Source organism: Malania oleifera, chromosome 1 (assembly GCF_029873635.1).
Source record: "Malania oleifera isolate guangnan ecotype guangnan chromosome 1, ASM2987363v1, whole genome shotgun sequence".
NCBI classification, from domain to species: domain Eukaryota; kingdom Viridiplantae; phylum Streptophyta; class Magnoliopsida; order Santalales; family Ximeniaceae; genus Malania; species Malania oleifera.
This window is the reverse complement of record NC_080417.1, coordinates 36540321-36612409: the sequence shown is the minus strand read 5'-3', so window position 1 is coordinate 36612409 and position 72089 is coordinate 36540321. Positions and strand designations below refer to the sequence as shown.

Here is a 72089-nt window from a genome sequence, read left to right as displayed (position 1 = left end):
GACCTAACTTTTCCTGCACTACTTCCAACCATCGTTAATACCCTGCAGGAATATTTGGGAGAAAAAACAGCCCCAAGTCCCTCAAGCGCTGCTTGACCACCATTATCATCCATCCCACATCAAATCTGTAGTGATTTGTTTTTGAAAGATTGGAAAAGGAGGCATGATCCATTTGCAGGAAACTAAGTTGGATCCTCTTGACAGGAGTCTCTTCACCTGTTTGTCTAGAATATGCAACAACGGCTGGATTCACCTAAGGGCTGATGGCTGTGCTTGTGGGGTTGGAAAGGAGACATGATCTGTTTGCAGGAAACTAAGTTGGATCCTCTTGACAGGAGTCTCTTCACCCGTTTGTCTAGAATACACAAAAACGGCTGGATTCAACTAAGGGCTGATGGCTGTGCTTGGGGGGGATCCTGATCATTTGAAAGGAAAATATAGTGGCCTTCTCAGTGTGCTGTCTCTTCAGGAAGTTGGATGACAATTTCTCCTGGATTTTTATGGGAATGTATGGACCAGGCGTAGGTCCACCCAGATGTTTATTGTGAAATGATCTCTATGAAGGTAGAACAAAATGGGATGCTCGTTGGGTCATTGGAGGGGACTTTAACATGGTCCTTTTCCCATATAAAAGGAACAGGGTTTACTTCAAAGAATGCAAGCATGAAAGAATTTAGGGACTTTCTTCATGTGAATGCTCTTATTGAACTCCCTCTTACTGGGGCACCTTTACTTGGTCCATCTCAAGGGGGAACCCCCATGTTTCTCTAGAATTAACAGGTTTTTACTCTTGAAGGGCTAGGAGGAGTATTTTCCCAAGGTTACCCAAAAGCTCCTCCCTACGTCTGTCACTGATCACTTCCCATCTTGTTAGACACCAGATGATTAAGTGGGGACCAACTCGTTTCCGCTTTGAAAACATGTCGCTGAAAGAAGAAGGTTGGAAACTCATCAAGGAGTGATGATCGACTTTCCACTTTGAAGGCTTTGCAAACTTATCCATGTGAAGAAAGATACCACCTCGAGGAAAATTGAGGATCTTGATGCCAAAGAACTTGCTCATGGTCTTAATGGTGAAGATAAAACTACAAGGACCCTCTTGCGAAAAGGATTATCCAAGATTGTAAATATGGAAGAAATTGTTTGGGGGACAAAAGTCTAGGGCCTTATGGCTTAAAGAAGGGGAACTTATAACCAAATTCTTCCAACATGCAGCCAATGTCCACAGGAGATACAACACCTCAAACAGAGTCTTTATTACTGGTGAAATTTTAAATGGAGAGGACATCAAAGAAGGCATTTGCAAGATCTATGAAATGAGACCACATGTTGAAGGGCTAAGCTTCAACAGAATCTGCAACTCTACAGCTAGGTGGCTGGAATATCCTTATAGTGAGAAAGAAATTCTTTGTGCTCTTAAAAATGGTAATGGTGATAAAACTCTAGGCCCTGTTGGCTTCACCTTGGATTTTTTCCAAGCAACTTGGGATGCTCTCAAAGCTGATGTTATCAAGGTCTTTAACAAGTTCCATTCTATGAGCAGATTTGTGGACAGCCTGAATTCCCTATGAAGGAGGGGGTTGTTAACATCACAGATATTCAACCGATTAGCTTTGTGGACACTGGACAGTGTCTACTAGCTTTTATCCAAGGTTCTCACTACATGGCTGAAAAAAGAAATTTGGGAAGTCATAGGACAGCACCAAAAGTCTTTGTTGAAGAGAGGAAAACAATGGATGCTGTTCTCATTGACTTGGAAATTGTGGGTAGTGACTCTAGATCTGGAAAGTGTGGAAGTGTCTGCAAAGTCAATGTGGGAAAAGACTTTGACCATGTTTACTGGAATTCCTTCTGTACAGTGTACATCATAAAAAAGTGGGCTTTGGGAGCTTATGGTGCAAATGTAATTAGCAGTGTATTGGTGCACCGTCCTTCTCAATTCTTGTTAATGGCTTCCGTTCGGATTCTTTCACTCCTCTAGGGGATTTTCCCCATCCTCTGCTTTTCATCATTTTCATGGAGGTTCTCAGCCTCTTGTTGCAAAATGCCATGAAAACACGACTCTTGAAAGGGCTGATGGTGGAAGGAACCGATAGGGAGCTGAAAGTTTCTCATATCCTCTTCACAGATGACACCATGATCTTCTGTGAGACACAAGCTCATCAAATTCTTATCTCAAATGCTTACTTCTTTGCTTCAAAGCAATTTCTGATTTGAAAGTCAGTGGGAAAAGGAGTGAGCTCATTCCAAGTGAAAATGTGAATGATGGCAATTTCTTTGCTGGTATCATGGGTTGTTTGTCACGGACTGTTCCTTTAAATAACCTCGGTTTCCTTGGTGCAAATTTCAAGGAGAAAAGGATTTGGGAACCTATTGTTGAAAGATTTTGAGAAAAAAAAATGAAAAAAGAAATGGCTGGTCAGAAGCATAGCTACCTCTCTAATGGTGGTACCTATAGAATCATTTGGAACTGCTTATAGAAAAGAACTTTTCTGGAAAAAAGTACTTATCTAGAAAAGCACTTATCTAAAAAGTAGTTTGAGAGGACTTATTTCAAGTATTTTTTCAGGCAAGTAAAAAAAAAACTACTTATTGACATAAGTACTTAATTTAAGTGCTTTTCATAGATAAGTGCTTTTTTAGAAAAGTACTTTTTTCAAAAAAATAATTTCTCAAAAGTTACTTATTTTCCTTCAAAAAAAATTATTTGGAAAAGTACTTTTTGAAATAAGTACTTGTTTAAAAGTAAACCAAACACTACTTATTGACATAAGTACTTAATTTAAGTACTTTTCATAATAAGTACTTATTTTTTAAGATGTTCCAAATGGGGGCTCTCTCATTTAAAGCATTCTCTCCAACCCCCTAGTTCACTTGATGGTCCCACTTCCCTATTCCTTGTTCTGTGATCAAAAGATTGGAAGACATAAAAAAGATTTCTTTGAGCAAATGCTGGGGAAGTTCTTTAAGTTCCATTTAGTTAAATGGGATGTTGTTTGGTAGCTAATCCCAACAGATGGACTGGGTCTTAAGTCTCTTCCTCTCTTCAACAAAGCCCTCTTGGGAAAATGGATCTGGAAATTCATGAATGAGAAGGAATTACTTTGGAGAGTGACTTTTGCTTTAAAGTATGGCCTCGTTCTCTATGGGTGGATATCCATTGAGCCCAGGTTGTCCTCTGGGATTACTGTTCGGAAGTTGATCAGGAAAATGTGGGAGGATTTCTACACCCTTCCACTTCCATGTTGGAAATGAGACCAATACCTTCTTTTGGCATGATAGCTGGTGTTGCTCATCTCCTTAAGTTCTTAATTTCCTGCAATTTTCAATCTTGTCTGCTACAAAGATGCTTTGGTTAGTTATGTGGAACACTCCATCAGTGCGGCAGCTTAGAGCATTCCGTTTGTTAGAAACACCCATGATTGGGAGCTCGAATCTTTTGCAGATATTTTTTTTTATGACTGTCTTTATAGAAGTGCCCCCAGTGGGACCAATCTGGATGTGCCTTTATTGAAGCTCGACAAAAATGGCTACTTCATAGCCAGCTCCCTTTACAAGCAGCTTGACCGCTCCTCTGAGGCCACACTAGATTTCTCATGGAAAGCCATTTGAAAAAGTCTTTCACTGACCAAAGTTGCTTTTTTTTAGCTTGGGAGGCAACTTCGGGGAAGATTCTTACTCAGAAATCTTCAGAGAAGGGGTTTTATCTTGGTTATAGATGGCAAATAAGATGTTGAAACTGACTACTTCCCTGCTGCCTCTGCACGATAAATTTTTGTAATCTGGCCACTTCTCTTCAGGACACCACTGGGTCACTGCTGAATCTGTGGAAAAGGAAACATGTGTTTGGAAGGGTATTTATGCGAGTAGAGAAAGGAAAAAAGCCTCATCCTCGATCCCTCTCACCATTTTCTGGTTACGTGAAGAGAAAGAAATGCTAGAGCTTTTGAAGGAACATCTACATCTACTTCTCCCTTAATCCTCAAGCATAAGCGGCTTTCTACTCTTTCAAGCTGGTTTAGTGGGCTATGCTGGAGATGCATTTAAGTCTTGATCTCTTGGATACTCTGTCACATCATTGGATCTTTTTTTTTTCTTCTATCTTTTCTTGTTTTTGCATGGGTGGCACCCCCTTGGTGCCCTTTTAATGAAAGCTCTGTTTCCTGATAAAAAAAATATAAAAAATTTCTTAAATCAATGTATGTTGGTCCAATTATACTCCATCAAAAGTACACCTACATCGGCTCTTCTGTGGGTTGGATATAAAAATTTTTGGAAAGATATCTTCATCATTGTTCCCATAAACTTAACTTGGAAATGAAAAATTTAGGAAACCCCTATCTTCATCACAATACCATATTAAAGCTCAAGCCATTGGACTAAATGCCGATGCAAATTATTCTCTGCAGTTTTTGGTGCTGCAATTGGTAATCATTAGCTGGCTTGTTCTTGGAATGATATGATGCGCGAGTGCTACAAGTCTATTCTTCATTGAATTATTGACCTCTTATGTTGGGGTTGACATTATTGCATGTGCGTGCCCTATCTTCTGGAAATGTATAAACCCTGTAACTCTTGCATATTATTGTGTGTTTTACTACTAGCTGGCCTGAGCATCTAATGGCTTTTGATGGTTGGGTTTAGAACAATGATAACAAGAAATAGTAGCATTCCATGTTAGTGTAAATTGCATGAAGATATTGTAATATATGGTATCAAACTTGAGCTTTGTGTTCTTTTTGATGTAAAAGGAAAATGCTCTGATACTAGAAAGTTTAGGTCCTTTCTGGGCAAAGCATTTTTAGCTTGTTTTTTTTGTATTGTATTCCCCATTGAGCCAATATATTCTCTCTTACCTTTTTTCAAAGAAGAAATCTGAAATCATTACCCTACGTGTGCTTCATGAAGTGTATTTTACATTGGAAATGCTCATAGCTTCATGTTATCTTGAATGTGTTTTGTCATTTGCTTGTCCCTTGGCAAAACCACTGCTCAAGATAATATTAATTGTTGGTCCCTGCTATCCGGATTTAGGTTATCCTTAATGATTTCATGACTGAATTGATATTGAGAACCATGGGCCTTCTGATGAACCCTGCACAAAATTCGCAATAACTGCTAACAGATAATTATTATATTGCTGGGGCAACGGTTTCTGCTTGCATTCACACACACACATTTACACTCAAAATTCAATGTGCACATCTATAATTCAAACCAAAACATCTTTGAACGTCAAAGGGAAGAGAAAAATAATCTGCAGTGTTGCGCGAGGGACAGAGAGGATATGTACTTCCATAAAAATACTATCTAATACTACTGCCAGTTTACTTTTCCATTTTTCACGATCATTCTTCCAGCATATCTAATTTTATTTTATTTTTGGGTACTCATTTTCTATTATTTACACTATGCAGGATTAAAATGCCTGAGACCTATGTTGTACACCTTGGAAATAGCAAGGAACTTATGGAAGTTGCAGAAGATAGTGTAGCAAAAAGGGTTTTGCGTGAGCATGTCCGGGAGTCTCTTGGAGTACGAAATGAGGATCTGCTTTTTGCTATCATAAATAGTAAGCCTTTTATGGGGATGAAAATTTTGTTGAGCAACAATTTCTGTTTATGATCAAGACATTCCTTTGCATTTAATGGAGTTTTAGTCTGGTATAGTTGTATTTAAGCTTGGTTACAGTAGCTGATACATGCTATAATATGCTATAACATATATGCATATTTGCAATGTTTACTCAATCCTAGGCCTTGGAGTTTAGTACTTGCGTTCAATATTTTTATCCTTATGATTAATTTTTTACCTAAACTTCTTATTGCACTTCACTTGGATTATTGGTTTGCTCATTACACTTCTATCATCCTGTTGTGGTTCTGGCGTTCTGCTAGTACTAGGTATTTTCTGTCTTTATGTACTAAGGTGCTATATAACTGTAGGTGTTTCACGTGGGAAAGGACAGGATTTATTTTTGCGGGCCTTCTATGAAAGCTTACAACTGATCAAAGAACAGAAGCTACAGGTGCCATCAATGCATGCTGTAATTGTAGGAAGTGAAATGACTGCTCAAACCAAGTTTGAGTCTGAGCTGCGTGATTTTGTGATGCTAAAGAAACTTCAAGGCCGCGTTCACTTTGTAAATAAAACACTGACAGTCGCCCCATATCTAGCTGCAATTGACGTTCTTGTTCAGAACTCTCAGGTAGTCTTCCTTTGCTTGTTGCATTTTTTTTTTCCCAATTTTAAAATTTCCGTATTATACCTTCTCATTTTACATTTAGTTGATTGCCGTATTTCATTTGGTATTGCTGCTTTGTCTCTCTATTTTGAATTTTTTATTAACATGTATCTTTGGTACGAAGTTTACACCATGTTATTATTGTATTCCCTGTTTTATTTCAGAAATAATAGAGGACAAAGTTGCAGCTCCCAACTTAGAATAAGAGAGTATCCTCCTTTTACTTGTAATCTTGGACAAAACTACAAATGAAGTAATGAATAAATGAAACCATGTTGCAAAATGGGTCGGTGTTGTTTTAAAACCTGTCCCCCCAGGCATTAACCCATTGAAGCCACCCGGTTGTCTATTTGGTTGGGCTGGTATTGTTAGCATGAATAGGCTGGTAATATTTGTGAGTTTGAAGATATTTAGATGTAATTATTCAAATATTTTGCTCTCAGGAATGATTCTTGCTTTTGCCCTTGTTCTGGGTTCTATGGATTTCCTTGATGAATTTGTCCAAAACTAGGGATGGAAGAGAATTTCCACAGATCTGTGCTGATCGAAAGTTAAACTTTCAACCTGCAACTGAAAAAAGTAGTGGGGGGTTTTGTTCAACTGGAAGATAGTGTACAAAAATTATAAAAAAATGGACAGAAACTGAACCATTTAACATTTCAAATCGGTTTCAGTTTTACCAAAAAAAGAGTAAAAAAATTGATTTATAAATATATATATTTTTCGTTTTCAGATATTTTGTACATGTTATTTTTATTATCTAATTGAGATACTGTGAATTTAAAATTATTTATTGCATTTTAAAATTGAAGTTGCAGTAATAACATGGGTAAAGGCCTAAGGGGGATGGGTGGAGGTTTTATAGAGAAGGAGAAGCTCCCCCACCTTGTTCATTTTCAATGTGGCACAAGTAGGATTTCAGTCGATCTGAACCGGGCTTAACCAGTTAGGCTAAGTGGGATGACCTTTCCCTCACTTATAAAAATCAAATGCCACACACTCACGTTCTCATCATCTCCAACCAAGTATCCCTTGCATGGGTGAAGCCAGCATGTGGTTCACTATAGTTTGGGTTGTTAAAATATTCTCTGGCTTTGGGCAGGATCATCAACTGATTGGGCTTTGGATTGACTTTGATGTAGGCCTTATATTTTTGACTTTGATTGATGATGTTAAGCCCAATATTTGAAAATTCTAGGACATAGTGACAAATTGAAGAAAAAAATTGAACTGAACTGGCGAAGCCGTTAACCGATTTTGAACAATTTGATGGTTTTTGGTTCAGTTTTTGTCTTACAAATTATAAACCAATCATTTCAGTTTGGTACTGAACTGAACTGATTACAGCCTTACAGGAGGAGAAATCTCAGAATGGCAGCTGGTGGATAAGGATTACATTATCAGCTGATAGGTGGGTATGTTAGTGTTTGCCATTGCTTTTTATTGGGATTGGAGTAGGTCAATCCACTACTGTAAGTTTGGCAATATACAATTCTGGTTGGCAATTAAATCAAATCAAATAGTATTTTTCTGGAGCTGAGTCTACAGTCAAACAGTAAGGGTTATTTGATTTTCATCCCTGGAGCATGGAAGGAGAAGTTTGGTGAAGGATTTTGCAAGAGTTGCGGGTGATTGTAAGATTGGAGAAGATGAGCAAAGTTGTGGCTCAACCTTTGGGATTCATGATAGCCAGAGTTGAAAGGAGGTTCTTTCTGATAGCTTTAGGGGCAGCGAAGGGTGGATGGTGATGAGGGAACTGTGGAAATTCCCAATTTGTAAGTGTTGGTGCTGCAGCAGCTGATGTTCCAGGAGGTTTTGGGGAAACTAGGGTTTGTGAGGGGAAGGGGACAGTTGCATGTGCAGCTGAGAGTAGGGCGGGCTTTGAATGGGTTGGGCCATGGATTCTTGAAATCACAATATATCTGGCCTAATTAATGGGAAATAAGTTGGGGTTTTATGGGATATGTGGTCCATTTGCAAAATATAGATTGTGTTAGATGCCCGATTGAAATTGGAGGGTGTTTTTGGGAGGTTTTAAGGGCTTTTAGATTCTTCAATGTGCAAGGGGTTTTGTTGGATCACAATGGGGATTGCTTCTTCACCACAGGTCCATGTCCATCTGAACTTGGGGAGCCAAAGTACAAGGGAAGAGGGCATGCAGTTGCATCTCAAGCCTAGTTTTTATCTTATTAGAAGAATGGAAGTGTAGGTGAGGCTCGTGCCGTGGAGTAAACAGATGAGTTCAGCAGGCATGGTTTTGGACAAAGTGAGGGGGTGTAGGAGAAATAGCTTTATGGTACATCCTCTCCAGCATTATTCTGAGTGGGTATTGCCAATTCTTTCTGGTGGGTTGAGAGCTGGGGGAAGGAGTATCTTAAAGATTGATGAGCTTACCAGAGGGGTTTCTATAGAGGATGGATGTCAGGAAGCATTAGTGGAGAATAACGATGTAGTTGATCAAGTTGGGAGAGTAGTTGTAATGACGAGGTGGGGATGGACGGGGTGTAGAAGAGTATGGAAGAAAGAGCAGTTAAGTTTCTGATGGCAGTTTTTACGTTGAGAAGCTTATAAATGCATTGGAAATAGACTTAAAAAGAAGGGGTTAGTTAGGAAAATCCTAGTGGGACAGAGAAACAGGGTGATGTATCAGACGAGGAGGGTGAGCTGGATAGCAATTTTGATTATGAAGGAGGGCTACTTATAGATGAGGTTGGGGTGAACAACTTGGATCTGGATCAGATTCTTCTGATTTTAGGGGTAACTCTCTTCCTTTAGGTCTCCATCTCCAAGGATGATTTAGAGGGAATTCCTAGTTTGTAGAATGGTAGAATAGGTGAGGAAAGAGACAGGATTGAGCTGGATGAGGCCTGTATGTTGGCTGTCTGTGTGTCTCACTTTCAACATCTGCTGGGTAAAAAGGGTTTTGTGGTTAGCTGATCCAAAGGGAAAGGGAGTCTGATTGGATGGTGATGACTAATGCCAAGAAGGGGCAATGGGATTCCTGGAACCTTATGTACAACTCCAGGTCTGCTCTCTTATATATTAATAATAATAAAGACTTAAGGACAAAAATTCCCCCACTCGCACAACCTCATTACTGAAATAACATATTCTATTCTAACATTCCCCTCAAGGTAGAGGTGTATAAATATCATCCAACCCTAGCTTGTTACAACCATTAGACAACACATACTTAAATAAAGAGTGTGTGAAAACATTGCCTAAATGATCCACAGATTTCAAAAAAGGAGTCCTCACAACCTTCTTCAACACAACATGCCTTACAAAATGACAGTCAACTTCTATATGTGCTTTGTCCTCATAAAATACAGAATTTCTAGCAATATAAATGGCAGCTGAGTATCACAAAATATATCTAGTGGCTTTGTTACCAAAAGTCTCATTTCTGTGAGAAGACTTCAGTCACACAAGCTTACTTGCTATATGAGCCATAACTTCGTATTTTGCTTCAGCCCTAGATCTTGCTGCAGTAGTTTGTTTCTTGCTACGCCAGGCTTTCACATTCTATATGCAGCCCAGACAGAAACTTGGCATCCAAAAACTCTGCCCTCTGTGTCTTAATCATCTCAATGTCGGAACTAATTGGTTGATAGATGTTGAGTTCCTGCTACATACCCTTCAAAGTGCTATAGTATTCACTAATGGACCTACTGTCTTGGTCATATTTGAAGAACTTCTCATATAGGTCGAAAACATGAGTTTGAAGTTTTCACGAAGATCATCCTATATGGCCTTGGCTGTTATATGAAACATCATGTTCGCAGCAATTCGTGGCTCCATGCTGTTCCACAACCACACAAGCAATATACCATTCTCTTTCATCCAATCTTCAAAATCCTTGGAGTCTGGAGATGGAGGGGAATGCAACAAATACTTGCACTTTGGCGTTAATATACACTGGCAGTGCCTGAGATCACAACAGATAGTTGGAGGAGCCTACCAATTTGATGGCTGTGATTTGAACATTAACCATATCACGCCAGAGCTCTCTCTGTAGAGGCCATCAAAAGCACCCCCTATACACTACAACCAGTACGCACTAGTATTGGGAATGAATAAAACAGCTACTATGCAGAATCAAGCAGCAGACACAAGCTCAGGCTAGGAGTTTGAACTTCAAGAGGTAGCTCTTATCATGAAATGGAAGTTACAATCCAATGAGGAATTACTTACTACACCGTGGAAAGCAGATCACAGCAATCACCGCAGGCACTAAGACATCGCAGCAGCTACAGGCATTATTGCTGGCAGCAGCTAGTAGCGAAGGCAACTGATACAAGATAGCAAGCAAGCAAGCAATCACGACGCAGAATTAAAAACTGCATCATTCCAACCAGAACAGTAGAACAGCACCAGCAATATACCTCAGAGCATAATTGCTTCACATCAACAAACCACCATAAGCACACAGCATCCTGCCAAGGATGCTGCACAGCCAAACCAAGATGATAAAAGGTTCTTAAATGACTAAAACCAACTAGAAAATCAGATCTGGGATCTAATTAGGTGAAGATAAGGAGGAAAAAACAAAAAAACAGAGCTTAAAAAAAAAAAACAGATTTGATAAATCAGATTTAAAGGAGATTAATGCTCTGATAGCATGTTGTAAAGCCTAGAGATAGAGCAGAAGAGAAGAGAAGTAGAGAAAAAGAGAAGAAAAAAGAAGAATAAAGCAAGGGAAAAAAAGAGTTGGCAGATTCCTGGAGCCTTAGGTACAGCTCCAGGTCTGCCCTCATATATATTAATAATAATAAAAAAGAATTGAGGACAAAAACATCCCCACTCACAACCTAATTACTGAAATAACATATTTCAGCAGGGGGACAGTTTGACCAAGGAGATTGATGTAGTACTATCGGCCTAACAGTTAGGATTTTTGGTTGGTGGAGGTTTTTTTGGGGATGATTTTTGGTCTTTGTTTTAGCTTTCTTTATTGATGATTTTTTATCCTCTTTTGTTTGCCTTCTCTCTCTCTCTCTCTTAATATAATATTTTTCAGATATTAAGTTAAAATATTTAAATTAATATTAAATATATAAGCTTGCTTGACCAACATGGTAATGCTCTTCATTTGTCCATACTTCAAAATTTAAATCAAGGTTTGAACCTTGCAAGCTAAAGCTTCCGACTTGAGGACTTTTTCAGATGAGCTGATAGGCTAGTTTGATTGGCTTGTTGGATCAGGCGACATCACCCTGGGTTTTTATGTTTACCCTGGAACAGCGTGTTTTTGGTTCACACGCATGGGTTGGCTTAGACAAGTGATTGGACCAGTACAAATTTTGATGCATTGGTAAAAAGAAAGTTCAGCGAGCTGACATTTAGAATTTGAAAGACTTGGGCAGCCCTTGGTGCTCTTTAATTTGATTTGTAAAATCTCCTTGATTTTTCACTTTTAGTTGGTTGTGCAAAAGAAGATCTGATAAATAAAATCATCATAGGGTAAAGATATCCGAGCAACAAGGAAGCCATATATAAAACTGAATTTAATTTAAAGTACAGGTACTTGGATAGGAAATAAGCAATTATGCAGCTTTAAGTTAATAAAGCTGTGTAAACCAAAAGTCGGCATCTAGTTGATATTATGTGATACTTTGTTAAACTGTATGCATAGAGACTCAACAAGGCCTTGCATAGAAGACGGTAAGGATGATAACCCTCTTTTACAGTTTTTTTGGTAATTAAATTTACTTGTGTGAAGTAAGGATAATGGAGTAAATTTAGGTTGTGTTTGGAAACATAGATTCGGGCCATGAATTTAGATTTGTATAAAACTTAATATAAGTTTGTACTGTTTTGTCCAAATCCTTACAAGTCAAAATTCAAGGTTTTAACTCCAGGCTTTCAAAAACTATATTGAGGATATTGATGCTGCTATTATTTCCTTGCACATATGGCTCTTCGTAATCATGTGCGCATTGTAATTAATCGTTATATGGTGTTGATTCCCCACTTTTTTATTTTTATTTTTATTTTTTATTTAATGTTGTTCATGATTTTTTGTGAGCATATTCAAGTATCCTTAGTGAGTACTAATATGGGAGATAAAACTTAGAAGGTAGTTATGTGGAAATTTTAATGACAACTGTCTCTAAAATCTTTGTTTTGACCAACTGTAGTGTAGGTTTGGTTCATTTGAGCACTAAAGCAAGTACAAACAGAACAAATTGGGATCCAAATAGTGAGTCAACAAATGTGTTCTTGCCTAAAGTTAGGGACGCAACTCTCAGTCACTGGCACATTTAATAGCTTTATGTGTAATTGGGACAAAGATCACTCCTTTAGGACAGTACTTGGTAGTTTGGATGAAGTATTTGTATGCGTCAATGTATATGTTCTGATTAAATGCAAAAAGATGCTTTAAGAATTTACTTAATGGAGCCAATCAAGGGATTTGAGATGCCCTACTTAAGGAGGCCTTTATTCTTGGACTTGATCTTTGAGAAGACTAGGCTTGATTTTGGAGATGCCCTGGTGTCTTGGTGGTGGTGCAAAGTTGATTACTTCTACTTTTTTTGGCATTTGATTCAATGCGTCTTGTTAGGCTTCTTCATCTTGCAATGTGCTGGTAAAAGAGAATTGAAAAAGTGGCATTTGCTTCCAAAGGGAAATATTTTGCATGAACAGCTTACCAGCATGTTTGCCTACCTATCTGTCTAATGATATTTATGGCTACTTGGATTGAGACTCATAGGAGGCTTACATTTGGAGTGGGAAGGAGAACCTGTTTACTATCCTTTCTTGGTTCTTGAAAAGATCGGGTGAAGGTTTATGTTTGGATAAAAGAATCTATTCTTTGATGAACTGTTTCCTTTTCACTCTATGTTGTGGGACCTATTCCCTGCTGTGGGCTAATGAAGCTTTGATTGATGAGTATCTTGACTTACATCTTATTTCCATTTTCTTTACCTTTTTTCCTGTCATCTCTTGCAGTTTTGGAAGTTTGAAGTTTAAAGTGGCTCTTTTGATATCTAATTTGCCATCCCAGGGATGATCTTTAGCATACTGTCTGTTCCTTAAAAACATGGTCTACTCTGAACTGGTTCCCAGTAGTATGGGATTCCTACTTTCATGCTGAGGAAAGGTTGCTACAAACTGGTCACCCTCCAACCCTTTTACCTGTGGGACAAGACTATGCAATGCCACTCTATTACTCAAAAACTTTTACTATATGCTTGCTTATGCTTCAGATGAGTTCAATTATGCCAAGATGAATCCTGGATATTTTCCATCATGTTTGCTGCTGGAGGCATAGTAAATTAGGTGAGAAGCATGATGTGCAAAGCACGTGCTTCCAAATTAGTGATTTGTCAAAAAATGTAACCAGGCATTTAGGTATCCTTTCTAATGGGAATGAAAAGCACCTGTCTTTTTAAATAATCCTGCTTAATCTTGATGGTAGTTTGTTATTTCTGGGATAATTGCCTAATAACATCCTAAATTGTTTAATGCATTCTTGTAACTATGCTAAAGAGGGTGATCTCCCCCTCGCCCCCCCCCCCCTCCCCGCCAAAATAAAAACGTGCACACACCCAAATAATAATAATAATAATTAAAAAAAAATCTCTCACTCCCAAAAAGAAATAATAATAATAAAAAACAAACAAACAAACAAATTAAGAGGGCAATTTTGGGCATTTTGGCCCATCTGCCCAGGCAGTTGTGATGGTTGAGGAGCCACCTGATCTGAAAGAGGTCAAAGATGGTTCTGACATTTGATGTCAGGTGCCTCTGTGGACGTGCAATTGACTTTATGGGAGATTTGGCCATATTATTTATGTGGTGTTTGGGGGAGGCATCTGACTTTTGACAGCACGTGATGATATAAGAAATCAGTGTAATCACTCGTATTGGTTACTCATGTCAAGCAGATTGTCATCATGGGTCAGGGGTTGCATAATCTCATGATTTTGCCCTAGTCCTATCTTGGGTTTCTTCCATTCCATACCATGTTCAATTTTTCAATTTTTCCCTCTACTTTATAGTGTATTAGTGGATAATCATTTAATTTATGTTATATTTATTGCAATGTAAATTTTACAGCATGTACTATTATGGTAAACTAGGGACTGAGAACTTGTATTCTTGTAGGCTCGAGGGGAATGCTTTGGGAGGATAACCATCGAAGCCATGGCATTTCAGCTGCCTGTATTGGTAATCATGGATTTTTGCTCTGTTAATTTTGGGTTTTCTGTTGAGATCATGACTTGATTCTTATAATTTCCATATGATGTCAGAATTTTATGAGCTGTTGTGTCTTGACGGGTGTATTTTCGGTGTCTAAATAATCAATGCTCTATAATCTTCTCCAATGCCAGGGGACAGCAGCAGGAGGCACCACTGAGATTGTAGTGAATGGGACAACAGGTTTGTTGCACCGTGCTGGGAAGGAAGGGGTAAGTCCTCTTGCGAGAAATATTGTCAAACTGGCCACTCACGTTGAGAGGAGACTTACGATGGGAAAGAGGGGCTATGAGAGGGTGAAAGAAATGTTTTTAGAACGCCACATGGCTCATAGAATTGCTGCAGTTCTTAGGGAAGTTCTACAGAAAGCAAAGAGGAGCCACCCATAATCTTGAAACTTGTCGAGAAAGGAAATTTCAATTTCCGTTTGGTGCTGCATTGATAGATCAGTTTTTTCAGGAATATGGTACTGAGTTGGTCAGTTTCTCTTGGATGCCATTTTGATAAAATTTCTAATAGGTTTCTCCTACTTTTTGATATTTTCTTCCATTTTGTTTGGTATTTCTTCTTTCTCTCTTCCAAGAGGCGAGTTATGTAGGGAAACAAAATGGTGAAGCCTGTCCATATTAAAAGTAGTAATGTGAAATGTGGAAATGTGAAATGTGAAATGTGAAACGTGAAATGCTTCTGCTTGGCTTCAATACGCCTACACGACATTTATGCTATTGGGAGTGGTAGGCACAGAGGAAGAGGATGAATATAATCAAACGGGTATTAGGAAACTTGTCCAGCCAACTTTTGTTTTCCTGGACGGGCTGAGAGCGCCGGGGAATAGGCGCCTCAACTTGTCCCCCCATCCTTTGAATCGAGTGATTCTTTTTTCGTTTGAATTGGGTGGCTCCTTTGGTGGTTGTTCGGACTTTAATTTATATATTTAAGGTAAAATAAGAGGGAAAGGAAGTCCTTAAAATTTCTTTTATTTCTTCAGAAGTAGGAGAGATTTTGAGGGAAAAATCAGCTCTGCAATAGTAAAAAATTTGAGTACAGGCATTTTAGAAAATTTTTAAGAGTAATAATGTGAAAAGAAAGAACTAGCAAAAATGAAGGGATAATTTGGTCAAACAATTTTATCTTTTTCTTCTTTTTAATTGTTCAGACAATATAAGAGGAATTTATATATATTTTTTAGCCCAGTCGTTGATATTATCTAAGAAATCCTTGAAAGATAAATAATCCCAGTCTTTGCTGTATGTTTTTAAACTAAAAAATAAAATGAAATATTTTCTGGACAAATCAAGAAGCTTTCCCAGCCCTCTTTCCGGGATTTAAAGGTGGGGTGAAATGCCCAAAAACTACACAGCAAAGGACCTTTCAAAAAGAGATTCTAGCACAGACAAAATAGCAAAAAAAATAATCTCAATAAAAAGAAATTTTTATTTTCCAATGTGTACCCTCATTTCAGACAGATGAACAAAGGAGCTTGATCAAGATGTAAAGAAGATTAAGAAAAGAAAAAAGGGGACTTTGATAATACGCACTAGAGAAAGATGTCATTGTTCCAATACTATTATGCTGCCCTATTGAGAAAATTTTAGTGATTGGAACACCTGCACCTCTGAGGCTCACATTTGGAGACACATGAATGTTGATTCACCTAATTGAATTTAGTTTACACTTACTTTGTATTTTATATTTATTAATAATATTATTTTACAGTTTGGGTCACATCAAACTTTAATTCAACAATTATGAGAGCGAACAAGTCCAAATAAAGCTTTCAGTTTAAAATTTTAAATTAAGTTAGATTTGAATATCTCATATTCAACTATGTTGACACAGACGAATAGTACCTCAAGATAAGTTAATTCTCACTAATCAATTGTGCTATTCATTTCCTATTTTTTTTACAGGTAAACTATACAACTTATTTATGAAGTTTCATTTTATTCAACATTACTTCCTAAATTTTAAATTAACTTGCTTTACTTTTTCAAAAAAAAAAAAAATTATAACTTTTGAGTTCTTATCACTACATATTACACTAACTTTGTTAGTCTCCGTAATTAACATATAATTGAATTTTGTGAAATGATTGCTCTATTCCTAGTATACAATATAGCAAAATTGTGCACCTTATCTTATATTTAGTAGTATACTTTTTACCTTCATCTTGAATGACGAGTAAAATAAACTGTTATCATTTATAAATTACAGATATCAATATAGTAGTAAAAAAAAATTATTTTTATAATTTTCAAAAATTATATAAGACATTTGAAAACTAGTAATATATATATATTTCAACCTTTTTTTATAAGTTTTAAAAATTTTAAAATAAGATGGTGTCTTTGTAATTATTAAAAATTTTAGAAATAAAAAATAAAATTATTTTTCACAATCGAACACTGCCGAAACTTTTATTATTTTGTATTATTATACAAATATTATAAAATTTAAAAATTACTGAAGTTTTATAATTCTTTAAAAAACAAAAAATGAAAAATAAAAACATTTCTTCTTTTGTTTCCCAAACCATCGGTCCTAGTTCTCTTACACGATACCAATACCGTGTCTGTAACCCGCCATGCTTGATTACCAGACGACAAGCTTGGTGCTCGATTTGAGCTAAGCCAGCTCTTGATCAGTCGGCATCCGCTGAAACAAATTTGGGCAGATTTCACCATTACCGTGTCAACCTAAATTCCAAGAAAGAACCAGCGCATGTATGATAAATTTAAAATCGCTGATGATGATAACAACCATTGCTGGTTAAGTAAAAAGACTTTCCCCTCCCCCCCCCCCCCCTCCCCCCTCTCAGAACTGCCGCATGCTTGTTTTAAGCGCGAAGAAAGATTTGAATTGTGTAATGGTTGCTTTCTCCCGGAAGTTATGTACAAGCAGGTCTTCAATCTTTTCCCCCAGATCCCATTATCTTCATCATCAGCAAGAGTCGCACCCAATTCAAACATTTATTCCATTCTCTCAATTACAGCGGAAAAAGCTTTTGGAATCTCGACTCATATCTATTCTCCATGGCTGTAATGAGCTCACCCAGATTAAACAAGTCCATGCCCACCTCTTCCGGATAGGCCTTGACCAGTCTTGCTTCCTCCTCACAAAGCTCCTTCGCATGCTAACCAAGGTTGAGGTTCCTATGGATTCTTACCCTCGTCTTGTCTTCGAACAGGTCGATCAGCGTAACCCATTTCTTTGGACCGCACTTATTCGGGGCTACACTCTTCTAGGATCTTACTCTCAGTCATTTCTTCTATATAACTGTATGAGAAGGGAAGGCACCAGTCCAGTGTCATTTACGTTCTCTGCCCTGCTCAAGGTTTGTACTGCCTCCCTCCATGTCGATTTGGGCAGGCAGTTACATGCTCAAACAATTTGTCTTGGTGGGTTCGATTCTGATTTATATGTTGGTAACACTTTGATTGATATGTACGTAAAATGTGGCTCTGTGGATTGTGGGCGCCGCGTGTTTGATGAAATGCCTGAAAAAGATGTGATTTCTTGGACCTCGTTGATTGTTGCATATGCAAAGAGTGGAGATATGGAGGCCGCAGCTTGTTTGTTTGATGGGTTACCTGTGAAGGACATGGTGGCATGGACGGCAGTGGTCACAGGGTATGCTAAAAATGCTAGACCAAGGGAGGCGTTAGATTTTTTTGAGAGAATGCAGGAAGCGGGTGTCAGAACTGATGAAGTCACATTGATTGGTGTTATTTCAGCCTGTGCACAATTGGGTGCTGCTAAGTATGCGAGTTGGGTTCAGAATGTTGCTGAGCAATCTGGACTTGGAGCAACTAAAACTGTGGTAGTGGGCTCCGCATTGATAGACATGTTCTCAAAATGTGGGAATGTGGAGGATGCATACAAAGTTTTTGCGAGTATGAATGAGAAGAATGTATTTTCTTATAGTTCCATGATTCTGGGATTTGCAATGCATGGTCATGCAAGTGCTGCAGTACAATTGTTTCATGACATGGTGAAGACAGAGACTGTACCAAATGGAGTTACATTTATAGCAGTGCTTACAGCGTGCAGCCATGCAGGTATGGTAGAAGAAGGCCGACGCCTGTTTGCGAACATGGAAAAATGTTATGGTGTCACACCAAACGCAGATCACTATGCTTGCATGGTAGATCTCCTTGGCCGAGCTGGACGGTTGGAAGAAGCTTTTGAGCTTGTCAAATCGATGTCGACGGAGGCCCATGGTGGTGTTTGGGGAGCATTGCTTGGAGCATGTCGCATCCATGGAAATCCTGACATTGCTGAGATTGCTGCTAACCATCTATTTGAGCTTGAACCGGAGCATATTGGAAACTATGTCTTGCTCTCTAACATATATGCTTCAGCTGGAAGGTGGGATGATGTCCTAAGGATAAGGAAGTTGATGAGAATGAAGGGTCTAAAAAAGAATCCTGCATGTAGTTGGGTGGAAGCAAAGAAAGGGGAAGTTCACAAATTCTTTGCAGGTGATATGACTCATCCAAGGTCGAGTGAGATTAAGCAGACCTTGGAGGATCTTCTGAGCAGATTGGAGGTGCTTGGGTACCAGCCAATCCTTAGTTCTGTAGTTTATGATGTGAAAGATGAAGTTAAGAAGCGGTTATTAATGACTCATAGTGAGAAGCTGGCTTTGGCATTTGGGTTACTCACTACAGATGCTGATTGCCCCATCGTGATTGTGAAGAACATCAGAATATGTGAGGATTGCCACTTGGTTATGTGTGGTGCATCAGAGATTACTGGGAGGATAATTATTATCAGGGATAGCACAAGGTTCCATCATTTTCGTAATGGAAAGTGCTCCTGTGGCAATTTCTGGTGACTGAATTGGTACATTGGTGTTGCTGGAGGTGCAACTTCCTATACTGGAGTCCTGTTAATTTATGTAAAAGTTTGTCATAAGATAGCTATTTGTCTAATTGGGACAAAAATACTAATGCAACTGAAATCTCTTCACTCATACTACTGACCACCCACTTCAACGTGCGGGAAATATGAAACAAAATCACATTGGTTGAACCTTTTTTGCATTGAATACAGCCAAAATTGATTTCTGACTGAGAAAGATTGTAGAGTGACAAAATAATTCAGTTCGATCTCATGAAGAATTTCATTTTTTTGGAGATAACGAACTCAAGATGATGGAGTTAGGGTTGCAATGAAGCAGAAGGAACATCAATTAGGTAACTATGCTGTATCACCTACTCTCTTTGCCTTTTGTATGGTGTGCAAGTATTATTCAATGCTGATTCTGTATTGCAGTTTTCCATCAGATTACTGCTTCCAAGTTTTGAGGGATAATGTGGGCCCTAACTGATATTTTTGAAGTTAGGAGTTGGGAAACTAGATAGTGTAAAAAAATAGAATCATAGAAGATACTGCAATAAGCACTATGTTTTGTCAATGTTGAGCCATGGAAATATTTTCCAAGGAGCTGTGATGTAAATTCGAGCGAAAAAAATGTACATGTTCATTTTTAAATAAAATTTTGCAAGGGCCCTTAGAACCAAAGAGCCTAATATTGGAAATGTTGTATGTCAGCTTGTATGCTCTTATATATATTTATGCAAGGAAAAATCTAATTAATTTGGTATACTCAAAATGCTATATTGACTTCAGAGACTTTCAGTAATATGTCATACTTGTTAATTGGATGAGTCGCAAAATTGATTTTACTTCTCATCATTCATACTTACACACAGTTCTTTATGTCCTGTTTTCATTAAGATTTCTACATTCAAGGATTTACTGAGGTAAGGTTTATTGTTCAATACCATAATTACTGAAATCGCTGGGCATTATCTTTGAAGCTAGTGATAATACAAACAGGGGAAAAAAAAAGAGGAAAGAAAAAAAGAAAGATAGGGCTTTGGAAGGCTATAGACATTCGATTAGCTTTGATGTTTAACAAAAGTTGGAAACAACTACCCTATGATTTTTGCTTTTGTCAGAGGAGAGGGGAAGATATGAGTTCTTTAGTATGATAGTGATGTCATAATATATTCTTCTTCATTTGAATTGAGATAATTATGTTGGGAAGAAAAAGGCAAGGCAAGAAAAAAGCACTTGGTGCATCTGCACTTAATGGTGGGGGGCTTTATTGTAATTGCTGGCCATATTGTTCTAGGAGGATGTCTTATTCTCCCAACGTTTGCAATTCTCTCGTTGTTCTGTTAAAGAAACTCTTTTTCCATCTGAAAACATTTTGCACTTAATGGTCCATGTGTTTTTCCAAAATAAAGGAAATAGTGTATATGTGCATGTGGGCACATACGCACATAGACAACACTATTATTTTGTGTGTGCATGTGGGCACATACCCACACAGACAACACTGTTATTTTGTTTGAGAAAGGTGCAAACCATTTTGGGATGTTGAAGTATGAAGCCTTGTCATTGTTTAACCAGAAATTTTTTAGTTTTCCTTAAATACATAATAGAGTGTTATTCAACTTGGCCAAGTTATATTAATTTCTTTCAATAATATTATGGTAAGCCTGGCTTGGGGACTTTAGGACAGGATTAAAGGTTGGGCAAAGATTGGATTAAGGTTGGCAGAATTTCAGACTGAAGTTGAGCCATAGTTGGTTTGTATCAGTTGGAAGGGGTGGTTGGGTTGCTAAGATTGGTGGTTGATTGGGTTCTCTGCCCTCATGAAATTTAAGATCAACCAGTGGCGCTTTTCTTCAGTCATAATTGATCTATTGAGGACGACTGACTGTCCATACCACATGATCTATCTAAATGATTGATTGGTTGAATCCATTGGAGCAACCACAGAAGCTACTGACTCTTGGGACTGAGAAGCATGCATGGGAGGCTGAGGTCAATGAAATGAGGGCTTTGAAGATGATGAAACAGTGGTAGCATAGGAAGAGAAACAAGTTCAAACGCTGGAACTGAGTACTGCTCAGCAATCTCAAATCCCAAATCACAAACCCTAAATATTCTCAATTATGTGTAGTGTTATCAGAGGGAAAAAGCAAGAGATGGATTGGGAAGGAAAAACTTGAATCAAGATATTCTCCTCAATCTTAGGGGTTGTGGATCAAAGAGAAAGTCAGAAGGGAGCCCTAGAACGAAGGGATTCTGCTTAATCTTTGGACTGTAGAATGGGAAGGGAAAGGGAAAAAGAGTGTTTTAAGTGGTACATTTGGTCTTTTAGGGTTGTTGGCGGACCCGCCAACTGAACCAAGCATATCAATTTTTGTACCAGCCTACCTGCAGCCAACCAAACCTGTCCATCAAACCACTGATTTTTGGATGGCTCAGTTCAGAGTTCAGATTGATCAGGTGAGTCGGGTTAAATGGTTTTTGCACAGCTCTAGTGGATTATAAAAGACCTCCATTAAAAACCCTCCATAATTTTAGAATTTACAGGAAGGCTCCTGATGACCTTCCAAAAACATAGAAGCTCCCATAGCTTTCAAATTTTCAGAAAGCTTAAATAAATTTCTGTTAAAGCTTGATATACATTGTTGGCCCATAACCTAATAGCTTAAGCTTTTAGGTAAAGTAGTTGTTTAAAATGGTATCGGTGCTGGTTACCAGGAGGTCCTGGGTTCTGGTATTATATATTGCCCACGTTTATTGTGTGATGTTTAAATATTATATTATTCCATGTAAGGGGCATTATTTGTTGTTTGTTCATCTCTCCACTTGCTATTGAGCTGCATGTGCGGAGGAGTGTTAAAGCTTGATATACACTGTTGGCCTATGAGCTAAGAGCTTAAGCTTTTAGATAAAGTGGCTATTTAACATTTTCAAAATCACGAATGAAGCCCAAAGAAAAAAATTGGTAATGCCCTTGAACATGAGTATCAAAATTTTCTTAACACAATGTATGTAGGACCAAGTTGGTTCAATCATATTCCATCAGAAGTATGCATCCAACATGTAGGATGCATTGTGTGAGTCATGTAGAAGTTTCCATGGATATGAGAATTTTAGGAAAGCTATATTCATCACAGCTCCATATTTGAACAGAAGCAATAGGTCTTGGATAAATGCCAATGCAGCTTGTGCTGCACACATTTGGGTGCTGCCATTGATCATCATTAGCTGGCCTCTGCTTGGGATAACATAATTTGTGTGCTACAAGTTTATTCATATTTGAATCATTGATCTCTTCTGCTGGGGAACGTTTAGCGCATGCATGTGCCCTATCTTCTGGAAAAATAAATACTCCATTACTGCATTACATATCATTGTGTGTATTACTAGCCTGCCTGAGCGTCTAATGACTTTAGGTGGTTGGATTTAGAACAATTGACAAGCAATAGTAGCATCCCCCATTAGTGTAAGTTGAATAAAGGCATGTAATACATGGTATCAAGCTTGAGCTTTGGATTTAATTTTGGTGGAAATAATTTCTTTGAGTTTCAAGACTGAAACCACTACCCTACGTGTTTTTCACATTGAGAACATGGTTCATTGCAAAAGAGCCAGCCTTTTTATAACAACTTGAACCCATTTTTCATTTTCTTGTCCTTGGCAAAACCACTGCAGAGGATAATATTAATTCTTGATCCCTGGTGCTTGGTAGGTTATCCTTGATATCATGAATGTGTATTGATGTTTAGAAACATAGGCCCTTCTGATGGGCTCTGCACAAAATTCACAATATTTGCACAAAATTCACGGTACAAGAATGAAATTTCTTTGAGATCCTTAAGATCATGAGTGTGAATAGATGTTTCAAACTGTGATCCCCTTTGATGGACTCTGCACAAAATTCAAAAAGTCAATAGATGATTATTATGAGCGGATGCCGAGAAAATTTTGTGTAGTCTTGGACTACCAACTTAACATGCCAAGTGGTGGTCTTGTTCCACTCAAATTCTGACACGTGTAACTTGGGCCCCATATCTTTGACCAGCTGTGAAAAGAAAGTGAAGAAGTCAGTTATTATGTGGGCCCAAGGCACATGTCTTAGTGTTTGAGTGGAACAAGATCACCACTCCGAATGTTGAGTTGGTAGTTTAGGACTACCAAAAAGTTTCTTTGTTGGTGTGTGACTTGGTACCAAGAATGATGTTTCTTTGAAGAAGACCTCCTCAAGAAGAGGACTATGTGTGACTTAGTTTGAAAAATACCTTGTGTCCTGAATTTATTGTAAAAGGTTATAAGTTGTCAGCCATTTCCTCTCATATTTTATGTGGACTTGTAAAATTAGAATCTAATACTTGGCTATCATATATAGGCTGTCTGTAATCAAATTCCAGTTTAATTTTCCATGTTTCACTGTATTTTTTTCCAGAATATGTATTTTATTTTATTCTTGGGTACTCATTATCCATTACTTATGATATGCAGGATTAAAATGCCGAGACCTTTGTTGTACACCTTGAGAATAGCAAGGAGCTGATGGTAGTTGCCAAAGATAAGTGTAGCAAAAAGGGTTTTGCACAAGCATGTGAAATTTCTTTGAGACCCTCAATTTCATGAATGTGAATTGGTGCGTAGAAACATGGGCCCTTATGATGACAATATCCACCTTTTAAAGTCAACAGATAACTAGAGAGAGAGAGTAGCCAAATGGGTTTTGTATGAGCATGTGAAGGTTCTTTGAGATCCTAAATATCATGAATGTGAACTGTGCGTGCTTGTGCGTGTGTGTGAGAGAGAGAGAGAGAGAGAGCAGCAAAAGGTTTTGTGTGAGCATGTGAAGTTTCTTTGAGATCCTTCATATCACAAATGTGAATTGAGAGAGGGGATTTGTGTGAGCATGCGAAGTTTCTATGAAGGAGTTGAGAGAGAGTAGCAACAAGGGTTTGTGTGAGGATGGGAAATTTCCTTGAGATCCTTCATACCACGAGCATGAATTGAGAGAGGGCAGGGAGGGAGCCAACAATGAAACTATAATATAAGATAAGTTGTGAGCCACTTCCTCCAATTTTTTAAGAAGACTTTTATAAAAATACAACCTTATGCTACTGCCACCATGTATGGACCATATGCAGTCACATTTCAGTTTAGTTTTCCGTGTTTCACTGTCATTTTTGCCATCATATGAATTTTATTTTATACGTTATTACTCTTTTTTCTATTATTTTATGCTATGCAGATTAAAATGCCTGAGACCTATGTTGTACGCCTTGGAAATAGCAAGGAACTTACGGAAGTTGCCAAAGATAGCAACAAGGATTTTGCATGAACATGTATTTAAAGTGGGAATTTTAATCTGATATAGATATATTTAAGCTTGGGTATACGAGAGAGAGAGAGAGAGAGAGAGAGAGAGAGAGAGAGAGAGAGAGAGAGCGAACAGTGAAATTATGATAGAAGGTTACAAGTTGTCAGCCACTTCCTCCAATATTTTAGGTAGATTTTTATAAATTTACAACCTTATACTACCATATATGGACCATATGCAGTCACATTCTAGTTTAATTTTCCATGTTTCACTGTCTTTTTTTCCATCATATGTATTTTGTTTTATTTGTGAGTACTTGTTTCTTTATTATTTATGCTATGCAGGATTAAAATGGCTGAGACCTTGGTTGTACACCTCGGAAATAGCATGGAAATTGCCAAAGATAGCGTAGCAAAAAGGGTTTTGCATGAGCATATATTTAAAGTGGGAATTTTGGTCTGATATAGATGTATTTAAGCTTGGATACAGTAGCTAATACCTGCTGTAACAAGCTATACCATCAATGCATTTTTGCAATGTCTACTCAGTTCAAGAGAAGATCCTTGGCCGTAGAGTTTCACTGGGGTTCACTTTTGGTAGTTGCCAAAGATAGTGTAGCAAAAAAGGTCTTGTGTGAGCATGTATTTAAAGAAATTTTTGGTCTGATATAGATGTATATAAGCTTGGATACACCAGCTGATACGTGCTGCAATACCATTGATGCATTTTTTGCATTGCCTACCCAGTTCAGGAGAAGATCTTAGGCCTTGAGTTTAGTACTGGGTTCACTTTTCTTAGTGCTTCTGATTAATTTTTACTCAAGCTTGTTATTGCATGCAGTTCAGATTATCTGAGCGTTCATTACACTTCTAGCATCCTGTTGTGGTTCTGCTAGTGCTTAGTACTTTCTGTGTTCTGTAGTTCTGTGTATTAAGGTATCATGTATAACTGCAGATGTTTTCTGGGAAAAGGACAGGATATATTTTTGCGCTTGTTCTATGAAAGCTTTAACTGATCAAATAACAGAAGCTACAGGTGCATCAATGCATGATGTAATTATGGGAAGTGAGACGACTGCTCAATCCAAGTTCAAGTCTGAGCTGCATGATCTTTTGTGATGCTGAAAAAAAACTTCAAGGTTGAGTTCACTTTTTAAATTAAACACTGACAGTATCCACAAGTCTAGCTGCAATTAACAACCTTCTTCAGAACTCTCAGGTAGTCTACCTGTGCTTGTAAGTTTTAGCACTTCTATCTCTCTCTTGTTTTTTTTTTTTTTTTTTCTTGTATTATATTTATTGTAAACTTTTTGTTTAGTTGATTGCCATATTTTACGCGGCGTTTGCTGCTATAACTATTTACTTTCATTTGGTACAAAATTTACACCAAGTTTTCAATTTTCATTTCTCCATACTTCAAAGCAAGGTTTGAACCTTCCAAGAGCACACGGTTTCCAACCTTGAAACTTGACTAGCTCGCTTGGTCCGGCCATGTAACTTCAAGTTGGCTGGGTTTGTCTCGGAATGGAATATTTTTGGCTTCTCATGCATGGCGTGGTTGGACAAGTGACGGGCATTAATACGGGTGATAACACATCAAGTTGGAATTGATTTTTTGATACACAAAATGTCAAAATTCTTGAAAAATAGAAGGCAGCAAGGATCGGTCGACCACCCCCTAGAGGCCAATCAACTTGCCTTGCTCTCAGGACAAGTCGGTCGACTACCCTCCAGAGGCTAGTCAACCTGTCCTACTCTTGGACAAGGTCGGTCACCCATTTCCTAAAATCACTTACAAAAGGAGATCCTCCTCTTTTATTATTATTATTATTATTATTATTATTATTATTATTATTATTATTATTATTATTATTATTTATTTCAAAAAATGTTAAAAGAACTTTCATAAGACCTATGAGAGAAGACTTAATTTCATGAAGACCTTATTACTTTAATGCCCTTCTAAAACATTAAACAGTCACAAAATATTAAAAGTAAAAGGAAAAGAAAAGAAAAGAAAAGGAAAGATTTTTTTTTTTAATTGTTATGATTGAATCTGTAATGTAGATTGTCTACCTAGCCTTAAAAAAAAAACAATCAAACCATCTACAGTTCATCAAAAATATTTCAATTTTGGATTAAAAAACATTTTAATGTTTTTTTGAAAATAAATGAAGTCTCGTTTGAAAAATCTATATTTAATTACAACATTGATTTTCTAGAAAATTCTCTACAAAAGTAGAGCCTTGAAAAATTAAACATCTTTCTATCCTCAGACCACTTCATAACTGATTATTTAAAAAAAATATCATTTTTTCAAAATTAATTTGAGAGTTAATTTTTTGATGGGAAAATCAGAAGACGATTTGAAGTCTTTTTAAAAAATGAAATTAAAAACCTCTAAAAAAGGCCTAAAAATCACATCATATGAATTCATTCTAGAATTCTAATCTTCTTGAAAAATACTTGTAAAACGGTATATTTAGTTTTTTATGAAGAAACCCATTAAATCATATTAATTTATCAATAGTCAACTAGGTCATATACATTATTGAGTGTTTTGACTCATCAACAATACTGAAATCCAAGAAAATCTAGAGAAAATGGCTACAAAATAACTTTTGGACTGAGCAATTGACTACGCCTCGTCAATCACCTACATGCATTTTTTGATTCTCTTAAAAAAAAAAATTATGATTCCAATGTATGATCCTTACCTATTCCTATCCTAGATGATATGCTAATTCAAAAATATAACAAGCAAACATCACGATAAGGAGAGAAAACAAGTAAAACTTATCTTATCCAAAGATGTATTTTTGAAAATGTGATGTCAAAACCAAGTGTGATATAGCATAATGCATGCAAGCAATTACTGAAACTACTAGAAGCAACTAAAGTACACGAGAATATAAAGAAATTTCATGGCTCAAATAAATTACACGATGATATCCATATTCACATACAAATTATAGTAAAATTTGGAAATAAATGAAGAAAATTGATAGGACTAACCTAAAAACATGAAGATGAGCATTTCAAGTGAGGGATAGACTTACAATATTCCCAGACAGTTTATATTTTCCTTCAAAGTATGAAATATCTTCCTGTCACCCAAAAACCGAAATTCTCCTATGTATTCTCACCCTAACTCCCATTTGGGCATGCAGGAAAAAAGACCTTTTATGGTTTTTTTAAAAATTTGAATTTCAAATTCAAAATTCGAACAATCATAACAACCAATTACCATTAAACGACGACTTGATTTGTTGCTAGAAACGATTAGGACACATGATAACTCCAAGCTTATCAACCAACCAAATAAAAAAGATTCAAAATTTCAAAATTAGTTGAATCAATCCACCGCTCCTTTGGATCAATCAACTACTATCGTGATGACACCAAAAATCTTCACGTAGATTAACCGCCATTAAGTAACTAATAGACTGGTATTAAACAAAATTTTCTTCTCTCTTTATTTTAGTTCAATTTTTGTGCCATTCAATTAGATTATCAAAACAAGAACTACCCACAAATATCAATTGACATCACCCGCCAATCTTTGAGATTGGAGTCCAAAAAAAAAATTCAGATGCAAAGACACCATTTCGTTGCGATTTATTTTACACGAGTGGTGTTTAAAAACATATTATCTCTATATAACTATTTTATTCTCATTCTATTCCGTTCCATGAACTGATCATCTAAAAATTTAGCAACAGAAAGAATTTTGACAAATGGAGAAGCCTCCCTTCCACACCCATCCCCTCACCCCCCAACAACCCTCTCTCGTGGTTAGGAGTACGGGCAGAAGTCCCAAAAACTACACAGCACAAGACCGAGCAAAGGCCACCCCAGAACAATCAGAGAGTAACAAAAAAATCATTCAGCAAAAAGAATTACTTCTTTTTTAGGGGGAAATAACAGAGACTCTGATACTAGGCCAGCCAAAAATTAATCAGTAAGCGGAAACAATTTTTGTAAGTGAAGAAACAGAGGTAACTCTGATGATGCACGTTTAAGGTAAGAAAGATGTGATTGCTGTCCCAATTCAAATGCCACAGCTACAGAAACAGAGGAGGATATGATCAAAGTATTTAAGCTAAAGCAAACAAATTAATTTCGAGAGGGCTTAAGTGGGGAAGGACCATTGGCTGGTGTTTGCTGCTTGATGTCAGGTTTGGTGAACCAGGTTGTGTACAGAAATTGCTTATGGGACCCAACATGGTTGCATATCAGCTTAAGCTTCTGTCTCTCCCTCATCCATCTCAACACTATTTTCATGTGACTCTTGCCGTTCAGTCCCGTCAAACCTACTTCCTGATAAAAAGTTCCCACTCAGAAAGATTATTAAGTTGAACGCATCACAAATTCCATAGGTGCAACCCGTACAAGAAACAGATAAATATATATCTATATTTTGAAAAAAAATGTGATGCAGATAAGGGGCAAAAATTTGGAGATAATAAACCCAGATTACAAAGATTGAAGCAACATACTAGTCATGGATTTCTTACCAGTGAGTACGAATGTGGATTAGTTTAGTTATTAGTTTGACATTAGTTCATATTATCTCAACTTTACTGCAATCTTTGTAACACTTCCCATACATTTCCTCGTTAAACATGTTAATTGACAACTGCATGTAAGGGTCCCATCCAACTCCCATTCATGTAAGACCCAGATAGATGAACCAGGGTAGTGCCAAGTCATATTATGATTTAAAAAAAAAAAAAGTTGCATCCACCTAAAGCAGTTAAGGAAATGACAGATTCACTATGCTAATCCCAAGCAAATTATTGGTAATATATGAACTTAAATCCCAGAATTTCTTTTGAATGGGAAACACTACCATACTGATGCATTTTGTTACAATCTCATTGTTTCAATTCTGGATCACTTTGAATATCCTCTGATTTCACCTTTCAAAGCAGTGCCTTATGCATTCTTTTTTAGATAACTAAAGAAATATATTGAGAGAGAGATAAGGTAGCAGAGAACCAACAGCAAGGAAAAACCTCTTTTAAACCTAGAACACTACCTAACCAAAAAATACCTCTTTTAAACCTCCTACATAATTGATTGATGGTTTCAAATTAGCTACCTCCCGCTGATCTTCATTCACCTTACTCTTACCCTCATCTAAACAAACTTCTTGACCAGCAGCATCAGATGGCCACAATCCCATGTGTGAAAGAATATCAAATAGAATAACATGCTAAAAACATGAGCAGCGGAAGAAATTTGTACCACCGTCCATTGTACTTGACTTGTAAATATACTACTAAGAACTATTTCAATCTCTAGAAAAAGAGAACTATAATTCTATGAAGTGTCTTCTAGTCTTTACCTTAGACTTGGTAGGATGGACTAATGGAATACACAAGCCCTTTTATAGGCAAGACTAGAACCCTTCACATAACTCTTATGATTTTTGAGCTCCCTCATTAGTTCCATCAATCAAAGAACAAATATGAAGAGTATGTAACATTTTCACTAATAACACTATTAATTCATGCACTCAATGGATAAATAACCACCAAGTGCACTTAATGTGGAATGTAAACAATCACAACTACCACTTAATGTGGTTATTGGAACCATAAAATAAAGGCAAAATGTGAATCACTTTAAGAGAATATTTATAAAATAATATACATATTTCTTACATTCTCCCACTTGGTTCACATAATACAGATTCTTTATCTAAATGAGTCATGATATAAATTTAATTGCATGCACATAATCTTTATTGTGATTGCTCCCACTCACTTAAGTCATACTACACAAGGAACAATAGCGGTAGTGCTTTATTTATCAAACATTCCCTTCTATGTGTTACAATGCATAATACTTAGTAAGTAAACACTTTAGGAAAAACTTTATGAATGATCAACGTCATTGGTCCAACCTTAATATCCCGATGGATATGATGAATTTATCTTTATACGCGTAAAGCTGAATAATTCATCAAAATAACTCTTTGTGTGACAAAATGTCAACAAGTACAAGAAAAGAAAAAACTAAATGCCACAAAGGCCCATATTATTCACATGACCCTTAAACTGCATAACCGGTAAACCTTTGGTCATTGGATCCGCAATCATCAAGTCTGTAGTGGTATGTTCAACTGTAACCAATTTTTTCTTGATATACTTTCTCACACTAAGATAATTTATGTCGATATGCTTGCTCCTGCTTCCACTTTTATTGTTTTTAGAAAAGAACACTGCAGCAGAATTATCACAAAGAATCTTTATCGGTCTTTCTATAGAATCAACAATTTTGAGACCATTGATAAAATTCTTTAACCATAAGGTTTGTGTTGATGTTTCACAGCAGGCTACAAATTCTGCCTCCATAGTAGATGTAGCAATCATTTTCTGTTTCACACTCCTCCAGGATATAGCTCCTTCGGCAAGAAGAAAAATAAATCCAGAGGTTGACTTTTTGTTGTCTACACAACCGGCAAAATCTGAATTTGAATACCCGATTACTTCCAAAAAATCAGTGTGTCTGTAAGTCAACATGTAATCCTTGGTTTTTTAGCAAATATCGCATCACCTTTTTTGCAGCAACCCAATGTTGGCATCCTAGGTTACTCTAGTAGCGACCCAACAATCCAACGATAAAACTTATGTCAAGTCTAGTGCAAACCTGAGCATACATTAAACTTCCCACAGTAGATGCATATGGAATGTCTTTCATCTGCTCCATTTCCAATGCATGTTGGGGTGACTGGTCTTTTCGAAGTTTATCCCCTTTACTATGGGAGCTACCGAGGACTTGCAGTTTTTCATACCAAACCTCTCTAAAACCTTTTCAATGTAAGCCTTTTGAGACAAACCCAAAATTCTTTATTTTCTATTTCTGTGAATCTCTATGCCAATGACATAAGAGGAGTCACCCAAATCCTTCATTTCAAAATTTCGAGAGAGAAACTACTTAATTTCATATAGCAAACCCAAATCATTGCTCGTAAGTAGAATGTCATCTACATACAGGACCAAGAAAATGAACTTACTCCCACTCTCCTTAAGGTATATACATTGATCCACAATATTCTCATCAAAACCACATGAGATGATAACCTCTTGAAACTTTAAATACCATTAGCAGGAAGCTTGTTTCAAACCATAGATTGACTTCTTTAGCTTGCAAACTTTATGACTATTATCACTAAAACCCTCAGGTTGCCTCATGTATACTTCTTCATCAAGATCCCCATTAAGGAATGCCGTTTTCACATCCATTTGGTGTAACTCTAAATCAAAATGAGCTACCAAAACCATGATTATCCTAAATGAATCCTTCTGTGAGACCGGAGAGAAGGTTTCATGATAATCAATGTCTTCCTTTTGAGTGAAGCCTTTAACAACCAATCTAGCCTTATATCGTTCAACATTACTAGAAGCATCGCGCTTGGTCTTAAAGACCCATTTACAACCGATAGTTGCCTTCCCTTCTGGTAATTCGACGAGATCCTAAACTTGGTTCTTATGCATGGTTTCCAACTCTTCTTTCATGGCATCTAGCCACAGTGTAGATTTATCTGCGCTCATGGCTTGTGAAAACGTGATTCGATCTTTTTTAGGTCCAACATCAAAATCAGACTCCGTCAAGTACACAACATAGTCAGCTGAAATTGCAGGTTTCCTTATTCTTGAGGATTAGGTAATGATTTAGTAGAATTTGATTGTAACAATTTACTTGTTACGGGTTGAACCTCTTCTTCGTGAACATTATGTCTTGCCAATGGTTGTTCTTGATGACTTTGCAGTCGATTTTGACCCAATTCAACCAAATGACCCCTAACAGCGTGTTCACGTGTCTCTCCGAACTTAATAGTTCGAGAAAGATCACTTTCACTAGGTTCACAATCCTTAAGAAACCTTGCATTTCTTGCTTCAACAACTCTTGGACTATGAGATGGACAATAAAACCTCAAACCTTTAGAGTTTAGCACATATCCAATGAAAAACCCACTGATTGTCTTAGAATCAAGTTTCTTTATATGTGGATTACAAATCCTCACCTCAACAGGACAACCCCATATGCGTGTATGATTCAAACTAGGTTTTCATCCATACCAATTTTCAAAAGGTGTCATGGGAACAACCTTGGATGGAACACGATTTAATATATATACAATAGTTTTTAGCGCTTCACTCCACAAGGTTAGTAGTAAACTGGAATGAGCAATCATGCTCTTTACCATGTCCATAAGGGTGCGATTTCTTCTTTCAGATACACCATTTTGTTGAGGTGTGCCTGGCATACTATATTGAACAATGATACCTTCTTGCTCAAGGAATTGTGCAAATGGACCAGTCATTTGTCCATTTTCTGTTTACCTACCATAATATTCTCCTCCCCTGTCAGATCTTATGACCTTGATTTTCTTTTCCCTTTGTTTCTCTACTTCTGCCTTATAAGTCTTGAAAGCATCTAGTGCTTCTAATTTTTCATTTAGAAGATAGAGATACATAAACCTAGAATAGTCATCAATAAACAAAATAAAAAAATCACTTACCATTTAGGCAAGGAGTGGAGAATGGTTCACAGATTTCCGTATGTATGAGTTCAAAAAATGTCTAAGTTCCTTCTTGAAACTTTAGATGTCTTGTTGGTCTGCTTGTCCTTTATGCAATACACACAAGTCTCATAATCAGTAAAATCAAGAGTTTTTAGGATTCCTTCATTTACTAATCTCTTAATTCCTTCCAAAGAGATATGTCCCAATCTCTTATGCCATAATAAAGAGAAACTTTTATCTAAAAGGTTCCTTTTAATCCCAACAGTAACATTCAAACATTAATAATTTTGCTCAAAATCAGGATCTAAGTCCAGCTTGAAAAGATTTTCAACTAAAATACCAGTACCAATAGGAACTTTATTTTTAAGTATAGTAACAAAATTTTCAAATAAGAAACCATAACCCATTACAGCCAACCTCGAAACAGAAATCAAGTTTCTTGAAAATTCTGGTATATAAAATACATTATTTAAATCTAAAACAAATCCCAATCGCAAAATTATTCTAAATTTCCCAACACCCACGACCAAGGATTGTCCTTTATTTCCTGAATAGACAAATCGCTCATTTTCCGTTAGCTTCCTTAGGTTGAGAAATCCTTGCATGGTATTAACAATATGGATTGTAGAACCAGAATCAATCCACCAAGAAATTTTAGGAGCTTCTACTAAAAGAAAAAGATTCATGACATACTAGAGATAAGAGTTTACCTTTCTTTTCTAACCATTTCTTGTATTTCAGGCAATCCTTCTTCATATGACCCTTCTTGTGACAAACATTTAAGTGCCTTATCGTCATTTTTCTTTATTGACAATTTTTGCTTCTTATTGCCTTGGTCAAATTTGCTCTTTTTGGTTTTTGACTTCGCATGAGCCACCAAGTGAGCACTTTCTAGTTTGTCATCCTTCAACCTCTCTTCCTCTTGAACACACATGGTCATAAGTTCCATTATTGTCCAATTTTCTTTATGAGTGTTGTATGAAATTTTGAAATGTCCATACTCTGGTGGAAGAGAGTTCAGAATGAAGTAAACCAAAAATGGTTCCTCAATCTCTATCTTTAAGGATTTTAATCGAACCGCTAAGTCCCTCATCTCCATGATGTGATCACAAACACTTTTAGAGTTGTTAAAAGTTTTGCTAGTGAATTTCTTCATTAGGGTACTAGCAAGAGCTTTGTCAGAACTGACAAACTGATCTTCGATTGCCTTCAAAAAATCTTTAACATGTTCATGCTCACCAATCACATTTCTAATGCTCTTTCCCATACAACATTAGACTTAAACGATTGGTTTGCTCCCACCATGCATGCTTATCAAAAACTTCTTGTGCATCACCATCCTTAGAGATAGGTGGTTTCACTTCCTGAAGTTCATAATCGAGATCCATGTACCCAAGAGTAAACATAAAGGAATCCTTCCAATCAAAAAAATTATTATCTTTAAGCATTGGAACATGTTGTGCCTATTAACTAAAGAAAAAACTGCAAAACCAAGAAATGACTTTAATGTTATGAAATTAAATATTAAAACTTTATATGATAAACTCCACCTTTCTATGGGCCAAGGTTGTAAAACACATGAATTTACTAGTAAGACAAATAAATTTAATCAATATGACAAAAGTTACTTATTATCCTAAGGGCAACCTCACCACATTGATAAATTTACTTTCTTATGCTAACTAAATTATAAAGTCAACAACTTCCCTATAGGGCCGGGTCACTGACTTCATAACTTAATCACAATTTTTAATATCAATAACCATATTTTGGAACTAACTTTTAAATTGATTTGCTTTATTGGGATGTTGTGGCTACTCCTGAAATTTTAAATCAAGCCACATGACATTTATATTGACTTCCAAGATTGATTAGTCATAAGAGTTATGCGAAGGGTCCTTAGTCTTGCCTATAAAAGGGCCTGTGTATTCCATCAATTCATCCCACCAAGTCTAAGGTAAAGACTAAAAGACACTTCATAGAATTATAAATCTCTTTTTCTAGAGATTGAAGTAGTTCTTAGTAGTACATTTACAAGTCAAGTACAATGGACGGAGGTACAAATTTCTTCCGCTGCTCATGTTTTTAACATGTTATTATGTTTGATATTCTTTCATTTGGTATCAAAGTCAAGCCTCTTAGCCTATGCTTGATTTGTACTATTGACTCTATTTGGAGTTGTTTTTGGGCCTAAAGTTTTTTCACCCAAATAACTAATCAATCTTGGAAGTAATTATAAATGTCATGTAGCTTGATTTAAACTTTCGGGAGTAGCCACAGCATCCCAATAAAGCAAATCAATTTAAAAGTTTGTGCCACAATATGGTTATTGATATTAAAAACTGTAATTAAGTTATGAAGTCAGTGACCCAACCGGGAAGTTGTTGATTTTATAATTTAGTTAGCATAAGAAGGTAAATTTATCAATGTGGTGAGGTTGCCCTAATGCTCTTAGGATAATAGGCAACTTTTGTCATATTGATTAAATTTATTTGTCTTACTAGTAAATGCATGCGTTTTGCAACCTTGACCCATAGGAAGGTGGAGTTTACTATATAAAGTTTTAATATTTTATTTCATAACATTTAAGTCATTTCTTGGTTTTGCAGTTTTTTCTTTAGTTAATAGTGCACAACATGTTCCAATGCTTGAAGATAATAATTTTTCTGACTGGAAGGATTCCCTTATGTTTACTCTGGGTACATGGATCTCGATTGTGCACTTCAAGAAGTGAAACCACCTACCCCTAAGGATGGTGACGCACAAGAAGTCTTTGATAAGCATGCATGATGGGAGCAAACCAATCGTTCAAGTCTAATGCTATATGAGAAAGAGTATTAGAAATGCGATTGGTGAGCATGAACATGTTAAAGATTTTTTGAAGGCAATCGAAGATTAGTTTGTCAGTTCTGACAAAGCTCTTGCTAGTACCCTAATGAAGAAATTCAATAGCAAAACTTTTGACAACTCTAAAAGTGTTCGTGATCACATCATAGAGATGAGGGACTTAGCGGTTGGATTAAAATCCTTAAAGATAGAGATTGAGAAACCATTTTTGGTTCACTTCATTCTGAACTCTCTTCCACCAGTGTATGGACATTTCAAAATTTCATATAACACTTATAAAGAAAATTGGACAACAACGGAACTCATGATCATGTGTGTTCAAGAGGAAGAGAGGTTGAAGCATGACAAACCAGAAAGTGCTCACTTGGTGGCTCATGCGAAGTTAAAAACCAAAAAGGGCAAATTTGACCAAGGCAATAAGAAGCAAAATTTGTCAATAAAGAAAAATGACGATAAGACACTTAAATGTTTCTTTTATCGCAAAAAGGGTCATATGAAGAAGGATTTGGGTGAAAAAACTTTAGGCCCAAAACAACTCCAAATAGAGTCAATATTACAAATCAAACATAGGCTAAGAGGCCTGGCTTTGATACCAAATGAAAGAATATCAAACAGAATAACATGTTAAAAACATGAGCAGTGGAAGAAATTTGTACCTCCGTCCATTGTACTTGACTTGTAAATATACTACTAAGAACTACTTCAATCTCTAGAAAAAGAGAACTATAATTCTATAAGTGTTTTCTAGTCTTTACCTTAGACTTGGTGGGATGGATTGATGGAATACACAGACCCTTTTATACGCAAGACTAGGGACCCTTCACATAACTCTTATGACTTTTGAGCTCCCTCATTAGTTCCATCCATCAAGGAACAAATATGAAGAGTTTGTAACTTTATCACTAATAAGACTATTAATTCATGCACTCATTGGATAAATAACCACCAAGTGACACTTAATGTGGAATGTAAACAATCACAACTACCATTTAATGTGGTTATTGGAACCATAAAATAAAGGCTAAATGTGAATCACTTTAAGGGAATATTTATAAAATAATATAAATATTTCTTACAATATGATCCAACAATTTTTTAACATCCTTTTCTTTAATCTCTTCTGCAGGCAAAGCAGGGATAGGCAAAATGCTGTCCCCACTCTGCTCGATACTTCCCTATTCTGACTTGCCTTTATTGCAACCCAAAATTGAACACTTTCCAAACATTTTGTAACTAACAAAGTGCTTCAATCTTGAGAAGACAGAATGCAAGCAGACACACGCCCATTGTCCAGCCAAAATTGAAAATCTGACCCATTGATTCTTGAACTGAGATTTCTCTTCCAAAAGAATAAAAACCCTTCCCCAATTTTTTCAAATGCAGATTGGAAGGTTTCCTTTCTATCTGCAGAGACTGGAGGATATTGTCCTCCATATCTCTATAAACCCATCAATGAGGAAAGAGGGAACTGAAAAGAGAGGGCAAAGGCAAGAAAGAGAGTAGAGAGCAGTAGAGTTGATCAGAGAGTGAAAGCACACCTAAAACTTCTTTTACAATAATCATTCCTTATTTATTATAATCAATTCTAAGCCTTATCTCAGTATAGAAAAGTTTACATGTCAAAAGATCTTAAGATTCTTAACACGTGGACATGTTCTTTGTCCTGAGCATACATACAATAAATTCAAAACAATTTAAATGAAGTTCACACAGAATCCAATATAACTAGATAAAGGATGGTTAGCATATTATTGGCTTGAAAATATGACATCAATGGATATGCAAAATAAATGATGGAAAACATGTGCAAGGGTGTCAAACGGAAAACCTCCTAGTTAAAATAAAATGGGTAAAAGAAATTGGAGGCAATAATATGCTTTATAGATCAACTCGTAATGCAACAAGCTAATACATGTGAATACTCAGAAGTTTAATTAAATGGTGCAAATTAAACATGCACTCATTGTCTGAGTTTCTTCAACACTTCAGAATCTTGAATTAACCTTCAAAGCATGGGTTACAGATTGAAAGAAAAAGAAAGCTATCACATCTCGTCTCCATAATTTACATGCTTAAGAACATTGCTTTTTCCCATAAACATGCGACAATCTGTGTGTATAAGAGAGGGAGAGAAAGACAGAGTCCCTGATCAACAATTGATTTTTCTGAACAGATAGAACTCTTGAGAGTCAAAAATGATGTTCAATAAGACTGGGCAAAGAACTGTAATATATAGGCATAATTAAGAATACCCAATATGTTCCTCAGCCTAATAGCTTCTCTTTCCTTCCCCAAATAAATAACTACTCCCCAAGGGGGATGGAAAAAACTACATCTTCATCTCATCTGCAATGATATCAAGATTTAAGTTAGAGCCCCTGTAACCAATTATCCCTAGATCTTCAAATAAGTGTCATAAGCAATTACTGAATATTTTATTGCTGTAAGAGAGATTTTAAAAACCAATATGCCTCATCTAGAAAGCTAAAATTCTTTGAATTGGTAAAGTCTACAGTTTTGAACCTCAATGCCCCCATACTTCTAATTAAAATTAAAATTATAGCACAAGATACGTTTGGCCTGTGCTTTGTCCACTCTTCAAGCCCAATGGGCTTTCAAGGGAAAGGGTGTGAGAGAGAGATTAAAGCTATTCCTAGAGGGTAGAAGCTCACCTAACAAGCTTCAACTTTTAGGTGAATTGCTTCTTTGACAATGGCTCAAAGATTGAATATAGAGTTTAATTCAAAACAAAAGATAAAAGGTTTCATTTTCCAAGAATACAGTAAACTTCAACAAATTGATCCTAATTCCAAAGTAACAAAGGTGCAACTTCAGAGTCTTGCACAAGTCATATTCATGTTTGGTCCCTACATTTCCATGAATTTATGGAGGGTTGAAAAGAGTGTGATTGCCATCATCTCATTTGGAAAGAGTGTCCATTATTGCTTCTAGTGTTATCCACCTACACCTGTTTCTCAAACTTGAGAGTGGTGAATCAAAGCTCAAAACCCAAAATGTATAGAAAGAAAATTTTGTGTTATTCCATCAAGCGTGGAATAGGATAGCAGCAACATTCCCATGGTGAAGTTTGGAACATTGGAGTAATCATTCTTAACCTATTCTAAGTTATGAATTAATAGAAATCTTTTGCATTGTTGTTTGTATCAAATCCGTATGCTATGACGATTCTATGCCTATGAATAGGCATTTTGTGAACCAAGCTTAACCTTAATTCTTAAACCTTTTCTTTTATACTTGGCAACACTTCCAATATTTTTACGGAGGATTGAGGAGAGTAGTAGCTGCCATCATCTCATTCGGAAAGTTTTCATTGTTGCTATTAGCGTTACCCACCAACAACCTGTTCTTAAACTAGAGAGTGGTGAATCAAAGTTCAAAAAACCAAAATGTGTAGAAAGAAAAACTCAAGTTATGTTTGGTTCATGGAATGTCTATTCCTATGAATAGACATTCCATGAACATTGGAATAGGATAAGATAGCTTACAAAAGATTGTCATTTGTCATTATGAAGTAACTGACAATGCAAAAGTTTGTGTTATTCCATCAAGCATGAAATAGGATAAGAGTAGACATTCCCATGATGAAATTTGGGAACATTGGAATAATCATTCTTCTATTATAAACAACAACAAAAAAACCAAACCTTAAGTCCCACTAGGTCGAGTCGGCTATATGAATCATTTTCCGTCAATTTACGCGATCATGGACCATTTCTTTTGACAGATTCAGGGCTATTAAATCCTTATTATCTCCTTCTAAGTTATTTTAGGTGTACCCCTACCCCTTCTACTACCCTCCACGGTAACTAACTCACTCTTCCTCACTGGCACACTATGTGGCCTACGTTGCAAGTGTTCATACTATTTGAGTCGTCCCTCTCTTATCTTATCTTCTATAGGAGCTACACCTAACTTACCGCGAATATGTTCATTCCTTAATTTATCTTTCAGTGTTATACCACTCATCCATCTAAACATTCTCATTTCGGCAACTTTTACTTTTTGGATATTCTGTTTATTTATAGCCCAACATTCTGATCCATATAGCATAACTGGTCTTATAGCCTTCCTATAAAATTTCTCTTTTAATTTTAAGGGTATTCTACGATCACAAAGCACACTTGAAAAAGTTCTCCATTTTACCCAACTTGCTTTAACTCTATGCATTACATCATCTTCAATTTCTCTTTCAACTTGCATAATAGATCCAAAGTATCGAAATCTACAATTTCTTTATATTTCTTCATCATCAAGTTTAACTTTGTCTCCAATATTCCTCCTATCATTACTAAAATTACATTTAATATATTCTATCTTGTTTTACTTATCCTAAAGTCTCTAGATTTCAAAACTTCTCTCCATAATTCTAATTCAGCCTCTACTCTACCCCTAATTTCATCAATTAATACAATATCATCTGCAAACAATATATATTATGGAACTTCATTTTGAATACTCATAGTTAGTTGGTCCATCACTAAAGCAAAACGATAAGGGCTCAAAGCAAATCCTTGATGTACACCTATGGTAATTGGAAATTCTCTAGTTTCTCTATCTATAATCCTTACACTAGTCATTACTCCATCTACATATACTTAATGATATCAGCATACCTACTACATACACCTTTTTTTCTAAAACCCACCATAAAACTTCCCCAAGTATCCCATCATAAGCTTTCTCTAGGTCAATAGATACCATATGCAGGTCCCTCTTCATTTCCCTAAAATTTTCCATTAATCTTCTTAAAAGATATATAGCATCTGTGGTAGGTCTCCTAGGCATAAAATCAAATTGATTTTTTGAGACCTTCGTTTCTAACCTTAATCTTTGTTCAACTACCCTTTCCCATAGCTTTATCGTATGACTCATAAGTTTAATTCCGCGATAGTTATTACAATTTTGAATATCTCCTTAATTTTTGTAAATAGGTATTAAAATACTTTTCCTCCATTCATCTAACATTTTCTTCATTTTTTATAATTGTATTAAATAAATTAGTTAACCATATTATTCCATTATATATTTATTTCTTAATCATTCTTCTATTATGTTAAGGATTTATAAAAGAAACTTTTGCATTGTTGTTTGATATTAAATCCGCATGTTATGACTATTCTATTTCTAGGAATAAACATTTTGTGAACTAATCTTAACCTTAATTCTTAGACCCTTTCTTTTATACTTGGTAACACTTCTGATATTGATTTTTTTTTTTTTTTTTGTTGAAGTCCATTCTTAGACTATACTGCTATCCTATAGATTTAAACATCTACACTGTCTGCAATCAGGTTTGCATACGAGTGGTGTGGATTGAAAAGAACCTAGTTATGCATGTAATGAAATTAAAAAAAAAAAAAAAAGCAAGAAAATCAATCCATGGAGGTTTCCAGCAACTTCTATTACACAAAAAATAGGAAGTTGAGATGGTAACTGGTAATCCAAGCTTCCATGCAAGTTATTTGAGCTTCACTCACTCTCTAACTTGACATGGCTTGAGTCTACTTGATTTTTTAGTCAAGCTTGACCTACTTGAGTAGCTTTAGCAAGTCGAATTTCACTTTTTCAATGCCATTTGCAAGTATTTGAGCTTTCTATACTTTTCCTTTTCATGTTTTATAACTGATAGATTCTAAATTTATATTCACTATTATTTTATAATCAAACTGGGTTTAATAAAGTCAGCACTTAAATTCAACAATTATAAGATCAACCAATTTGAACTGAGTTTCTGGTTGTTTACATTTTTCAAATCAAATTGAGTTCAAATGTCTGACACATGTCTCAACTCGGATATGACTTTGTTTTCTTCATTTCCTACGTTCTTGACTTTGGGCTTTCCCGAAATTACCAATATTAAGAAAATGAAAACTAACAATTGATAAACCACTTTGCGTCGAATTTGTATGATCCCAGTAAGACATATAAAGATAAGGAGAGAGGGAGAAGGAGCACCTTGACGCGTTCCCAGGTGTCTCCAATGGTGAGAGGACCGTGTTCCCTGACGATGTCGAAGATAGCTCTTGTGATGGTCTGGGTTTGCTCTGGAGTAGTTTTGAGAGCTGCTGGTTTGAGCTTGGGCTTTGATTTCTTCGCAAAGTACCTGATTGCAGTGGCGAACATACCGACTTCGTCTACAGTGTCAAGAAGGTTTCATCAGGAAAAATGGTGATACAAATCAGATTTCATCGAACAAACAACGAATTACAGAGAAGGAATATGGAGTAGAGTTACCTGGGGAGATGGTTTTGGCTGAGACGGTTAGATAATCACTCACAGGTTTCACAGAAAAATAAGAGGAAACCCCGTTCGGTTGCCCGGGGGTTTAAGCTTAGGGTAGAAAACAGAAATGTTAAATGGTTCATGGGCTGTATGAGGACTGGCTCGGGTCATCAATGACCCATTTATGAAAAAACTGACCCATTTATGTCCGATCCATATTATATGGATTAGCTCATTTATCCAATGAATTTAAAAAATAAAAAATATATTTATTTTCTTTGCATTTTTTAGTATGCTTGTATAACCTGCTGACGTCGGAAGTCAATTGAAGCAACACGATGAAAACAAAAGGAAAAAAAATCTTAGTATAATTTATGGATGGAGAAATGAGTTTAAGAGTTTAATTATGTGCAAAAAAAGAAAATGCTCTTATAATGTCCATTTAGAGAATAGTTATTATCATTAGTTGGATTTTTATATTAAAAAAAATTTAATTTTTTTAAAAAATAAAATGAAAAGACATGTCTTATGTGTCTTAATCATGTAGACTTTAAATATATATATATATATATATATAATTTCATTAGTCAAAATAAATTCGATTTATGGTCAATTATTTTAATCATTTGTAGATATTAAAAAATATATAAATGTCTAAATTAATTTGATTGGTTAAAATTAATAAATCAAATACTAATTGTTTTAATGGGCTCATTCAATTTTAGTTTTGACCTATAAATACCTTATGTGACATTTCTAAGGGAACCTCGAAAAAAATAAAAAATAAATAAATAAACAAGGAAGAAGAATTGAGAGAACAGACATACATCGATATAGTTTACGCTTTTTGACAATTTCTATAGTCGAGAAAAATCAACAAATTACGGATTGTATTTGGACATTCCATTCCTGACAAAAACATCCATCATTCGTGATCAAGTTTGTGTCCAAGAAGATTGAATACAAATCCATCTTTGGACTTAACTAAATTTGTTGTCCAGAAGATCCACGGCGTCTAATTTGGGGATACACTCCTCGAACCCTCAAATCAACAAATCCACTTTTAAGGAGATCGAATCAAATGAATTTCTTATTCTCCATTGTAAAAATTCACGACAATTGTACCATTATTTTAAAATTAAATATTTGTACAAAATTTTGGTGTCTTAATTTCAAGGTATGAATTTTGTTGTTACAAATTTTTGGCATATTCGGTGGGACAACTATGTCTCTCATCTCCTTCCCTTTCATAATAAATTTTCAATTCTACTTTCCTAGATCCAATGACTCCAATAAAGAATCAGATTAACAAAAATGTAGCTACTACCTCTATAGCTCTCGAGTCTATAGGTGATAATATCAACACTTTTAACAACTCAACTTTTGTAGGTCCGCTCACTTGTAGCAAAGCAAGTGCCTTGGTCTACAAGGTCCTTAACAAGTTGAGACCGAGCCAAGACATACAATAACACTTGATTTACTTACCCAAAAAATGTCGAACTTGAAAGTTTCTCTAATCTCCGAACAATCCAAGAGTGAGAGTAGACTGTCAATCCATATGTTGAAAGAATACTCCTCTGAAAACATACAGTTTGAATCGTTTCTTGGAAGCCCTATAAAAGAAATCTATCCTACACAAATGAGCATCCCCTCATTTGCTAATGTCATGCCTGTTATGGTGACAGGTACAACTACCATATAAGAGAAGATTGCAAAAATGAAGAAAAAGATCTCACTCCTTACCAAAACAGTTGAAGACAAAGATCTTCAAATTTTCTCGCTCATAAACAAGTTAAAGGCATAAAATGTTGAACCAAGCTAAAAGTCAAAATTTCCCCTTGGTTTCGCTCCTAACAATGTTGTTAATAAAAACAAAGGCAGGGAGAAGGAAGTCCCAAAGGCTTCTCAATGCCTAATTATTTATCCAACAATTATAGGATATGATAACAAACACAATTTGGGCATAGTATAGTAGTCCATCTCAAAGTTTCCTTATGTATTCAAAGCCTTACACAAAACGTATCAATAGCATAAAAATGTCAAATGATATTAACTTCCAAAACTTAATCAGTTTGATGGAAAGGGCAACCCAAAAGAACATGTTTCCCATTTCGTTGAAACTTGCGAGAATGCTAGAACTCGTGGTGATCTTTTTGTTAAACAATTTGTCTAATCTTTGCGAAGAAATGCATTTTATTAGTATACATATTTAGATTTTGAATCCATTGATAGTTGGGATTAGCTTGAGAATGAATTCTTAAACCGCTTGTACAGAACGCATTGCAATGTTAGCTTGATGGAACTAACAAACACTACGCAATGGAAAAATAAAGTTGTCGTGGATTATGTCAACATATGATGTGCCTTAAGTCTTGATTGTAAAGAGCAGATTTCAGAATTTTTGGTTGTAGAGATGTGCATTCAAGGCATGCATTGGTAATTGCTATATATTCTCAAAGGAATTAAACCAAGCATATTTGAAGAATTAGCTGCACATGCGCATGACATGGAGATATGTATCTTGAGCCATGGTAATCAAACTCCTCTTGTGGTTGACCATAGGAAGGAAAAGAAAGAAGTAAATAAAGATATTAAATCTTCGATGAAAGACTCAATGGTCATAAACACTACTCCTATCAAGATAACAAGGAAAGGCAAGAAAGAAGAAAAGGGAACTGCCTAAATGGTGAAGGGAGACGCCTTAGATTAAAGGAACATGGAGAGAAATGGTACCCTTTTCCTGACTTAGACGTTCTAAAAATGTTTGATCAACTATTGAAAAATAAATTCATTAAGCTTCTAGAGTGTATATAGCTTGAAGAAATGGGGAAGGTAGACGATACAAACTATTGCAAATACCGTCAATTTCTTGGTTATCCTTTTCAAAAATGTTTTGTCTTCAAAGACCTTGTCATGAAGCTTTCCAAGGACATAAAAATTGACATTGAACTTGATGATGTTGCTGAATCTAACCATACAACTTGTAATAATCCCAAAAATGATTATACAAGATTAGTGGGGTGATTCCAAAAATTTTTTTTTTTTTAAATTTTTAAATTTTTAAATTAATTAATTAATTAAATTTATAAAAAAGAAAAAAATAATAATAATTAAAATTTAGTTTTATTTTTATTATTATTAATAAAATATTATTATTATTATTATTATTATTATTTTATATATATATATACCTTCCTGAAGGATCTAAATCCTTCAGGAAGGCCTAAAGGAGCTACGCAAAGAGCTCCCCCCCCCCAAAAATCCTTTTCTTGCTCCTCAGTCTCTCTCTCCCTCTTTCCTCATTTTTCTCGACGGATACTCGCCCGATCGGGAATCAGGAAATATCGCTGGACTCCATTTTCCGCTGCCGTCATTTCTATCGGAGCGGATTAGTTGTAGGAGCGGCGTAGGCGTATCTCCTGGAGTAAGCTAAATTTTCACTTTTACCTCAATTTCTTGTAAATTTTAAGTCCAATTGATGATCGGACACTACCACGAGAATCTAGGGATAATTTTATACAAGTCTAGCGGAGTGGATTTCTCGTACGGTCGTCGTAGGCATAACCCCAAAATTAGGATAAAGGGGTTATTAAGGGGCTAATTATTATTTAATTACAGTTGATTTAAAAATGTTAGAATATTGGGCATTCTGAGGTTGAAGTAGGGTTTTTGGAATTCGAGGCCCGGATGAGCGTCGTGGGTATAATTTCGGGACCCCGCAGGCATAGTTCAGAAAACCAAGTGAGGGTGTTAAATATTAATTTAAATGTTAATTCAGGGTATATGGAGCCTAGGGAAGGTTATATGGGTATTATTTTGGGAAATGAGTTAATTAATCTGGGAAAAACGCGAATTGCAGGATTTGAGTTTCGGGCGTCAATGGCATAGGATTTGAGTTTTAATGAGACTCTTAGTAAGTCAGGTAAGAGAAATAAATTATAGCAGTATTTTTATATTATTGATTGAATGAATATTTGAAAAATAAAGTTATAGTGTTTTTCCTTGTGAAATTAATATATTATGAATATTAGGTGAAAACTGTGTGGCATATGATGCGTAATGAAAATGTGGAATATAATGATGAGTAATTTCTGAGAAAATAATGGAATGAGAATTATTGATATGTTAGTGGAAAATAATGAAATATGGTATTTATATGTAAATAGAAATTATTTCTATGAAAATGAGATTGTGTAAATTACTGATATGGGTATTTTGAGAAATGTTGAAATACGTGAAACACGATATATACTACTATAAGATGATAAAATGTGCATAGAAAATGATGAGAACATTTTTATTGAGATGAATTGAGATATACTGATATGAGATTAATGGTGCATATGGATATGAATATATTGAAACGTGAAAATGAGAACGTGAATTCTAAAATGTATATATTGAAATGTGAACATAAGAAATATGAATACTGCAATATGGAATTGAAATGTGATTATTGAATTGGGTATACTGAGTGTGAATATTGGGAAAATGTGAATATTGCAAAGTGCGACTGCTGCAATGAAATCATTGAAATATGATTGATGAAATGTCAATACCGCATAATGATTGAGGGTATGTGGTAATGATAACCCTGATGGATGGTTATAGAAACCCTAATCATAGGTTGTGATATTAAGCACGATACTGTTGTTAGTGGTGTAGTGCAACCACACAGACTCTTGGAGCGTGTGGCATGATAGTCGATTGAGCTATTTAGTAGAGTTGTTGTGCCTCCTGAGTCTGGATTAGGGCTATAGGCCAGCCAGTCATACTATAGTTGTGAGATATGTGATATGATATTTTGATCTAATCGGGTTAGCCAACCGCGGTTAGATCCAACTTTCGAGCCGCACAACCTTGACCATGGGGGGAAGCATGGCATGGAAAGAAAGATCCTCAGGGTAGCCATGAGTTACAGACGCGATGTTGGTACTAGATACCAAGGATACTCATGAGCCGAATAGTGAAATGGAAACGGAAAGTGAAAGAATGATAAAATGGGCTAAAATGAGAAATGAAAGAAATATTGGAAATTGAAAATAGAGAATGATAAAATTGAAAAAATGGATCTGTGTGAGTTAATAACATAAATAATTGAGGCGAAGTAAAACTCCCTAATCTGGTACAGAACCTCAACACTCCGTCATATGAGACATTAAAATCTGGCCTTAGTCCACTCCGCACTTTATCCACAATTTTCACCAACTTCGCATCTTTCATTTGAGCAGCCTTAATCCTTTCCTACAAGGCGGGTTGGATTACCAGATTAGCGATGAGTGCCTGGTGACTTCCCTCTACTAATTCCACACCAAATCTTTCTAAATGCATTATGAACTAATGTTGAATTACCATTGCTGATACTGCTGCATTTATTGACTTACGACTCAACGCATCAACTACCACATTAGCTTTCTCTCTGTGGTAACTGATGGTAGTGCATGAAGAAGTACTTAAGGCTTTTGTGGTCTATGAAGATCTCGCACCTACTCCCATACAAATAGTGCCTCCAAATTTTCACCGTATAAACCATCATTGCCAATTCCAAATCATGTGTCGGATAATTCTTCTTGTACTCCTTGAGTTGCTGAGACGCATAAGCTACAACTTTCCTTTCTTGCATCAACACACATTCGAACCCTTTTTGAGACGCATCACTGTAGATTACAAAACTCTCATCTCCCAAAGGGATTGTCAGTACCGGCGCAATGAAAAGTCGTTACTTTAAATCTTGAAAGCTCTATTCTTATTCATATGTCCATTCATATCTTACATTATTCCTGGTCAACTTTGTCAGATGGCCTGATAACATAGAAAAACCCTCTATGAATTGGCGATAATATCCTACTAAACATACACTACTGCCTCTATCTTCCTTGGGTCCACAAAAATACCACCCCTGTATATCATATGTAAGAACCCGAACCGTGATAGATAGGTTTAAAGAATTAAGAGAGGGGTAAAATTGGTATTTGAACAGGCTTCGTCGACGAAGCCAGAATTCGTTGACGAAGTTCAGAGGCTCGTTGACGAGGAGAAGTTGAGGAGTTTTGGGAACTGGTGATATCAGGATTCGTCGACGAATCCTCCGTCTCGTCGACTAGAGGACTATAGAGCCTCGTCGATGAGGACACCATCTCATTGACGAGTTTGCTCGGATAAAAGGGGCTATAAATAGGAATTTCTTTACTTCTTAACTAAGAAAACTCAAATATATATCTCTCTCTTTCGAACTCTCCCTACACTTCCTCTCACTAGATTTCTTCACCGATGATCACGAGGATCGTGAATTTGAAGTTACCATGAGGATTGTTGAAGGATTCTCTATAAGTTCTATGGATTGGAATCCCGTTTCGAAGATTTTCGGTTTTTGGCGTAAAATCAAGGTAAGGCTCGGTTTTCAATTCTGATCTAGTACTTTTGTAAGGAACAATGTTGTGAGTATATTCTGTACTGTTGATTGTAGGTTGTGGAACTCAGTTCGCTGTTTAGGGACCTTAGAGTTCGGGATTGGCTATTTGGGGAAAAGGTAAGGGGAATTGTGTTTATATCGGTTATTTTTGAAATCGGACTCGGTAGAATTGTGGTTCACGGTCCTTTGTGTGTTTTGGCTACTCATTTGGGGGGATCTAACGGAAAAAACTATGGGTTTTTCATGATTACAGTTTTGGGAAAAAGGGGGCGACGGGCTGCATCCCTGGTTTTGTTGAAAACCAAACGTATATGTTGATTTATATCGTGTTATAGGGATGGCAGTGTCTTGACTTGTTTAAACTGTATGTGTTTGGAAAACCGTGGTTTTAGATTACCAAATGGGTGTGGTTTGTTTGGTTATATGAGCACGCATATGTTGTATCTTGGTGAAATAGGAACGAGGTTCCGAATTGTTCTAGGTTTGAAAATCTGGCTTTTGTTAAAGAGTGCGCAATACCACTAGATTGGCCGGCTTTCGAGTCGAAGGGTGTGCAAACACCAGATCTGCACCGGTTCAACACCGATGCTATGCCAGGTTACCAGGGGCACCGACGTTTATTAGAGGGTGTGAAATATCACTAGCCTGTCGGCATTGGCCAAAGAGTGTGAAATCTCACCAGATTGCCGATTTTTACCAAAGGGTGTGAAATACCACCAGACAGTTCGGCTTCGATCTGAAGGGTGTGATGATACCAAATTGTATTGCTTGTTTTTTGAAAATACTGGAACTGTTTTTTGATTGTTTTGACTATGGAACTATGCATGTTAGTATGTCATGATAACGCTCAAATGCCACACACCGATATAACCTGTGTTCTTCCTTACTAAGAGGTGTCTCACCCCTACTGTACGTATATTTTTACAGGTCCTTCAAGTAACCAGAACTAGCATCCTGGTGTAGGGAGCATAGTGGCCGGTGTACTGCGGTTAGCATTTAGGTAAGTGCTAGGACTGTGTTTTGATGGGTTGCCATTTTGGGACGTGTTGGGCACCCAGTTGTACATTGTATAATAGAGCTTGACTTTGTTCTTGTATAGACCCTTGTATGGTACTACATATGTATATACAGAATGACCTTTTCCACTGCGTATATGATTGTGTTTGGATGTGTTTAGGGTACTTGGGAACCCCACGGGGTCGGACCCTCATCCTTTGTACTGTATATGTGGATGATTTGTATGATATAGGGACAGGTTAGATTACCAAATGGGTGTGGTTTGTTTGGTTATATGAGCATGCATATGTTGTATCTTGGTGAAATAGGAATGGGGTTCCGAATTGTTCTAGGTTTGAAAATCTGGCTTTTGTTAAAGAGTGCGCAATACCACTAGATTGGTCGGCTTTCGAGTCGAAGGGTGTGCGAACACCAGATTTGCACTGGTTCAACGCTGATGCTATGCTAGATTACCAGGGGCACCGACATTTACTAGAGGGTGTGGAATATCACCAGATTGTTGGCGTTGTCTGAAGGGTGTGAAATCTCACCAGATTGCTGGTTTTTACCAAAGGGTGTGAAATACCACCAGACAGTTCGGCTTCGAGCCGAAGGGTGTGACGACACCAGATTGTATTGCTTATTTTGTGAAAATACTAGAACTGGTTTTTGATTGTTTTGACTATGGAACTATGTATGTTAGTATGTCATGATAACACTCAAATGCCACACACCGATAAAACCTGTGTTCTTCCTTACTAAGAGGTGTCTCACCCCTACTATACGTACATTTTTACAGGTCATTCGAGTAACCAGAACTAGCGTCCTGGTGTAGGAAGCGTAGTGGCCGGTGTACTGCGGTTAGCACTTGGGTAAGTGCTAAGACTGTGTTTTGATGGGTTGCCATTTTGGTACGGATTGGGCACCCAGTTGTACATTGTATGATAGAGCTTGACTTTGCTCTTGTATAGACCCTGGTATGGTACTACATATGTATATATAGAATGACCTTTTCCACTGCATATATGATTGTGTTTGGATGTGTTTAGGGTACTTGGGAACCCCACGGGGTCGGACCCTCATCCTTTGTACTGTATCTGTGGATGATTTGTATGATACAGGGATAGGTTAGATTACATTTTCACCCCTGGGTCCCATTTCAGGGTTCGGGGCATGACAGCTTGGTATCAGAGCTAACCAGGTTGTTAGGTCTTGTAGACTTGGTTAGACATAGCTGTGAGCACATACCAGAGTATAGGATGTTGGATATGGGTAGAGTTGGTTGAGGATTGTTAGGTTGCTAGACTAGGATTTGTCGATGGTATCCTATGTTTTTCCTGAGATGACGATTCCAATAAAAGCAGGGCAGATCATTGATGACTTTCATGTTGGTGTGACAGGACAGACCTAGACCTGGCAGGGAACAGTTAACACGATTAGTGTGGATCATTGTGTTAACTGTATGTGTTGTAGGGTACTGATAGATTCCTATTGTGTTACAGAATGGAGCCCAAGGATAATGACCTAGAAAGTGGCTTCGAGGAGACTGCGAGTGTTGATTCTCCTTCTGTGCCTCGAGGTTTGACGAGGCAGGTGTTACGGGAGATTGGGCGGAGTGTGAGGAGACATGAGCGCTCTCCTATTGCTGCAGGGTGCACCTTTGAGAGGTTCACACGTATGCATCCTCCGACGTTCTCTAGAGGACCTGACCTGATGATAGCAGAAGATTGGGTGGAGAAGACTGAGAGGATTCTAGAAGTTTTGCACTACATAGATAGGCAGCGAGTCCTCTATGCCACCTTCTAGCTATCTGGGGAGGCGGTTCGATGGTGGACTGCAGTGAATCTGCTGGAGAAGCAGAGGAGTGGTCCTGAGGAGATGACGTGGATCCGTTTCAAGGAAGTGTTCTTTGACATATACTTCCCAACTTTAGTACGTGATGTGAAGGCGGATGAGTTTTCTACTTTGACTCAGGGGAGTTTGACGGTGTAGGGGTATGCGGCTTAGTACATAGAGCTATCCTGCTTTGCACCATGTTTGATCTCGAGTGAGTATGAGAAGACTCGGAGGTTTGAGAAGGGTCTGAGGAAGGATATCCGCAGACTAGTGGGTATGCTTCAGATCTGTGAGTTCTCGGCGTTGGTGGATAAAGCCACGGTGATTGAGACCAGTATCCGAGAGGACGAGGTGGATCAGGAATCGAGGAAGAGGACAGTACTTTCTGGTTCTCAGACAGGGTCTCGTCAGGGATCATGGAAGAAAAGGAACAAGGGCTCGGGTTACTGTCAGAATATCAAGCGCTATGATTCTCAGATGAGCTAGACTCGTGGATGTTGTACCAGATGCCACAAATGGCACGAGGGTGAGTGCCGGTCGTTTGGAGGTAACTGCTACAACTGTGGCCAGTCAGGTCATATGTTTCGTGATTGTCATGCACCGAGGCGAGACGTGCTTGCATCTAGTGTGAACCGAGGGAGCAATCAGATACCTCGGGGAACCGTTCAGATGAATATAGCTCCAGCCAGAGTATACTCTCTTACTCCAGCGGACGCTGAGCATGCAAGGAATGTGGTGACAGGTACCTTATTGTTACTTTTAAATAAAGCTTATGTTTTGTTTGATTCGGGTGCAACCCATTCCTTTGTATCTATGAATTTTGTGGGACGATGTGGGGTTGAGACCCAAGACATGAATGAGGTGTTATCTGTTACTACACCATCTGGGAGTGTATCTTTCTGTAGGAAGATGTTGGTAGACTACCCAGTGGATATTCAGGGGAAGCTGCTACTGGTAAATCTTGTGGTATACGACATGTTAGGGTTCGAGGTCATACTAAGGATGGATTGGTTGTTCTCCAGTTATGCTGTGATCGACATAGGAAGATGGTAGTTTTTGGACCTCCTGGGGAGCAGGTGTATGAATTCGTGGGACCATGTGTGCGTCCAGCGCCACAAATTCTGTCGGCACTATAAGTGAGGAGGTTACTCTTGGACGGGTGTCAAGGGTACCTAACTTGTGTAGAGGAGCCGCCGCGGGATGAGTTGAGACTCAAGGATATTCAGGTAGTCAGCCAGTTTCCGGATGTGTTTTCGGATGATTTACTTGGTTTACCTCTAGATTGTGAGGTAAAGTTTGTGATCGAGTTGCTGTCTGGTAAGGCACCAATCTCAAAAGCTCTGTACTGGATGGCTCCAGCAGAACTTCGAGAGTTGAAGAAGCAGTTGCAGGAATTACTGGACAGGGGATTCATTCGACCTAGTGTTTCGCCCTAGGGAGTTCCAGTATTGTTTGTGAAGAAGAAGGACGAGTCAATATGGATGTGCATTGATTACCGTGAGATTAACAATGTGACTGTGAAAAATCGCTATCCTTTACCTCGTATAGATGATCTCTTTGACCAGTTGCAGGGAACGCAGGTCTTTTCGAAGATCGACTTGCAGTCAGGATATCATCATGTGAGTGTTAAAACTGAGGATGTAGTGAAGACTGCTTTCCGAACCAGATATGGCCACTACGAGTTTTTGGTCATGCCTTTTGGGTTGAAGAATGCTCCGGCGGTGTTTATGGATTTGATGAACAAGGTTTTCCATAAGTACTTGGACCGGTTCATGGTGGTGTTCATTGATGACATTCTGGTATACTCGAGGAGTTCGGAAGAGCATGAGGATCATTTGAGGTTAGTATTATAGATTTTCCGAGAGAAGAAGCTGAAGAAAAGTGAATTTTGGTTGAGTCAGATTGCATTCTTAGGCCATGTGGTAACTGGTGATGGTATATCGGTTGATCCTAGTAAGATTGAAGTTGTAGTCGACTAGGTGAGGCCGAAGAATGTACAGGAGGTTCGGAGTTTTCTAGGATTAGCGAGTTATTATCGTCGGTTCATGGAAGGGTTCTCCAAACTATCTGGGCCTCTGACTCGATTGACCAGGAAAGGAGTCTAGTTTGAGTGGACCAGTGATTGTGAGCAATGCTTTCAGGAATTGAAGCACCGGCTGGTTACTACTCCAGTGTTGACCATTCCTTTGGGGGATGGAGGGTTTGTGATTTATAGTGACGCGTCTCTGAAAGGTCTAGGATGTGTGCTTATGCAGCATGGTAAGGTAGTAGCGTATGCTTCTCGGCAATTGAAAGAGTATGAGAAGAATTACCCTACGCATGATCTGGAATTGGCTGCTGTTGTATATGCACTGAAGATCTGGAAACACTATCTGTACAGGGTGCAGTGTGAGATCTTCACTGACCATAAAAGTCTCAGGTATTTCTTCACACAGAAGGAGTTAAACATGAGGTAGAGGTGGTGGCTAGAGTTGATTAAAGACTACGATTACACGATCAGTTATCACCCGGGGAAGGCTAATGTGGTGGCTGATGCATTGAGTTAGAAGTCGGGACCTGTGGTTGTATCTATGGTTGTAGCTCAGCATCATATTAGACGAGACCTGGGAGGCCTTGGTGTGGAGTTAGTGATTGGTGATCATCAGGCTTTCTTTGCTAGCTTGGTGATCCATCCAACTTTGTTTGAACGTATAAGGGCTGCGTAGGCTAGTGATACAGAGTTGGCAGGGTTATGGAAAAGGTACAGTAGGGACTGGCTATAGAGTTTAACATCTTTGAGGGAGGTATGCTGAGGTTTGGGACCAGGTTATGTGTTCCGAATAATGATGAGATTAGAAGGACATTCTGGAGGAAGCACATCGCTATTTGTATACGGTACATCCTGGTAGTACAAAGATGTATCAAGACTTGCACGAGATCTTCTGGTGGTCTGGTATGAAGAGGCAGATTGCTCAGTTCGTGGAGCAGTGTCTGACGTGTTAGCAGGTGAAAGCTGAACATCAGAGGTCGGCAAGGCCGTTGCAGCCTTTGCCTATTCTGGTGTGGAAATGGGAGCATATTTCCATGGATTTTGTGACCGGATTGCTACCAGCACTTCACGGGCAGAATGTTATTTGGGTGATCGTGGATAGATTGACGAAATCTGCTCATTTCATATTGATGAAAGTTGGCTATCCTTTAAGTAGGCTGGCGAAGTTATATGTGCATAAGATTGTGAGAATGCACGGGATACCGATGTCCATTGTGTCAGATTGAGACTCGAGGTTTACTTTTCGATTCTGGATGAGCTTATAGGATGCACTGGGGATGAAGTTTACTTTCAGTACAACATTCCACCCCCAAACTAATGGACAATCAAAGAGGACGATACAGATCTTGGAAGATATGTTGCAAGCTTGTGTGTTAGACTTCGGTGGTAGCTGGATACAATTTATGCCACTTGTAGAGTTCACTTATAATAACAGTTTCCAGACTAGTATCGGGATGGTACCATTTGAGGCTTTGTATGGTCAGAGGTGTCGATCTCCTTTGTGTTGGGATAAGGTTGGTGAACGTCAGGTGTTAGGACCTAAACTCGTGCAGCAAGCATCTGAGAAGGTGGGTTTAATCCGGGAGAGGATTAAATTAGCTCAGAGCTGGCAGAAGAGTTATGCAAATGTTCACCACCGTGATTTAGAGTTCGAGGTGGAGGGTAAGGTATTTCTGCGTATCACTCCAATGAAAAGGGTGATGAGATTTGGGAGGAAGGGCAAGTTAAGACCGAGGTATATCAGACCATTTGAGGTTCTCAAGCGAGTGGGTCCGGTAGCCTACAGGATTGCATTATCTCCAGCACTTTCGAGGTTCCACGATGTGTTTAACGTATCCATGTTGAGGAGATACATGCTGGATCTATCACATGTAATCAGTTATGATGAGTTGAAAATTGGGGATACTTTAGCGTATGAGGAGATACCTATTCAGGTTCTGGACCGTAAACTTCAGAAGCTTCGTACTAAGGAAATACTGTTAGTGGAGGTATTGTGGCAGAACCACGAGGTTGAGGAAGCTTCTTGGGAACTGGAAATGGAAATACGCCGGAAATATCCACAGTTGTTTTGAGCACTTGTATGTTATCCTACTTTGGGTTAGGATAGGTGGTTAGTCATCGGGAGTGTATGTATTGTCAACTCTTGAGATAGTTGTATATGTAACCACGGTATTCCTCCGCCATAAGTGAGGGTATAGCGGCTACGCTGTAGTAGTCGCCAGTTTTCTTCCTGGAATGTTGTATGTTTATTCAGTGGTATGAATATGTAAATGAGAGATGAAAAATTTCGAGGATGAAATTTTTGAAAGGAGGGGAGATTGTAAGAACTCGAACCGTGATAGATAGGTTTACAGAATTAAGAGAGGGGTAAAATTGGTATTTGAACAAGCTTCGTCGACGAAGGCCATGCATCTCTCGTTGACAAAGTTCAGAGGCTCGTCGAAGAGGGGAAGCCGAGGAGTTTCGGGAACCAGTGATATCAGGATTCGTCAACGAATCCTCTGTCTCGTCAATGAGAGGACTATAAAGCCTCGTCGACGAGGACACCATCTTGTCGATGAGTTTGCTTGGATAAAAGGGGCTATAAATAGTAATTTCTTTACTTCTCAACTAAGAAAACTCAAATATCTCTCTCTCTCTCTCTCTCTAGAACTCTCCCTACACTTCCTCTCTTTAGATTTCTTCGCCGATCGTCGCGAGGATCGTGAATCTAAAGTTACCACAAGGATCGTGGAAGGATTCTCTACAAGTTCTACGGATTGGAATCCTGTTTCGGAGATTTTTGGGTTTTGGTATAAAATCGAGGTAAGGCTCGATTTTCAATTATGATCCAGTAGTTTTGTAGGGAACAATGTTGTGAGTATATTCTGTACTATTGATTGTAGGTTTTGGAACTCAGTTCGCTATTTAGGGACCTTAGAGTTCGGGATTGGCTATTTGGGGAAAAGGTAAGGGGAATTATGTTTATATCGGTTATTTTTGAAATTGGACTCGGTAGAACTATGGTTCACGGTCCTGTGTGTGTTTTGGCTACTCAATTGGGGGGATCTAACGGGAAAAACTATGGGTTTTTCATGATTACAGTTTTAGGAAAAAGGCAGCGACAGACCGCATCCCTAGTTTTGTTGAAAACCAAACGTATATGTTGATTTTTACGGTGTTATAGGGATGGTCGTGCCTTGACTTGTTTAAACTGTATGTGTTTGGAAAACTGTGATTTTAGATTACCAAATGGGTGTGGTTTGTTTGGTCATATGAGCATGCATATGTTGTATCTTGGTGAAATAGGAACGGGGTTCCAAATTGTTCCAGGTTTGAAAATCCGGCTTTTGCCGAAGAGTGCGCAATACCACTAGATTGACTGGTTTTCGAGCCGAAGGGTGTACGAACACCAGACATGAACCGGTTCAACACTAATGCTATGCTAGGTTATTGGGGGCACCGGCGTTTGCCGAAGGGTGTGAAATATCACCAGACTGCCGGCGTTGGCCGAAGGGTGTGAAATATCACCAGATTGTCGGTTTTTACCAAAGGGTGTGAATACCACCAGTCAGTTCGGCTTTGAGCCGAAGGGTGTGATGACACTAGATTGTATTGCTTGTTTTGTGAAAAATACTAGAACTGGTTTTTGATTGTTTTGACTATGGAACTATGCATGTTAGTATGTTATGATAACACTCAAATGCCATACACCGACATAACCTGTGTTTTTCCTTACTAAAAGGTGTCTCACCCCTACTGTACATACATTTTTACAGGTCCTTCGAGTAACTGGAACTAGCATCCTGGTGTAGGGAGCGTAGTGGCCGGTATACTGTGGTTAGCACTTGGGTAAGTGCTAGGACTGTGTTTTGATGGGTTGCTATTTTGGGACGTGTTGGGCAACCAATTGTATGTTGCATGATAGAGCTTGACTTTGCTCTTGTATAGACCCTGGTATGGTACTGCATATGTATATATAGAATAACCTTTTCCACTGCGTATATGATTGTGTTTGGATGTGTTTAGGGTACCTGGAAACCCCACGAGGTTGGACTCTCATCCTTTGTACTGTATCTGTGGATGATTTGTATGATACAAGGATATGTTAGATTACATTTTCACCCCTGGGTCCCATTTTAGGGTTTGGGGCGTGACATCACATGCCTGAGGAATGTGACTCATTTCAACTAGAAGTTTGGGGCTATTTAAAGAAGTTTAAGAGTAATTTCTTGTCCCCCAAGTTTCCTTGAAGTAATCTCCAAGTTTTTCAGAATAGTAGTGCCAAAAAATCCATTTTAAAAATCTTCCCGTTGGAAGTTTTTAAGCCAACGTTCGAGTGACAGTCGCCTACCATGACTTGGCAGTCGCCTGTCATAGAAGAAACTTAAAACACAGAACACTGGTAGTCGCCTGCCAGAACCCAAGCAGTCGTCTACAAGAACCCATGTAGTCGCCTAGTATGACCACCCGGGCACCTGGCTATGTTCAGGCAGTCGCCTAGCACCCTACTGCCTCTTTGAGAATTCTTCATTTAATTTTGACAGTCACCTGGCACATGAAGACAGTCACCTGGCTCTTCTGTTTTTTTGAAAAAAAAACTTTTTTTTTAAAACCCTTCTTTTCTTTGATTTGAAAAACATACTTTAGGGTTTTTCTAAAAATATATTTCTAAGTTTCTTTTGATTTTATAAGAGCTTCAATTCAGTTTATACTTGAAATTAACTTGAAGTACTTACATACAAACATCCTTAAAACTTTATTCCTTTGATCTTCAAGTAAGTCCTTGTTCTTCCATCATCTTTGAGTTTCTAATCTTTTCTTTGAGCTTTCATCAAATTATCTTTAATCCTCATGCTCTTCAAGAACTTTTTTGATCCATAAACTTCATCATCCTTTTGAGCTTTGTCACTACCTTTAAGCTTTGCCTTTTTCCTGAAAAATTTTCACTTAAACCATATTAAACACATCATAATTTGTTATCATCAAAATAAGAATTGTAAGCTTTGTTAGGCTAACAATCTCCCCCTTTTTGATGATGACAAATCGAGAGCAAAAATAATAAAGGATAATACTCATGGCTCCCGCTTTAAACAAGCACGATATATTCATTAGTCATAGTTACTTAAGTAATGAATTCATGTTACTTGCAAAAAGATCATACCCATATATATCCATCCATACAAGATAATCCATACATATTCATAGTTTTACAAACCATAGCATATTATCATTTTTCATTTTTGCACTTCCTTTGCTAAAAAATCTCTTGCTTTGGACATCAATCAAAAAGGAGAAGAGAGTAATACAAAAAAAAACATAGTGAAGTGCTGCAATACATAGTACTTATAGATCTTACAAACATAAAGAACATACTATCCGGTGAAGCACTAATACATAAAAGTGGTAAATAGCACATAGATGAGACACATCAATTGGAGGCTTCCATAGACCCACTTTCATCTTCTTCTTCTTCTTCTTGTTCACAAGATTTTTCAGCAAATTCATCATCACTCAATGGAGCAGAGCTGATATCCATATGAGATTTACCTTTAGAAGAACTGGCCAAATGTTTCTCAATCTTGTTAACACGCTGAACAAGGCTGGAACAATGAGTTTCCACAATTGAAACCTTCTCCCTTAGTGTACCAAGTCCAGATTGCATTCCATCACTGAAGGTCATATAGTGATTAAAAAATGGAACAAATCAAGAAGGAGTTTCTGGGTCAAGTTGAACTGAAGAGGCTGGTATGGAAGACTGAGGTGGTGGTGCAGATGATACATGACGATGTCCCTTATGAAACCACCCTTGAGGAGAGTTCTTATATCCTATACGCTTAAGAATAGTATTAGAAAAAATATCGTAATGGGTTTTGCTAGTGAAGTTAAATGATGGTATAAGAACATTAAAATGAGCAAATACCATATTTAACATCCCAGCATATGGTAAAATGACACGAGGGGCATCAACTTTCATAATAATCCATTTGATAAGTAAACTTGGAAGATCCAACTTTTTTCCTTTAAGAATACACCACATAACAAAACAATCTAAGAATGAAATATGATCATGAGAACAGGAACATGGTAGGATATTATATGTAATAAGTTTATGCAAGATTAGAGCTTGTAGATTGAGCTGTTTGTAAAGAGGTGGATGCCCAAAGGAGATAGATGTATCAGTTATGACTAGGGGTAAAAATTCTTCTAGAGTAAATCCTTGGGACATTATCCATTGTTTCTCAACAATGTGGACCTCAAAATCTCCTGGCTCGACTCGAAGAATTTTTCCCAAAGATATGGGAGTAAGATGAATATTTTGCCCTAGAAGATTTGTTTTGATCCCATTTTCAAACCGTTCCATATTTGCATAGAAAATCCGAACCACGTTTGGATAGTATCCTTTTGCTTGATAAGTAATAAACCGATCCCACCCAATTTCCTTAAAAAGTTCCATAATTTCAGGAAAATCTGAATTGAAGAAGGTAACATCAAGAACTTTACCTAGAATGGGTTCGGCTGAAGCAATTTGATTCCTATAGAGTTTCTTAGCATGTGGAGTTACTAACCATTTCTCTACTTCATCATTGTGGATCCTTGTCGAAGAGGAAGAACCCTTGTTACCAACTGATTTTATCCATGGCATGTTTGTATTAAAGAGGAAGGCTGATAAACCCTAGGTTGTATTCATGATTTGATGTGGAGGATAGGTTTGATGCTCGGTTGCAGGCTGATTTGGAAGAGGAATATGTGTGGAAAAGAGTAGGAAAAAAGATTTTCAGAGAGAGAGAAGAAGGAGTAGGCACCTGATGGAAGTTAAAAATACATAAAATAGGGTTTTAAACCCTACCCGCCGCGAGGCAGTCGCCTGTAAGGATGAGGCAAGCGCTTGTCAATAAAAAAACTTGAAAGTCAGTAGCCTGGCAGTCGCCTGCCAAGCAAAAAAATTTTTAGTTTACTTCTTGAATATGCATCATTCCCAATTCTCTTCTAATGAATATGAATCGCTCTTCAGAGAGTGGTTTTGTGAATATATCTGCTAATTGGTCATTAGTATTTACAAATTCTAGCATTATGTCTTCGTTTTGCACATGATCTCTCAAGAAGTTATGTCTTATGTCAATATGTTTTGTTCTTGAGTGAGATACCGGATTTTTTGAAATATTTATGGCACTTGTGTTGTCACATTTTATTGGAATAGTTTGATATTGAATTTTGAAATCTTTTAATTGTTGTTTCATATACAATGTTTGGGCATATAAACTCCCTACTGCTATGTATTCTGCTTCTATTGTGGATAATGCTACAGAGTTTTGTTTCTTTGAAGACCATGAGACTAAAGAGTGTCCTAGAAAATGACACGTTCCACTTGTGCTTTTTCTATCTATCTTGCATCCAGCAAAGTCTGCATCGAAATATCTTATCATTTCAAATTCAGTTTCCTTTGGATACCATAAACCTAGTTCAAGCGTGCCTAGTAGATATCTAAGAATTCTTTTAACCGTTGATTGGTGTGATTCCTTAGGAGCTAATTGGAACCTAGCACACATACATACGCTTAACATAATATCCGGTCTACTTGTTGTTAAGTAAAGTAAGCTTCCTATCATGCCTCGGTAATGCTTAGTATCTACTTGTTTCCCTTTTTCATCCTTGTCAAGACTAGTTGAAGTGCTCATAGGAGTTCCTATGGGTTTACTTTCTTCCATATCTAACTTCTTTAACATATTTTTAATATATTTAGTTTGATTTATGAAAGTTCTATTTTTTGCTTGTTTGATTTGTAATCCTAGAAAGTAATTTAACTCTCCTATCATGCTCATCTCAAACTCTTTTTGCATAGACTTAGCAAATTCATTACACAAATCCTCATGAATTGCTCCAAAAATAATGTCATCAACATAAATTTGTACTATAAGTATGTCTTTATTTTTGGTTTTTATAAATAAAGTACTATCTATCTTTCCTCTTGAAAAATTATTTTGAATTAGGAACTTGCTTAGTCTTTCATACCAAGTTCTAGGTGCTTGTTTCAATCCATATAAAGCTTTAGTTAACTTAAATACATGATCTGGATTTTTTGAATTTTCAAAACCTTGAGGTTGTTTTACATATACTTCTTCATTTATATATCCATTTAAGAAAGCACTTTTTACATCCATTTGATATAATTTGAAGTCCTTATAGGCTGCATAAGCTAAGAGTATCCTAATTGCTTCCATTCTTGCTACAGGGGCAAAGGTTTCATCGTAATCGATACCTTCTTCTTAATTATAACCTTGTGTTACTAGCCTAACTTTATTTCTTACAATAACTCCATTTTCATCTTTTTTATTTCTAAACACTCATTTAGTTCCTATGACTAATTTATCTTTGGGTTTAGGTATAAGTTCCCACACTTGACTTCTTTCAAATTGATTTAGTTCCTCTTGCATAGCTATAATCCAAGAGTCATCTTTTAAGGCTTCTTCAATATTCTTGGGTTCATCTTGAGATAAAAAGGCATAATGGTTGCAAATATTTTTCAATGAGGCTTGAGTGGTTATTTCTTTTGAAGTTTCTCCAAGTATTTGTTCTTTTGGATGACTTTTAGCATATCTCCATTCTTTAGGTAGTTCTAGATTTTCTATAATGTTTTCATTTGAAGTCTCATTATTATTTTCTTCTTCTATTTCAAGATCTTCTTCTTTTTGTGGAATATCTTCTTTTTCATCATTCTTAATTTTATTTTTATAATTGTTTGATTTATCAAATGTTATGTGTATTGATTCAATGATAGTAAGAGTTCTCCTATTATAAACCCTATAGGCTTTGCTATTTGTAGAGTAGCCTAAAAAGATACCTTCATCAGATTTTGCATCTTTCCTAAATCATCTTTAGTATTAAGGATAAAACATTTACATCCAAATACATGAAAGTAAGAGATATTAAGTTTTCTTCCTTTCTATAGTTTATATGGTGTTTTGTCTATATTTGATCTTATAGATACCCTATTTACAATATAACATGCTGTATTTATAGCTTTAGCCTAAAAGTATTTAGGTAGGTTATTTTCGTTTATCATTGTTCTTGCCATCTCTTGTAGGGTTATATTTTTTCTTTCTACAACTCCATTTTGTTGTGGAGTTCTAGGTGCTGAGAAATTATGGTTTATTCCATATTCATTACCGAATTTATCAACCTCTTTGTTTCTAAACTCCCTACCTTGATCACTTCTAAAACTTATTACATTATAGCCCTTTTCATTTTGTAATTTCTTACATAAGGTGATTAGCATGTCATAAACTTCATCTTTATTTGTTAGGAATAATACCAAAGTGAATCTTGAATAATCATCTACTATTACAAAAACATATTGTTTTCCTCCTAGGCTTAAGTGTAATGACCCAAAAAATAATGATATTTAAATAATAAAGAGGGAGAGAAATGGAAATAGTAACAGAAGGAGGCAGATGACTTCATCAACGAACGCTCCGCATTCATCGACGACAACATCGTACTTTGAGAAAATACCCCAATAAATTTATCAGGGCCTTGTAGACGAATACAAGGGATTCGTCGACGAGGGTACAACAGGACCTCGTCGACGAGGGCAAGCTTCGTCGATGAAAAAAATACCGAGAGAGGTTTTGGGGCAGCTTGAAATTTGTCGACGAGAGAGTAGTTCGTCGATGAAATTCCTTAAAGACTCGTTGACGAGATGACGTGTCTCGTCGATGAGCCCAGGGCTATAAATTGCCAAAACCCATATTTTTGATGAGAATTGGCGCAAGAAACTCCTCTCTCTCTCTCTAAAAAAGTCTTCCACCCCTTCTTTCTTTGATTCTGGCTCTATTTCTCTCCGGATTGAAGATCTGAGGCCACCACGACGCTCCAGGCGAAGTTCTCTACAAATCTAACGGAGCTGATCGTGGGGGAAGTCGGTTTGAAAATCATCTCAAATTCAGGGTAAGACATTTTATTCAGATTATGCCTTTCTCGTAGTTATAAGAAATGTTGTAGGTAAGAAAAAACTGATGTTCTAGTCTGGGGGAATTGATTTTCAGGGTGTTGAGTGGAGAACTCTGCGGATATAGGGCCAGAATTTAGTAGGGGCTTTTCAGAGTTAAGGTAAGGGAAATATGCTATACTAGGAATTGTTATAATGTTAACAGAGATTTTACACATATGTATATACCAACTTATTACCTAGTTTTACAGAATATGAGTTTTAAATGCTTGTGTGGCCTGAGTGGATATTTATGTGATGAAGAACTTATATAGTTTTTACAGTGTATCATACTATACTGAATACATAGATATAGACAGTATATACAATTTATATAGTTTTTCCAATATATGGAGTTATACAGAACATATAGATATAGTTATATATTCAAATAGATTATATAGAAATATATGCATGCATATACAACTTTTATACGAATAGTTTCATAAAATAGATATTCATATATATATATATATACATAAACATGTATACAATTTTACTTAGATTAGTATATATATTACAGCTTTATACAGAACAATATATATAATGTTTACAGTATGCCATGTTTCCTATTACCATAACATACAGAGTATACAGACAGAGTATATAGACAGAGAATACAGATACATATACAGAGATAGCATCAAGATGCTACAGATACAGTATACGGAGATTACAGTATTTACAGTACAGAAAGATAACGTTATGGTAATTTTGGAAACATGATGAAAACAGTAAAAGAGTATATATATATATAGTATTAGATCCCTGAGGAAAGAATACATATAGATACAGATAAAGAATACAAAGCACGGTACCGTTTCTATATACAGATAAAGTGCAACCACATATCTCAAATAGTATGTGGGTACCGTCGACCGTGCTCGGAGAGTATGCAGCTCCCCAGTTCACTGGGTGGAGGGGGCCGGTTTGACGAGATAGTAGCTAGTCTCGAGCCTAGGAGTGGATGTAGTTTGGCTGGGCTGAGGTAGTGTAGAGTATATTGACTTATCTGGAGGACTGACCAGATTAAGTCCTACCTACGGGCCGCACAACCCTATCATGAGGGGTTAAATCATGACATACAGAGTTCTAGGGATAAAGCACAGTTATGTATATGTATACAACTTTACAATATATGATGAGTATAATATGATATTAGCAGTATAAAAAGTAGAAAACACAGATGATACAGTTATATTGTAAATTGTGAAAAGAAAGATATGCTTTACAGATTATTTATTGCATTACAATTCAGTTGTTATTTAAAAAGTATTCTTAACTTAGTTGCCACACACTAGTAATAGCATATTTCCACTTATTGAGCGTCGACTCACCCTATGACTTTAACATTTTTCAAGTGAGCCAGTTGGGCGAGCAAATCAGGCTCACAGATAAAGAGTATATTGATTACCTTGGTTTAGAGGGTAAGTTTGTGTAAGGTTTTTTATTTTGGGACAAGTATTTTGGAGAGAGATGTATTATATAGTTATGGTATAGAAATATGGATTTTGGTATTGTATAGTATATATATAAATGGTTATATGATTTGTGTTTCTGCTACTTAGGTATGGATGTCGATATACATAAAAAAAATAGTAAGAATTTTGAGGATGTTACATTAAGGTTCTAGTTGGACCGAATAAGTCTAGGTGTAATAGTTCTAGGGGTCTTTTAGTAGATATATACTTTTTCTTTTTAAAGCTTGTTTTAACTTGCTTTTCCTTTTGGCATGCGTCACACATCTTGTCTTTTATGAATTTGGTATTTGGTAATCCTTTTACAAGATTTTTCTTTGATAATTTGGATAATAAGTCCATGCTAGCATGTCCTAACTTCCTATGCCATAGTCAACTTATTTCATTCATGGCTGCCAAACTAGTTACGTTTTGATTCATTAGATTCTCAAGGTTTATACAATAAACATTATTTATCCCAAGAGCTATAAAAAAGATTTTATTTTCTTTGGGATTTTGAATAACACATTTTTCTTTCTTAAAGGTTATTTCAAACCCTTTGTCACTCAATTGGCTAATGCTTAAAAGATTGTGTTTTAAACCTTCTACTAATAATACATTATCAATAGTAATAGAAGGTTCTTTACCTATTCTCCCGATGCCAATGATATTACCTTTGGCATTATCGTCAAAGGTGACATATCTTCCATTTTTTTGTTTTAGAGAGGAAAACTTGGTCTTATCGCCGGTCATGTGTCTTGAACACCCGCTGTCCAAGTACCACTTGTCCATTGATGATGTTGTCCTAAAACATACCTACAATGGATGATTCATCGTGTTAGTCTTTGGAACCCAAATCCTTTTAACTTTCTTTGTTTTGTTGTTAGTTCCATTATTAACTTTCCATTCTCCTTGTACTTTAAATACTTCCTTTTTAGTGGGCAATCAAACATTATGTGACCTTTAGTCTTGCACATATAGCAAGTAGTGTGTTCATGTTTGTTGTTTGAGGAAGTGCTAGCATAGTGCTTGGCTTCCTTGACGAAGCATCCCATGTATAATTTCTTGTTCTTTTTGTTTGTTTTACCATTGTAACCTATTCCTTCTTTATTCCCATGTAGCCTTTGCTGTCCAATCATTTTTTCAAAATTATCTTTACCTTTTGTAAAATTATATATAATTTTTTCTTTATCTTCTACTAATTTCTTTAGTTCATTTATTTCTAGATCCTTTCTATTCAAGTTTTCTTTATGAGTTTTGCCTAATTCTTGAGTTACTTTACTTATTTCCTCCTCTAACTTCTCAATACAAGAATCTTTTTCTTTTTTAATGGTTTTGAATGATTCAAGTTGCTTCAATAGTTATTTATTTTGATCCTTCAAGGTTATATTTCTTTTGGAAATTTTTATGAATCTTTTATGTAAGGAAAATAATTCAGCTTGTAATTCTTTGTATGAGGGCATACTATCACATGACTCGTCACAAGATTCATTGCAAGATTCTATTGAAGAGTAGTAGGAATTTACCTCTTCATCATTCGCCATGAAGCATACGTTTGCCATTTTTTGTCCACTTGATTCGTTTTCCGTTTCGCTGGAGCTTGAGTCATCCCAAGTAGCCTTCATAGCTTCCTTCCTTTTCTTCTTTTTCTTTTTGTCTTTCTTGAGCAATGGGCAGTCCGGTTTGATATGTCCTGGTTTTTTACAATGATAGCATATAGGATGTTCACTTTTACTTTTATTTTCTTTTCTACTTGATTCTCCTTCTTCAGTTTTCCTTTATTGAACTTCTTAGGAAATCTTTTATTCCTTCTATAAAACTTTCCTAGTCTCTTAGTGATGAATGCTAACTCATCTTGATCTAAGTCACTTGTTTCACTTTCTTCTTCACTTGAGTTATGGCTTGATGCTTTTAGTGCTATAGATTTCTTATGCTTTGGTTCAGGATTTCTTTCTTTTAGAGCCATTTCATAGGTAAGGAGTGAACCTATGAGTTCATCTAAGGAGGTGGTCTAAAGGTTTCTTCCTTCGGTAATTGCTGTAGCCTTAGGTTCCCATATGGAGGGAAGGTCTCTCAAAATTTTCCTAATCATTTCATAGGTGGTGTAAGTTTTTCCTAAGGCACTTAAGGAATTAATTATGTGGGTGAATCTTGTGTACATACTTGATATGGATTCATCTGAATTCATCTTGAATGCTTCATATTCGCTTGTTAACATGTCTATCCTATTGTCCCTAACATCAATAGTTCCTTCATATGTAACTTCTAATTTGTCCCATATTTCTTTAGCCGTTTTACAAGCCATGACCCTATTAAATTCCTTAGCATCTAAAGCACAATACAAAGCATTTATAGCACTTGAGTTTATTTGAAGCATTTTATAATCTGAATCAATCATATCCTTTTTCTCTTTTGGAATATGTTTTCCATCTATTATCTTGGTGAGAATAAGATCTCCATCCATAACTACTTCCCATGCTTTCCAATCCATGTGTTGTAGGTAGATTTGCATTCTCTTTTTCCAAAAGGTGTAGTTGTGTCCACAAAAGATTGGTGGACGAGTTGAGGATTGGCTCTCTCCAAAAGGAGTTACTCCTATGTTAGCCATTTAGATCTTTTTATAGCTTCTTGTTAGGAATTTGCTATAATTAGGCTCTGATACCAATTGAAATTAGGATAGCTTCTCAAGAGGGGGAGGGGGGTGAATTGGATTTTTAAAATACAAAATCAATTCAATCACAACCAATCAACAAGATAATCAAAATCTTGATCTTTGGGTTAATAGCCCTGTAATAAATTGTAAAGCACACTGAATTTATGTAAGCCCTGTGTTTCTTCCAAACTCACAATTCTTCTTAGTGTTTAGTTTTTAAACAAACTTTCAGATTAATAAGTTTAGGATGATCAACCAACGTAGTCCCTTTCAGTTTTCGCAATCAATGCTGATCAAGCCAAAACAAATTATCCTTTGGTCTATTTAACAACCATACACTTAGAATTAACAATTTAAAACATACACGCAGGTTGTAAGTATTGCTGAAAAATAAAGAGTAAGGAAGAAAAGAGAGACACAAGGTTTTACGAGGTTCGGCTTATACCTAGTCTACGTCCTCGCCTTTGGCAAACCACCAAAGGATTCACTAGTTCAGTTCCATTGACGGGTGGAACAATACCGATTACAATCACTCCTTCCTTTAGGCTAAAGCCTGCCTCTCCAAACGAAATTCCCTCGTTTGGTCCAACGATTCTACAACCTTGAATCGTCTATAAACAAGAACCAAAATAGAGAAGAGTTTGTGTACAAGAAAATACTCTCACAGCAAAGTAGGTTAGTACAACATTCAGCACAAGTATACTTCAAAGTAAATCAAATATAAAAGGATTGAAGCTCAATCTTGATTTTAGATCATCAAATATCTTCCAAATATTGAAAGATTCAGACTTTGAAGGCTTTACTTCGGAGTTTGAATTAGCAGCAATTCAGTATTTGAAGTTGAATGAACACAAGAGAGTTTGAGAGCTTTTTAAAGAAATTTGATTACTGAAAATTTCTTGGTGTTTAAAATCTTTGAAGTTTGGGGCTATTTATAGAAGTTTAAGAGTAATTCCTTGTCCCCCAAGTTTCCTTGAAGTAATCCCCAAGTTTTTCAAAATGATAGTGCCAAAAAATCCATTTAAAACATCTTCTCGTTGGAAGTTTTTAAGCCAACGTTCTAGTGGCAGTCGCCTGACAGAACCTAAGCAGTCGCCTAGCATGACCACCCAAGCGCCTAGTTATGTTCAGGCAGTCGCCTGGCACCCTACTGCCTTGTTGAGAATTCTTCATTTAATTTGGGTAGTTGGCTGCCACATGAAGACAGTCGCCTGATCCTTCTGTTTTTTTTTTTTAATTTCTTTTAAAAACCCTTATTTTCTTTGATTTGAAAAACATACTTTAGAGTTTTTCTAAAAATATATTTCTAAGTTTCTTTTGATTTTATGAAAGCTTCAATTCAGTTTATACTTGAAATTAACTTGAAGTAATGACATATAAACATCCTTAAAACTTCATTCCTTTGATCTTCAAGTAAGTCCTTGTTCTTCCATCATCTTTGAGTTTCTGATCTTTTCTTTGAGCTTTCATCAAATTATCTTTAATCCTCATGCTCTTCAAGAACTTTTTTGATCCATAAACTTTATCATCCTTTTGAGCTTTATCACTACCTTTAAGCTTTGCCTTTTTCCTGAAAAACTTTCACTTAAATCATATTAAACACATCATGATTTGTTATCATCAAAATAAGAATTGTAAGCCTTGTTAGGCCAACAAACCATATAAAAGATTCAGAGAGTCTACAACTAAAAAGGGAGAGTCAAGTAAAAGAAAAGAGAAATCAAATGCTCCCATGTGTTACAACTGCAACAAGGTCAGGCACATCAAACCAGTTTGCCCATTGCTGAAAAAGGAGGTTAAGAAAAAGAAGAAAGCCATGAAGGTTGCGACATCATGGGATAAACTTAGCAGCATTGACTCAAAATCAGACCACAATGACTCAAAGGTCGCTAATCTATGCTTGATGGCACACGAGGATGAGGAATCTTCTTTTAACTCATTATCTTCATATTATTCATTTGATGATTGCGATTCTGATTGCATGCCTACATTTAAAGAATTGCAGTTTGAATATGTTTGTGTATCCAAATTGTTAAGTAAAATGACCAAAGAAAATAATGATTTAAAAAAGAAACGTGAAAATTGGTCAAAATTGTTTAAAATTGCAAAAACCTTTCATGCTTCCATCTTAAATGAAAAAGATGCTAAACTTATTGAGCTTGAGAGGAAATTGGAGGATAGCTCCAAAATCATTTTTAAATTCACCGAAGGCAAATGCAATTTTGAAAAACTACTTGGTGCCCAAAGAAACTCCTTAAGTAAAGAGGGTCTTAGCTTTAATGGTATTGAAAATGTTAGACGACCTGATCTTTATTTAAGACATTTTACACGTGAGTTAAAGTCTCATATTCTTCCTAAAGATCCTAAGTGTAGAATAAGATGTTTTAAATGTAAACAAATTGATCACATTCAATTTGACTGTCCACTTAGGAATAAGCGTGTTAGAATTAGGAAAGTATGGGTAGTTAAGGGAAATCCGACTACTAACCCCCATGGACCCAACAAAATTTGGGGACCAACATCAGTTACTTAGCGTATTTTGCAGGTATGCCTAAGATCGTCCCTCCAAGGACCGGTGGTAGTTGGATAGTGGGTGCTCACGACACATGACCGACGATAAGGAAAAATTCACTTCAATTGTTCCTAAGAATGGAGGCTATGTAACATTTGACGACAATGTAAAAGGACGCATCGTCGAAGTAGGTAAGGTCGGTAAGGTTTCCTCTCTTACTATTGATAATGTGTTACTGGTTGATGGGCTAAAACATAATCTACTAAGCATAAGTCAGCTGTGTGACATAGGATATAAAATATCTTTTGAAATTGATAAATGCATAGTATAAAACAAATCAGATCACAAAGTGTTTTTTACTGCCAATCGCCATGAAAATGTTTATACTACTTCTCTTGATAATTTAGCTTCACAACAAGTAACATGCTTTTCTGTTGTAAATGAAGCTAGTTGGTTATGGCATAGGTGCTTAGGACACGCAAGCGTGAATTTATTATCAAAACTTATTAGAAAAGAACTAGTAAAAGGTTTGCGTAAAATGTCATTTGCAAAAGACAAAATTTGTGATGCAGGTCAAATGGGTAAGTAAACAAAATCTAACTTTAAGAAAATAAAATTCATATCTACCACTAGACCACTTGAGTTGCTTCATTTAGATTTGTTTGGTCCTAATTCTATACAAAGTTTTGGTGGTAAATCATATGCTTTTGTAATTGTGGATGACTTTTCTAGATTCACATAGGTGTTGTTTCTTGCACAAAAAAATGAATCATGTGAACAATTCACCAAACTTTGTAGGAGAATTCAGAATGAAAAAGGATACAAGATAACTCATATGAGAAGTGATAGAGGCATAGAATTCAAAAATGAGAACATAGAAAAATATTGTGACTCCGAGGGCATATCACACAACTTTTCTGCATTTTGGACACCTCAACAAAATGGTGTGGTAGAAAGAAAGAATAGGTCACTGCAAGAGATGGGTATAACTATACTAAATGAACATAAATTACCTAAATATTTTTGGCCCGAGGCCATAAATACTGCATGCTATGTTATGAATAGGGTGTTGATTAGACCGTCAATAAATAAAACTCCTTTTGAATTGTGGAGCAACCATAAACATGATATTTCCTATTTTCATGTATTTGGTTGTAAATGCTTTGTGCTTAGGGATAATGAACACTTAGGAAAATTTGACTCTAAATCTGATGAAAACATTTTCTTAGGTTATGCACTTAATAGTAAAGCATATAGAGTTTTCAATAAAAAAAACATTGACTGTTATTGAATCTATTCATGTTGTGTTTGATGAATCTAATCCATTTTCTAATAAAGATGATGAAGATGATATTGATATTAGAAGATGCTTAGAAAAATTATCTATTGAAAACAATGCAAGTGCAAACCAAGAAGTAAATGAAAATTCATCTGAAGATAATGAAAATGAAAATCAAGAGTTGCCTAGAGATTGGAAATTCGTTAGAAATCATCCTATGGACCAAATTATAGGTGAACCGTCCTGTGGTGTAGCCACAAGATCCTCCTTGAGAAATCTAGTGAATTATTTTGCTTTCTTATCCCAAGAAGAACCTAAAAATATTAAAGAAGCAATAGAGGATGAATCTTGGGTAATGTCCATGCAAGAAGAACTTAACCAATTTAAAAGAAGCAAAGTGTGGACTCTAGTTCCTAGGCCTAATGATCACACAATTATTGGAACTAATGGGTGTATAGAAATTAGAAAGATGAGAATGAGATAGTAACTAGGAATAAGGCAAGACTAGTTGCGCAAGGGTATAACCAGCAGGAAGGGATTGACTTTGAAGAAACATATGCTCTGTTGCTAGGTAGAAGTCATTCGTATGTTACTTGCTTTTGTCGCTTTTAAAAATTTTAAATTGTTTCAAATGGATGTTAAAAGCGCTTTTTTAAATGACTTTATTAATGAAGAAGTATATGTAAAACAACCACCTGGTTTTGAAAATCATAAGTATCCAAAT

General features: G+C 36.7%; 3 protein-coding genes across 3 annotated transcripts in view; 2 read left to right on the top strand and 1 right to left on the bottom strand.

The window, feature by feature from the left end:
* LOC131146871 (uncharacterized) overlaps positions 1-15150 on the top strand; it is a 20566-nt gene extending 5416 nt beyond the window's left edge. Inside the window, exons 4-7 of the mRNA XM_058096706.1 lie at positions 5418-5572; positions 5946-6208; positions 14357-14419; positions 14584-15150. Of these exons, the coding sequence (XP_057952689.1) occupies positions 5418-5572; positions 5946-6208; positions 14357-14419; positions 14584-14838 (736 nt within the window). The 3' untranslated portion in view covers positions 14839-15150. The remainder of the gene's footprint in view (positions 1-5417; positions 5573-5945; positions 6209-14356; positions 14420-14583) is intronic.
* A 1839-nt stretch (positions 15151-16989) lies between these two features.
* Positions 16990-19424, top strand: LOC131146863 (pentatricopeptide repeat-containing protein At5g44230). The gene has a single exon (XM_058096692.1). It carries the CDS (start codon positions 17277-17279, stop codon positions 19284-19286), a length of 2010 nt encoding a protein of 669 aa, XP_057952675.1. The 5' UTR covers positions 16990-17276; the 3' UTR covers positions 19287-19424.
* Positions 19425-28483: 9059 nt separating this feature from the next.
* On the bottom strand, positions 28484-42419 carry LOC131146861 (uncharacterized). The gene is made up of 3 exons (XM_058096679.1): positions 42237-42419; positions 41958-42136; positions 28484-28918 (listed from the first exon to the last, which is right to left on the bottom strand). The coding sequence occupies exons 2-3, from the start codon at positions 42123-42125 to the stop codon at positions 28715-28717; spliced, it is 372 nt and encodes a 123-aa protein (XP_057952662.1). The 5' UTR covers positions 42126-42136; positions 42237-42419; the 3' UTR covers positions 28484-28714.
* Positions 42420-72089: the final 29670 nt, after the last annotated feature.

Coding starts and splice junctions, on each gene's coding strand:
- LOC131146863 (XM_058096692.1), top strand. CDS start 17,277: ATGCTTGTTTTAAGCGCGAAGAAAGATTTGAATTGTGTAATGGTTGCT.
- LOC131146861 (XM_058096679.1), bottom strand. CDS start 42,125: ATGTTCGCCACTGCAATCAGGTACTTTGCGAAGAAATCAAAGCCCAAG. Junction 28,919..41,957: donor ACACCTGGGAACGCGTCAAG/GTGCTCCTTCTC, acceptor ACTTTTTATCAG/GAAGTAGGTTTGACGGGACT.